Source organism: Lipophrys pholis (assembly GCF_963383615.2).
Source record: "Lipophrys pholis genome assembly, chromosome: 4".
Lineage (NCBI taxonomy): Eukaryota > Metazoa > Chordata > Actinopteri > Blenniiformes > Blenniidae > Lipophrys > Lipophrys pholis.
In genome coordinates, this window is record NC_137637.1 from 19111667 (window position 1) to 19180930 (window position 69264).

General features: G+C 41.1%; 8 protein-coding genes across 11 annotated transcripts in view; 4 read left to right on the plus strand and 4 right to left on the minus strand.

Moving 5' to 3' along the window:
• ccdc3b (coiled-coil domain containing 3b) overlaps positions 1 to 3343 on the minus strand; it is an 11861-nt gene extending 8518 nt beyond the window's left edge. Inside the window, exon 1 of the mRNA XM_080460643.1 lies at positions 2546 to 3343. Coding sequence (XP_080316769.1) covers positions 2546 to 2904 — 359 coding nt within the window. The 5' untranslated portion in view covers positions 2905 to 3343. The remainder of the gene's footprint in view (positions 1 to 2545) is intronic.
• Positions 3344 to 5272: 1929 nt separating this feature from the next.
• sys1 (SYS1 golgi trafficking protein) lies at positions 5273 to 9620 on the plus strand. The gene is made up of 4 exons (XM_080460705.1): positions 5273 to 5446; positions 6739 to 6998; positions 7094 to 7161; positions 7482 to 9620. Exons 2-4 carry the CDS (start codon positions 6840 to 6842, stop codon positions 7720 to 7722), a joined length of 468 nt encoding a protein of 155 aa, XP_080316831.1. The 5' UTR covers positions 5273 to 5446; positions 6739 to 6839; the 3' UTR covers positions 7723 to 9620.
• Positions 9621 to 10113: 493 nt separating this feature from the next.
• LOC308109130 (neuritin-like) lies at positions 10114 to 14665 on the minus strand. The gene is made up of 3 exons (XM_080462508.1): positions 14291 to 14665; positions 13372 to 13525; positions 10114 to 12540 (listed from the first exon to the last, which is right to left on the minus strand). Exons 1-3 carry the CDS (start codon positions 14340 to 14342, stop codon positions 12312 to 12314), a joined length of 435 nt encoding a protein of 144 aa, XP_080318634.1. The 5' UTR covers positions 14343 to 14665; the 3' UTR covers positions 10114 to 12311.
• Positions 14666 to 16764: 2099 nt separating this feature from the next.
• On the minus strand, positions 16765 to 22011 carry LOC308108737 (translocon-associated protein subunit alpha-like). 2 transcript variants are annotated; one of them, XM_080461921.1, is made up of 9 exons: positions 21875 to 22011; positions 20412 to 20530; positions 20245 to 20326; positions 19968 to 20095; positions 19622 to 19756; positions 19137 to 19213; positions 18523 to 18601; positions 17924 to 18017; positions 16765 to 17784 (listed from the first exon to the last, which is right to left on the minus strand). In XM_080461921.1, the coding sequence occupies exons 1-9, from the start codon at positions 21942 to 21944 to the stop codon at positions 17720 to 17722; spliced, it is 849 nt and encodes a 282-aa protein (XP_080318047.1). In that variant the 5' UTR covers positions 21945 to 22011; the 3' UTR covers positions 16765 to 17719. The 2 variants fall into 2 exon arrangements, with proteins under 2 accessions (XP_080318047.1, XP_080318046.1); XM_080461920.1 differs by having other exon boundaries at positions 16774 to 17784; positions 20245 to 20329.
• Positions 21460 to 29421, plus strand: LOC308108738 (uncharacterized protein). The gene is made up of 7 exons (XM_080461922.1): positions 21460 to 22143; positions 25355 to 25523; positions 28183 to 28287; positions 28377 to 28410; positions 28511 to 28578; positions 28661 to 28749; positions 28930 to 29421. The coding sequence occupies exons 2-7, from the start codon at positions 25496 to 25498 to the stop codon at positions 29158 to 29160; spliced, it is 555 nt and encodes a 184-aa protein (XP_080318048.1). The 5' UTR covers positions 21460 to 22143; positions 25355 to 25495; the 3' UTR covers positions 29161 to 29421.
• A 5047-nt stretch (positions 29422 to 34468) lies between these two features.
• On the minus strand, positions 34469 to 36034 carry LOC308109105 (ammonium transporter Rh type B-like; the record flags this gene model as incomplete). The annotated part of the gene is made up of 1 exon (XM_080462477.1): positions 34469 to 36034. One exon carries the CDS (start codon positions 36032 to 36034, stop codon positions 34589 to 34591), a length of 1446 nt encoding a protein of 481 aa, XP_080318603.1. The 3' UTR covers positions 34469 to 34588.
• Positions 36035 to 38190: 2156 nt separating this feature from the next.
• On the plus strand, positions 38191 to 45839 carry arfgap1 (ADP-ribosylation factor GTPase activating protein 1). 3 transcript variants are annotated; one of them, XM_080461872.1, is made up of 13 exons: positions 38191 to 38375; positions 40886 to 40952; positions 41671 to 41780; positions 41940 to 42111; positions 42318 to 42418; positions 42514 to 42600; positions 42684 to 42798; positions 42877 to 42933; positions 43037 to 43069; positions 43979 to 44035; positions 44672 to 44731; positions 45155 to 45210; positions 45320 to 45839. In XM_080461872.1, exons 2-13 carry the CDS (start codon positions 40893 to 40895, stop codon positions 45642 to 45644), a joined length of 1233 nt encoding a protein of 410 aa, XP_080317998.1. In that variant the 5' UTR covers positions 38191 to 38375; positions 40886 to 40892; the 3' UTR covers positions 45645 to 45839. The 3 variants fall into 3 exon arrangements, with proteins under 3 accessions (XP_080317998.1, XP_080317999.1, XP_080318000.1); XM_080461873.1 differs by lacking the exon at positions 43979 to 44035 and having other exon boundaries at positions 38197 to 38375; positions 45320 to 45725; XM_080461874.1 differs by lacking the exons at positions 43979 to 44035; positions 44672 to 44731 and having other exon boundaries at positions 38197 to 38375; positions 45320 to 45725.
• Positions 45840 to 52112: 6273 nt separating this feature from the next.
• The window catches only part of elmo2 (engulfment and cell motility 2), a gene marked incomplete at its 3' end in the record, with an annotated part of 21830 nt that continues 4678 nt past the window's right edge, over positions 52113 to 69264 (plus strand). Inside the window, exons 1-17 of the mRNA XM_080460626.1 lie at positions 52113 to 52303; positions 58037 to 58091; positions 58223 to 58318; positions 58627 to 58667; positions 60046 to 60118; positions 60205 to 60255; positions 62046 to 62215; positions 62360 to 62459; positions 62908 to 63059; positions 63916 to 63994; positions 66630 to 66665; positions 66984 to 67034; positions 67647 to 67769; positions 68112 to 68231; positions 68781 to 68885; positions 68986 to 69094; positions 69199 to 69264. The exon at positions 69199 to 69264 is cut by the window's right edge and continues 71 nt beyond it. Coding sequence (XP_080316752.1) covers positions 58241 to 58318; positions 58627 to 58667; positions 60046 to 60118; positions 60205 to 60255; positions 62046 to 62215; positions 62360 to 62459; positions 62908 to 63059; positions 63916 to 63994; positions 66630 to 66665; positions 66984 to 67034; positions 67647 to 67769; positions 68112 to 68231; positions 68781 to 68885; positions 68986 to 69094; positions 69199 to 69264 — 1354 coding nt within the window. The 5' untranslated portion in view covers positions 52113 to 52303; positions 58037 to 58091; positions 58223 to 58240. The remainder of the gene's footprint in view (positions 52304 to 58036; positions 58092 to 58222; positions 58319 to 58626; positions 58668 to 60045; positions 60119 to 60204; positions 60256 to 62045; positions 62216 to 62359; positions 62460 to 62907; positions 63060 to 63915; positions 63995 to 66629; positions 66666 to 66983; positions 67035 to 67646; positions 67770 to 68111; positions 68232 to 68780; positions 68886 to 68985; positions 69095 to 69198) is intronic.

The window sequence follows — 69264 nt, forward strand, 5'->3', positions numbered from 1 at the left end:
AACAGAACAATTAAAACATACTCAATCAGATTGGCAAAAGCATCGCCATGGAAACGCAGCTACTGACCCTCGAGGAGTTGCAGTTGTGATGGCAGCGAGGCACGTTAGAAAGTAAGGTGCCATTATTCATAGTTACAAAGTCCACATAGAGGAGGATTCAACAGCTGACAAAACTCTTTTAGAAAGTGAGTGTTAGAAGATGCTCAGTGTTAACAGGACGCTGTTAACTGCCAATCTCACAACAAAAGTATAAATAACAGAAATACTCAGAGAGCAGAAATGAATAGCAAAACCCCCTAATAGGTGCATTTTTTCAAATACCCATTTGAACTATGTCTGGTTTCCTGTAATCCTATATCCTTTAAGCTAAAGTCTGCCTGCAATAGAAGACGTGGGTAAACATTTTCGGGGGGTTCCCCTCCATTATTCCCTTAGTAAACACTGACAAAGAGCACTGTATTGGTTTACTGGGATAATTATTGCTTCTTAATTATCTTCAGGCTTGCACGCAAACGTGAGCTCTGCGGTGACTGTCTTCAGGAGGTTTTCAGATACTGGTCATCCTACAGGGATAACGTTCAGACTTTTTCAGCTTCACAAGAGCAGACAGAAAAGTCCTCCGTGGAAGTGTGATTGACTCAAGACTAGCGAAAGTCCCACTGAAATCTTTTATGTGTTCACCACACACAGGCCGTGAGCACACACGTGAGTGTGATTCTGCATATATGATGCATAACATGTGCTCTAAAAAAAAACCAAATTACTATTGTTGTTGGCAGAGCCTCGTGTGGAACGGCCGAACATTAAACTTGAGGAATGTTTTTCAGTGCCCCTCTATGAATATCTACCTCTTCTTCTGTTTAAGGGCAGAAATATCGCTGCGGCCTGTCGGCACACATTCAAGTCAGCGAAAGACACACTGGTGTGTTTCAACGGGACAGAAAAGGTGGCCCGCTGAACGCCGGCGTGCCGATAACTCTCCTGAGTGAAAGTTCCTTTGAAGGAAAGCTGTTGGGAACTGTCTGGCTCTGTAATTGCACTGGCTGGAATGCAATAGACATATCCTGAGTAACAGTGTTGTTTCTGTCCAACACAGACATTTCACAATTAACCTGCCACATCGCTCTTAGGAATTACAAGGGAAAACTTGCTGGTTGGACAAACACAATGTAGACCTGGAACCAGGCAGGCGTCACAAAGAGAAAAGGTCTGAGGATCAGTACTCATCATCAAGCCTTTGGTTGAACCTTTGATCGTATTTACTTCATTTCCAAGGCAAAGACGAGAAAGGGAAGTCTGAATATGATTGCCCGACAGACAAAAAAAAAAATCTACCTTTACATTAAACAGGGATTCTGTTCAGATTGTTTGCTTTAGAAATGAAAGAAATAAGAACATGCGATGACTCAAAGTTTTCCTTGCATGGATAGTGTCAGAGAGGTAATTGTGGACGTGTCGTCAATCCAGCTCTGGCCTTATGTAACGCGAGCATGTTCCAGGGAAGGAGAGAGACTGCACAGAACTATTGTTAAGGTGGTCTAATGTAGTCCTGACCTGATCAAATCAATGAGTATGTGTCCTGTCTTTGTAGCTGTACGTTAGGTTGTATGTTTTGAATAGATGATGTTAAGAAATCATTAAAACTTAAAAAAAACAACCTCTCACCAGTCTGGTTCCATCATATCTACAGAGCTGTCAGCACCACATTACCCCAGATAAAAACTTTGCTCAATGTTCCTACAGTTTCTAATTAGAAGACGAGCGTTCAGCGATCAGACTCTTTTGGTTGTGCAAACTGCTCCTAATTTCACTTTGGGCAGTCTCCCCTTTGAAAATCAGGATTCATTTCCCCATTTGATGAATCTTTTAGTTTAGGGCTGGCACAGGTCATGCTGTGAGCACTGAGCTCATCTCCTCTCAATCCTCATACAGTCAGATTCAATGCATGTAAACTTTATGTGTTTCTCTGGTGGTCTGGTTTCTAGGATCTCTTACTGTGGAGCTGATAGTTTGTGATGGCGCCTCCGACCCTCCAGGTCTGCACCGAGTACTAGCTTTCTGTCTGATGTCAAGGTATTATCATTGTTGTTTATTTGTTGTTCTATATCTTTATCATCCTACCATTCACTGACTGCAAGAAGGAAGCCCCCACCTCCGAGTCTGTTTCTGGTCAAAGACAGCTGGGCTGTGGAATTGCTCATGTTCTACATATTTAATTTTAAGGTTAAGCCCATGAGATGATGAATCTGAAATAATCCTTCATAAATAAAACTGAAGTGAATTGCTTTTATGTTCAAGTTGTTTTTTTGTTGTTGTTGTTGTTGTTGTTTTTTAAGTCAATCTACATGAAGCCTGAATAAATAAGGCGTGTATAACAAATTTACTGGAAGAACTGAAGCCCTGAATGAAAATGAGAGTTTCCGGAGTCCCTTTACGCAAAACCAAACTGATCTACCCCTGGTGACGTGTTTTTGTTTGACTGAATCATGTTGATGCAACTAACAGAAATTTGTCACCATGGCAACTAAATTGGTTTGTGCTTCACCTGAGAAAGAAGTAGTAGTTGTTGTTTTTGATGACGCTGTAGGTGAAGCAGGAGAAGTAGCCCAGGCCGGTGACATTAAACCTGGAGCCGGCGGGGACCTCCAGCATGCTGCCCCACGCCTGGTCGCACAGCAGCTCGATCTCTGCGGAGAAGAGCAGGTCGGTGTCGTGCTGCCACGGCAGGTAGTTATACACACTGTACGACTCCTTGTGCAGGGCCAGCACCTTGGCAAAGACGATGATCTCCGCCAGCTCGGCTCGGCACGCTTCTGTCTGGGGTCTCCAGTCGTGGGGGAGCTGACACCCCAAACTCCCGTCAGGACCGGCCGCAGCCAGGAGAAGCGCAAAAACAATCCACATGGTGCGTAAAAGAAAGGGGAAGGTGTGCGTATCCCTGAGGCGCACCGGAGCGCGCACAGCGCCGGTGATGAATGAAATCCCGACAGAAAAAGAAATGAAGAAGAAAAAATAAATAAAAAGGTGCAGGGCTTTTACCAGTCGCACATAATTCCACTGATGGAGACTTAACTAACATCCAAGTCCACAACAAAACGGCTCACTATGATGAGTTTTACCAAGCCTCACTTTCTTCAGGAGGATCAGCCCATTCACAGCATCCTCCGCAAAAAAACCACTCTCACCTTTGTGTGGACATCAGGAGGAGCGGTGAAAAACACCTCGAGCAAGCCTGTTTGCCAATTTTACAAAAAAAGATTTTTGAAAACCATCGATTCGAACCTCAACCTTCAAATCTCGTGAAATTATACAGCGTTTGATAGAACAAAACCCTCGTCACTGCAAACATTAAAGACTTGAGGTTTGAATTCAACTTTAGGACAGACCAGTGGCGCCCTCTGACGTCTGTCAGCGGAGCTGCACGAAGATGCCCCACCACTGGGCCAAACCTGAAATACCCTAGAGAGTATTCCAGATCATCGATTCGGATAAAAGATTTATTTTGGGCTCCATTAGGACCGATGATAAAACACTCTAGTGCACTCTTCGCTCGGGTAAAGTATGTCGTGAATATTTCAACAAATATGAAACATCCAAACAGACAAAAGCCCAAAAGAAACTTAATGTGGAAAGTAGAAAGATTTGAAATTACACCTCAACAGTAGGTGTCCAGGGGCCAGTGGCGCAATGGATAACGCGTCTGACTACGGATCAGAAGATTCTAGGTTCGACTCCTGGCTGGCTCGATAGTTTTGAGTCACTATCGATTTCTCCACATGACTTCAACTGTTGATCAAAATCTTCATTCATGCCGAAGTACTCGACAATTTCCTGACAGCCAAAACTGTGGGATTATGTGCCCATGAAAGATTATCCTCAATCCATTCCATATTACTGCAGATCAGAACATTCTGAGTTTGGCTCCTGGTTTTTAATTTCATACTGATACAAAGAACAAAAGTTGTGATTTTTCAAAGTCAGAACAATTAAATAAGAAATGTGTGGGTGACTTAAAACCCGATATACCAGAACTTATTTGCCTGAAGATGTTCAGGATATGAAATATTTTTGAAATGACTGCGTTTGTGTTTATGTTTGCCCAGTTGAAAAGAAATGGGTTCTTTTTTTCTTGTTTTTTTTATGAGTTTCATACATTTGTTGTATGGTACTGAAATAGCTCTTTCCATGGCCACCTTTAAGTGATGTCATCAAGATTATCTTCGCTTATAATCACATTCCTCTCATCTGTTGGCAAGAAACCTATCATGGAAAACCTTCTGGAAGACAAAAATGTGGGAATAATTGGCCACAACAGTTTAGCATGGGCTAGTGGCGCAATGGATAACGCGTCTGACTACGGATCAGAAGATTCTAGGTTCGACTCCTGGCTAGCTCGGTTCTTTTGATCTATAACCAATCATCACAAAATGAACATGAATTACTCCTTCATTGAATTGATTGTGAATTACCACATAAAATGTTTAATTTCAATAATATTATGGTTTCTCATTGTCTGCAGAGTCATTGACCCACTATAGGTGAAGTCGGCATGTTTCGCAAACGAATCACTGTCAAAAGAATTACTTCCTGACACCCTGAAACCCTGACAGTCAGAATTGTGGGAATAGATGACATCATGACTAGAGCACGGGCTAGTGGCGCAATGGATAACGCGTCTGACTACGGATCAGAAGATTCTAGGTTCGACTCCTGGCTAGCTCGGTCTTTTTCGTTCTTCATGAATCGAAACACATACATCAGGCGGCCAAGATTAACACACGCCTACAGAAATTAAGTCTGCGTCCACCATGTTTGAAGATTTTCGTTCTAATTGTGTAAAAATGTATCAAAGTATCAGCCGATCGTCATAAAAAATAACTTGACGGACTCAAAACATGTCTATATTTGTGTCACTTTGTAGTCCCAAACCGTTTGGAGAAAAATTGGTATTAACGTGACAAATTGTCCGGATTTTTGTTTCCCCTCTGGAGTGTTTATTTGTTGATTACAATAACAGTAAGCCCTTTTACTAACTTTCAGAAGCATCCGGAAGATAAAACCAAGTAGCTTTCAGAATAAAACTTCATACCGCGTTTAAAAAATATCCAATTTCTCCAAATTCAAGAAGAGTGCTTATGTTGTGTGGGATGTGACGAGTTTATATTTCTGGAGTGGGTGTGTTGAAGAAATGCAGCAGGAGACATTGAAGTTGCAGTCAGTAACACGTTTGAATGTTTTACACTGAAAGGATGGTCTGAGAGGTGAAGTTTTTCTTCCGGCCCTAGTTTCCGTGTTGTTAACCCTCCGCTTCGTGTCCACCCCCGGCATTGAACCAGGTCCACTAAGGTCTACAGGCCCAGTCCACACGGATTCCAGGGTTTAGAAAACCTCGGCCGGCTGCAGGGAGTGCTGCTGATCCAGCAGCGCCAGCGGATCCGTCTGTCAGGTTCGTGTCTCTTGTGTCGAAAGTTCCCTCTGGAGGAGCTTGCTAGCTGGCTGAGTTATCGACGCTCGTCTTGTGTTCGAGCTGCTTAAACTTTCCGTCGAACACAAACAAGAAGCTTCATGTGGAGAAAACAACCGTGTGAGCTGGTGTTCGCGGTGTGTTCGGCCTCCGTGTGACGGTGTGCTTGGAGTGATTCGCGGCGCTTACTGGGCGGCGTGCCGGTTGTAGCATTAGCTTTAGCTCATCCTTCAGTCTGTGTCGGTGGATCAACTGCAAAATCTCATTTACTACCATTTTGGAGCACTTTTCATTTTATTCTGCGTAATTCCTTTTTCAATTTTACTCACACTGAAGTACAATTCACAACAAGTAATCCTATTTATCACCGTAGAAATAATAATAAGATGTGCCCAGAATTTGATTTGTAGTTTTGCCACTAACTCTGCTCCGCCTGCCTCTGTCGTCACAAACAGATGTGACTCGTACTTTGAGGATTAGTTTGACTTTTTTTCTACAAGAGCACCATTGCATGTACTTGAGGAGATAAACAGAAATGAAACTGAAGTTTCACTTGACTCTATTGTTTCATTTGGCTTTCCTCTCCTGTAGTCCAGGAGCCGAACTGTGACCAAACTGTCTCCAACCACTACATGTCCATATGAATTATACATGTGATCCCTTGAAAGTAGCTGACTGTATATGTTAAATCCACATGCCTATATTTGATTTTGTATTCAAACAATAAACACATGCATCAATAATGGACTTAAGTATTTAGAAAAAAATCAAATTGGAAGTTCTCACCCGTTTTCCTCCATCGTTTAGCCTAAATAGGACCCTTGAATGTGAAACTTGATCGTTGCCAACAGAGAGTCTGCATTAGGTTATTGCAGATCTACTGAAAGTGAATACAGGACAAGAGATACTCGCTTCCATTGCAAGAACATGATCGTATTGATTGCACTGCTAACAGTGATAGTTATGGGGGGAGAGGTCATTCTGAACTGTTTGTTCATAATAATCACTTCAAATAAATTTAGAATCAAAATATCTGTTCTACTTGATACATTTAAAAGTTATAAAGGGTGTTCTTACCTACTTACCTCCTTTGTATTGTTTCATGCCACACTCACACCATATGACAGATACTCAGGGTTTCTTTTTCCAGCGCTCACATTTAGGCAACAGTTGCTTCTGTTTTCGATTGGCTTTATAATGACAGCTATCCTTTTACACTTCTACATTCTATCAACACACCAGATGTGCAATAATTGAAGATTTTTTGATTCCAGGTTTTGAAGTGGCACATCGGTCGCACTGGATGGGCCAGCTGGTATCGGTCGGGGCCAGCTGCTAACACACTTCAGGCCCGTACATATACCATCAGCCAGCAATGGCCAACTTCCGCAGCTACATCTGGGACCCCGTCCTCATCGTGTCTCAGATCGTGCTGATGCAATGCATCTACTACAGTTTCCTGGGCCTGTGGCTGGCGGGAGTGGACGGCCTCGTACAAAGCAGTCGGTCACTGGACCAGATCTTTAGTTACCAGGTAAGTCGGAAGGGATTTTTTTGGCGGGGGAATAATCTTGGTGTATGATTTATCAATCTTGACACGTTTGTTAAATCTTTGCTGTGCCTCGGCAGGTCCTTGGCTTTGCATCCCTGCAGGGCAGACTCTCGATGATGGCGTTTATCTTGAACTCTCTGACCTGGTGAGAAATGTCTTCAGTCTTTTCCTCTCTGGTAGGGTGTCATGACTAGATTGATAGCTTAAGGCTTTTTCTGAGTTCTTCTGTCCCTTCAAAAAAAAACTTTTAGCTTTCATTGAAAAAACAACAAGGTCTGCTTATGAAAAGCATGCATGAAAAATCCTGTCAGCAGCGACTGCATAGGAATATGGGGTTTAAATGTTTTATTTACACAGGCTAAATACCCCTTATGGATTTTTGGGGGCAAGAGATGAACTTTGACATATTTACACCAGAGTCTTATCAGATAGCACATCGTCTCTCTCTCTCTGTCTCTTGCTCAGCGCTCTCGGTCTGTGGTTCTTCATCCGTCGAGGGAAACAGTGCCTGGACTTCACCGTCACTGTGCACTTCTTCCACATGATCTGCTGCTGGATCTATAACTCCCACCCCCCCGCCGCTCTGTCCTGGTGGCTGGTCAACGTGGCCTGCGTGGCGCTGATGGCCGTGATCGGAGAGTACCTGTGCATGCGGACTGAGCTCAGGGCCATTCCCGTCAACAGTGGACCCAAATCTAACCTGTGAAGACTCTTGGACGCCATACAGACAGTGTGCGGAGGGTTACGCCTCGAAGGAGCGGTTGAGGAAGATTTCCCACTTTGTACATGTTGGATTGACATAAATCTTCTCATCAAGTGACTGATGGAATGAACGGATCTATTTATTCTCAACTGCCCATTGAGATGTTGGACAGTATTACCTGTAGCATATTGATATGCTTGTTTTAATGCTTTTGGAAGCAATTTACGCTCGTCTTTAAACTTAATGACTTGTAGGTCCGGCTTTTTGTTGTAGCAATGACGTTTTCTGTTAACATTAACGTGACCTGCTTAAGTAAAACGTGTCCCACTGACCGGGGTAGGCTTCCTTCGACACTTCTCAGAGCCTCTTCAATGTAACGTTAAGTTACAAGATTGGTGTCGAGGAGGGACACCGTGTTCGGTAAATTCAAAACACAGGAGAGATTTCTTCCTCGCGATTCAACTCATTGTTGATCAGAATTTCAAATAAATCATATTTGCTTTTCCCTATCCGGGTACGGTTTGTACATTCCGTCTCAAACACTCATTATTGGCGTTTCTTGTCGGCTTGTAGAACATTTCACACATCCAGCGCTGCAGTGTGGTCGCATCTGGGACAGTTTGACATCCACCAGCTGCGTCCCTGTTTCTGAGAAAACGCTGTTTGAGGGGATGCGACTTGAAAAGGCTGGGATGTGCAGCGTCGACCATTTCTTCTTTTTTTTTTACCCCTATCGTGACGGTTTTTTTAAAGTTTTGTCTAAATTGCCACGGTTCAGTCTCTCGTTTGTAAAAACGTTGCAACCTCTACTTGTGTATCTTCCCTTTTCTCTGGTGACGAGTGCGTGATGGTTCAGATGTTTTGGAGAGCTTTTCTCACTCACTCCGTGCTTCTCTAGGACACATCCCAGCCATTTATTTTACTTTCACACACTGGAAACTGGGAAGTAACTAACACGTTAAAAAAACAACAAAAAAATGTAACCCTCCATCTCGCAATGACTGGTTGCATGGCAACAACGGCTTCTTTTTTCCAATAAATCTTTTTGTTTGCTTTAAAATACTGCAATGGAAATAGGAAACTGTTGGGCTAATTCCATTTCTTTCTTCACCTAAGCACCCAAGTATATTCAGTGAGTGGTCCTCATTCCCATTCCTGCTTTCCACAAAGATATGCAATGTTTTTGGGAGTTCGAGGAAAAGGGAGGTCATTTTGTTCACTCTTTCACATTACCACTATACCATAAAAATGTGATTGAAAGCATCTTTAGATTTACTTTCCGTTTATCCTTTTACTGCACTTGTTCAGCCCCAGTTTGGCTCTCTGGTGTAGTTTAAAATTCCGAGGCCCACACAGTCATCGATGTGCCTGTCCCAGCTTCAAAGTGAGAGAACGTGAATAAAGATCCCCCCCCTAAAAAAAAAAAAAACCTGTTTTTTTTTTTTCCACCCTCATGACTACTCTCAGCTGTTTTTGTCTCAGGGACTTTATTAATAGCTGCTTCGATTGATTTTTACATGGAACGCCACATTTTTGTATTGTTTCCACTTAATTCTTTTAAAATGATTTATTTAAATACAAAGAGCTCAATGGATCAATCAATGTCAATTCAATGTCTGGTCGAGAAACGTCAACGAGTGCAAGTGTGACCCCCCCCCCCCCCCCCCCCCGCATTTTAAAGATTTGAAGGTTCATCTCAAAAATTAGAATACAATGGAAAAATTTATATTTTCCTTATTTTTATTTTTTTCTTAAAGAATGAGAGTAACAACTAGGATTTTTTTTTTTTCTACTCACAAAATATTTTAATCCTTTTACTATTCTCAAACTATTTCATTTGATGAGCTTAGGTGTGTGTACCAGGACTGTGCAATTATTACAAATAAAGTTTTAAAAGCTTGAAAGGAGTGTATAAATAACTGACTAAACAATTATTTGAAATGCACGATAACAAATAGACGGCAGCACGTCCAGATCCTGTCCGGTGAAACAAGAAAAAAAAAAAACAGTTGCTCGTTATGCTTCAGACGTCAGAAATAGGTCATCGAATGACGGCGATGTCTTCCCCCACTCGTGGCTTTTCCACCTCGGGCCGCGGCCCCTCATTTTCTCCCGCCACTGCCTCTGCAGGAAGTGTCCAGGTGGGGAGAGGCAGATGGGAGCGCACTAACGAGCTGGAGAAGTACTAGTTGCAACTCTCATTACGAACACTTCGCTTCGGGGGGAGACCAAAAACAGAAAGTGTTGTCAATGAGCTGCATGTGCTCAGGGTCTGATTAGAAGTGCCACTATTTCACTGCTTTGTGTTTCTATATCTGTGCTGTTTTTGCCAAAGGTGATGCTCTCACTCACTCTCTCTCACTCTCTCTCTCGCACACACACACACAGACACTTCATGTTTAAATATGGTGCTTTATTATTACAAACATGTCACTGTTTCCATATATTGCTTTACAACAGTCTTGTGAACGATGTGCTTATTGTCAGAACTGACAAACACGTGGATACCGAACGCGTTTTTACATTCAGGTGTTGTTTCCGTGTTTGAGCGGTCATGAGTGTACATTATTGTGCTTCCATGTTCGTGATCACAATCATTTGCATGCTTTCTTCAACGAGTCCTCTCTGAAGACGTGACTGTACATATTGCTCATGCTTTGAGGACGTCACAACTGTTATTTGTGTCTTCACCATCAGACGCACAATGGACGACGTGGTGCTACAACTCTGAGACCCTGAACTAAACAGAAACGAGTCGTATGAGCATGCGAGTGTGGTTACGGGAGGTGGGAATTTTGCGGGGTAGTAAATCTGCATAACAAAGGATTTTGTTTACACTGAGGAGCGAGCCCCGCTTCATGCACAGATCAAGACCAACGCACACGTTGTCCAAGGTTGAATTTAACCATCTTTTTTTCTTCTTTTTTTTTTTTCCACTCCAAAGCGTCGTCACAACAATTTTTCATGCACTTGGGATAAGAGCGATGACAAGAAATGAATAGGAGCAAAGAAATTATACACGGTTTGATCATTTCTAATAGGACCATCGGTGTTGAGGGGAATTGTGCAAATATTGGTACAGATTTTTGTACAAACAAGATGAACAAAACAATCTGACGTTCTTGTTTTGCCCTGAAACGTGTTGATTGGAAAAGCTCATCCGAATATCGATTCAATACGACAATTGGTGTCCATTTTCTATATAGACTGGATATCGTACTGAACACACGGCAACAAGCTACGGCACTGAGCTGCTAGTCTTTAGGGTGAGTTTACATGTTCTCTGTGTGCCTGTGTGTGCTTCCTCCTGTTGATTTGACTTCCTCCCACTGTGCTGTACCAACACATTTTAGATTAACTGGTAACTTATAATTGCCCATAGATGTGAAAGTGAAAGTGAGTGTGATTTGGGTTTGGGTGGTGCTAATAAATTGGCGATCCTCATATAAAATCGAACACATTTCTCCATTACAAATTCGTTAAATGCTTAAATCTGATAAAGTGAGTAAGTATAAGCCTTTCCCATGCCGTGTGTGACTGCAGCAGTTCAATACGTTGACGTCACATGTAAATCATCACTTGCAGATGAGTAAGTTCACACTATATATCAAAGACTCTTCAAACAACATTTAACATTCACACTTCATACCACGAACATCAATTCCTGTGTCATGAGGGCGAGAACCTAACTGAAGCGTGACTCCTGGGTGGCAGAGGTGTACGATGTCTGGTTTTTGGTGTCTTCATAGCAGCCGTGCAACATCAGCCCCAGGGGGGCTGGATGTCTTGAGGGAAACAGAGTCAAAGGTTGTGTACAAGTTGCTTGATTGTCACTCAACTCCCAACAGTTACTATAATTCAAAACGAGCTAAAAGGGGCTTATTGTACGTCTGAACACTGGTGTAGTTGACTGGATTTGGTCGGATCAAAACCTGACTTGGTGCTTACATACAGTGTGGCTCAAAGGAGTGTTTGGATCATTTTGTTATTTCGACACTCGTGTGGGAAACTGTTGCACATCCGATGTAAAAGGACAATCTGTTTTCATGACAAACTGTAACAATGCATGGAGCTGGTGCTGGACACGATCGGGAGGAACGTTCACTGTCGGCTTTCAAAGCGACCCTTGAACTGAACTGCATGAGCCTCACAAAGGTAGTAAAAGGTGCGTGTTGTGCTGGACTGCATGAGATTGTACAGGTTTGTGTGATAAGGTGTCTGCGCCTTGTGTTGAAGTCGCACTGAGCCACAGGTATCTCTCTGGAAACAGAGCTGGTCATACTTTGATCGCATCGTATCTGAAATCACTTACATTTCTGTAAGTTTCTTCAGCACTACACCAGTTTTGAGACGTATGGGGAGAAAACGCTGGAGTATTTTTATTTTTTTTTGGGGGGGGGGGGGTGATTTCAAACATAATTCATCAGAGTAAATATTGACTGGCTTGCAGCAGACATCCATGGCTCTGTGTCAACGCAATCCTTTAAATCCATTAAAACATTTGTCCCGCTTAAATCCTTGGCTTTAAGTTTGAACCAAACCCCAGAGAGGATCCCCCTTCACCTCACCCTCCCACCTGCTCCCCGCCTCCTCTATAAAAAAGACCAGTTGCTCCGGGTCATGACCAGCATCAGCGGCAGGGTGAGGGCAGCGGGGGACCAGCTCATGCTGGGGGAGGAGCTGGGGCTGCACAGGTCAAACAGACTCCCCTGGAAGCGGATCTTCCTGGAGTCCTGCCTCAGCGTCTCCCAGATGGAGCTGACTTCCTCCTGACAGTCGGACAACGCCGTGAGGGCACACGTATGGAAAGCTTCCCAGTGGCTGTGGCAAACAAAGAATCATCATCATCGTCATCTTCACCACGTTTGACATTCCTCTCAGAATCCACGGTGACAGCAGCATGCAGACACGGTCTGACTCTTGTGGATTAATTCGCTTGCCAATAATCTATCAGTCAAACGGCTACGATGGGCTTCAAGTAAGTCGGGCTTTAATTACCATGGCAACTGCATCCGAGAGTGAAACAATATCACAGATGATATTACAAGTGTTTTTTTGTTTTTTTTTGTTGTTGGTTTTTTTGTTTTGTTTTACAGCCGAAGGCATAAGTGTAAATCTTTGTCGATATACAGAGCCGGGGTTTTAGAGTGCGTGCAGTAACAATGACAGAAAGCGTCCCTAGAATTTCATTACTGCTGCAGCAAAGTCATAAATTATTTAGCACAATAGCTCAGTGTCTCACCACCAGTCATTCCTCCAGTCTCCCTTGTACAGAGAAGTTACTGTGCAACACCAAAAATGACAGAATTAGCAGACGATGGAAACATGAAACCAATTTTTCTGCCTTTTCCCTAAATTTCATATAAACTGAGATTATGGGAGCTGCTCTTAGGGATGCCATGCATGCCTGACATTGTGAATTATTGCACTCCATCAAACCATATGTGGAGCTAAATTGTTGGGCTCTTTTTGTTTAAATTTCCCGATGGATGTCAGTTGTAGTGTTGATAAATGTTATAGTACGAATTTTTATTTCTTGTCCTCTCTGGTTCATCAGTTCTACAAACAAGCAAGAAAACTCCACTGGGAACGACAACAGATACTGGCTTGTTCACACTCCCATGCTGATAAAAAAATTAAAGTTATTATCACCTGCACACAGCTGCCACTCCCCGCTCACTGGTCACATTCTCCTGGTAGTTGTCCATGCTGTCGCCCAGCTCCAGGACACACACGGAGAAGTCCTTATAAACGTTCTCACAGCTCACATCTGCAGAGTCCCCTGACACCAAGAGGGACAGGAACACTGCAGAGACAGAGGACAACTTTTATGAGCTGTATCGTATGCCCGCGAGATGTGTGGAGGCAAAATCCCTCAGACTTCCAGTGGGACAAGCTGCGTTTTTTAACGATGTTGAGGTCACTTCCACACCCTCAGTAGATCCAGAGAGCACTTACAATCATGACAACCTGTGTGCACAACTCGCTTTTCATGCATTTACCACTCTGTCATAGTGTAACGGCGAGAAATCTATATTCCTCCTGAACTCCATGTTAGATGGGTGTCAGTAGGCGGCGGGCTGTGGAGCAGATGTTACCACAGATTGTCTTTCACACTGCAGCCCATGCATTTTTATCCCCCCCCCCCCATATAGGGTGCAATGTCCTATTATTTACAAATTAGGAGCTAGAACATGGCCCCTACTAAATGTTTTTGTCACGCAGACAAAGCACAAATAAAAGAATAAAATATCAACACCACATAAATGACACATATAATTGAAAAGTGTTAAAACTGTTTAACTGTGCAGGTGTTTAACGGCCGAAAGCTGCAGACTGAGTGCAGACACCCAGTATCTCGCTCATCTCCGGGTGTACTACGAGCAGTTGGCCGAGGTACAGGTCTCATAAGCACCGCGCAGCACTGATGGAGATAAATAAAGATCACATCTCAGCAGACACATGATGGTGCGGGGAGATGAGAAAAGATCTCAGATGTGCTTTTTCTGTGTCAAACCCTCCCGAGTGGCTTGCAGCGACAAACGAAAGGAGCTCTTGAGATGTCTCTTACCCAAGGCGGAGGCGAGGATTCCTCCGATCTTCGTCGACATGAAAAATCCCATATCATCCCATTTCAAGCTGGGCGGAGGGCGCGGGATGCTGCCGAGGCGCTGAGCGGACGGATCCGAGGACGGAGGAGCGGAGCGGAGAGGCGCGGAGCGGCGTTGACTCAGCCGGAGCTGATTAGCTGCCCATGTCTAATGTGTGTATCTCGGTGATTAAGCGGCGACAAACACTTTGCTCGGTGTGTGTGTGTGCAGTCTTTTCCCTGCTCTGGCCCGAGTGCTGACGTTACCTGCCCCCCGGCGCGCGCTGAGCTCATCTTCGCTCTCGTGCGCACCGGACAGCCCCCCCCTCTAACCAACTCCCTCCATCCCGCCACAGTGAGCCACCTTTCCTCACCTCAGTGTTGGCATTTCTCCCTCACTGGCCATTCGGTGTGAGGTCAAAGATAATCCCAAAAGTGCGCTCAAAGAATTAAATGCAGGAAATCAATTCTTTATTCAACTCCCTACAAATCATGTGTGGAAAAAAGACGAATGCAAAATATTTTGAAAACAATATTCATACAAAAAAGCCCCACATACATCTGAATAATAAGAACAATAATAAGAAGAATTATTATTATTATACTTTTTCATTATTGCAAACAATATTTCATTAAAAAAAAAAAAGCCTGCAATCTAGTACTAATGTTTTTATGTGAAATGTTACAATATCTTCCACAGTGATGCTGGATTTTTTTTTTCCCCGTACTATTTCAATCCCTGCAATCTATTACATTTGGGTGAATTAAGATTAAAAAAAGAAGAAGGAAACCACACAAACCAGTAAACAAAGGCAACAATAGAGCCCTTTCACCTCCAACGGGGCTGTAGTGGTTTGCACTGTCAAAACCAAGAATGTTCTGAGTTCGAGTCCAGGTGGGATTGAGAGTTTTCTTACCTCCGGTTTCAATTTGAGGAAAATGGTGACATTGGTGAATGAGGTGGATGCTTTCTGCTCGTGCCAGTTGTGGCCATAACAGGGGCAAATAAAAAGCTACGCCTGCACTGTGGAGGGAATAATAAATTATACTTAATTCTTTTCTATATCAGTATATATCTTATAGTGGCTGTTTATGCACTGCAGTATGCAAATTATTGTGGTTCTTTGCATGTTTAGTCTTTTAATGGAGCCCTAAGGCCCATCAACATAGAGCCGCTAAGTCATTAACATATAAAACCTCTCCACACTCTGAGTAGAGTATCCATGTTTTCTTGCACATGCATGTTTTTGCTTTTTCTTAATTTTCTATTTTGGATTTTTCATCCACAGTCCAAAAACATGGATATCAAGTTAACTCCATTCATCTTGTTTTTCTATGCCTCGTTATCTTGTTCAAGGAGAGTTGAAGCTATTCCCAGCTGAGCTAAGGCAACACGGACAGGTTTCTAGTCCATCACAGAGCAAACACACATTCACTTGCAAAAAAATGTCCCTAGAAATAAAGAAATCAAGCAAACACACACTGTATGAATTTTCGGGATTGTTGAGGTTCAAGTGTTATTTAGTTGTTTTTTTTAAAGGACAAGCTGAATATTTTATACCTCAGCATAATACCCTACTGTTTCCTCAAGCAGTCCCCACTCTCTGTCGTTACCACAGTGTTAAATATTCACATCTCTCTCACAGATTTTTGGTTTTTCACTATATGTTACATCACAGCAATGTGCGTGGGCGATTGTCTGTCTCTCTGTGTTCACCCAGCGACGGACCAGCAGCCTGCAGCCTGCCTCTCGCCCAGTGTTTACTGGGATGGGCTCCATCCAGTCCCCCGAGACACTTTCTGGATAAAGCAAGTCTAGGAAATGGAAGCGTGGATCGATGGATTATACCTTGAGCATTAAGATAGCGATACAATCAGTCTCGCCACGAAAGCAACAAAAAGTTTGTGCATTACATTTAGTTGATATTTGTTGTCAGCCCATATGGGAACAATTCACCATCAAAAGGTTAATCTAGTTAAATGAGAATCGCTGCTCTTCAATAAATACTCGACAGAAAGAGTAATGAATAAATACATCCCGGTGCAAATATACATAACTTCAAAGTGATGTAAATATTTACTGAGTTAATTTTATGTGACATGTTAGAATGTGCTTACTAATTCAATCTCTCAAAAACAACAACCACCCCAGCAAGCTCTCAATAGTCCAACCTGACTTGTTCCATTCTAATAAGAAAACTGAAACACGGTTGTTTTGCTGACTTTTCTGAGGTTTGACCTGTTGTACTTTGAATAACTGTGTGGGCTACACAAGCTCATTCAATTTACTCTCATTTTTTATATTATATCTGCCTTATTTTGTACATGCGTCTATATTATATCACGATTCATTTTCTTTGGAATGCATCATGGAGGAAAGAAATATTTCCACTGCACAGGGTAGTACGTTCCATTACCGTGCACATAACAATAAACGGACCTATAAGACAAAGATTCTAAGAGAGGAATGCACAAATCGAGCAATTTTTTATTTATTTTTTTAAAGCCTTTTATTGTTTTACAAAAAGGTCTTGTTTCACAATGAATGGCATACATCCTGGAAGACTGCACCATAACACCCAGTAAGGAGCCCAAAGCGCTCCAGACCTTCTTACAACCACAAGGTGAAGAGAACACACAGCCATAGAAAGGTTGAGAATACTGTCTTGTGGTTTGCTGTACTCGCAGCTGCCATTACCCCACGCCCCCACTGGAAAAGGAAACTTCTCCCAGACAGAAAGTTTATCAAACCTCAGGCAAGTCGGGACTGGTTGTTAAAAGCAGAGGGCATCAGTGTAAATCCACCGCATACATTTTTCCTATAGCGTGGAGTTGTTGCAGGGCCACGTATTGAGATAAGGCACGGTGGCGTTTGGATGGCAGCAAGTACATGATCTCATTCTACAAAGAAAATGCTCGTGGTTTGAAGCCATAAAATTCATTTGATCCCAATAATAGAGACAAAACACTGGCGGCAATAGAATTAAATGTGATTATGACTTCTTAGCATTCATATGAATGATCTTAAAGGAAAGTTCTTTTTCCACATCACTTTTTGTTTCATCTCCTTACTGTTTATTTTTCCAAATCACCTTTCACCCGCATACAAAAAAAAAAACAAACAAACAAAAAAAAGCCCCTCTAGAAATCTAGAAATGTATTGTCGTCGGGTCCTGTTAGTGTTTAACAAGAACAGTGGAGTCCAGGCTGACCTCTGGTCATGGGACCAGCAAGAGCAGCAGCCTGAGGGGAAGTGATCCAGACCAACATTCGGGGCGGAAAATCGAACTCCGGAAACGTTGATCCATTAAACAAAAAAATTATAAAAAAAAAAAAATAGAGTCGGGTTATTGTCGCAAGAGGTTTTGAAAGTCTGCTGAGTCGTTTGACGATTGGGGGAAAGTGACAGGATTACTGATCTGTCCCAGCTGCCCTCTTGGTTCGTTTCCGTGGAGACGTCTTGGGAGAGGCCTTGTCTGGAAGACACAGTGACAACGTCACACACCGCAGACCGCTTCATGTTCACAATAACAATAGCAACAGGAAGCAACATGGCATCATCAAACAAGTCAATGGAAGTCGAGTGCGATCGTTGAAGCTTGTTAATGAACCTACTCATGGCGTTGAGAGTCTCCTGAGGAATCCAGCTGATGTCCACGTCACTCATGCCACCGGTGCCCTTCTCTACTTTCATCGAAATCCTCTTTTTCTGCAGAGACAACGACACGTTGTGTCTTTCATCATCCATTATTCTCCAACAAAGTCCATTTATCCATGTTTCAAATGGTGTGTGAGCGCTGTGTGATGTCTGGATTAATGGCCATTAATGGAGAAGATTTTAAAAAGCCAATCATGCTGCTTGAGTGCATTTACGGTCCTGCCGGTTTGGGAAGCTGGATGATGCATTTCTATTTGATGCACATTTTACAATAAGAGGAAAGGCGGTGATTTATAGTAAAACGATTACAATAACCAAACATCTGGCCCAGATCAAGAGATAAATGACGAGTCGGCACATAAGCACGGCAGAAAGTGTGGCTATGAACAGTATTCCATATTTCACGAAGTCTTTAAAGTTGATGGATGGCCAATTTGTTTATGCGCACTGCTCATAATCACACAAACACGATTTCTTTCCATGCACAATATCTCGTACGGACAGATTACATTTAGGATTGAAAAGTAAAGCAGCCGATTGGAAACAAAACACGCACCGTTCTCGTCTCCAGGACCTGATACACCGCGAAGAGCATCAGAGCTACCAGTCCAACGAGGAAGACGTACATGAACATCCTGCAAACAGAAGGAAACGAAATGAAACGCTCCGTCTGCTCCTCGTATTCAAACCTGCACGTTCACGTTCAGCAAACTGCCATACCTCTTAGTTTGACTTTTTTAAAATTTTTTATTAAAGGAGTGACTAGGATGCATTTGATGTTATTCCAGAATAATTGTCTGATGACAGTTTGTGCGTCTTGCAGCACGACACTGACAACAAATCTCCTCGTGCCAATTTCACACCTCCTTTTGCAGGTTTTTACATGTGCGGGAGAAGTCTGGGGGAGATGGTATTGTGAAACCGGAGGGAGTTAGATAACGCTTCTGGGAGTGGAGGAATAAACAAAAGCTTTGAAAAAAACTAAAACTATATATATATATATATATATATATATATATAAATAAAACTGAGGAAAAAGGCAGACATATCAGTTTCATGCTTGCACTTTCTGCTAATACATTTCAGTGATGCACAATAACACACTTTAGTGAACATTTGGAATCAAGTGCATTTGACAGGATATAGTTAAAAAAAAAAAAAAGGTCTCACGTTTCTCCATCCAGTCCTTCCTCCAACTCAATGATGGTGACGGTCTGGTTGTAAATGGCAGTCTGGTACCCGTTGCCCTGATGAAATATTGCAAATGTCAAGTCAGCAAAAACCCAGAGTGAAAAAAAAGGGTTAATTTAAAAAATTAAAAAAAAAAAAAAAAAAACTGATATCAAGTGAGGGTGATTCAACACTAGATAATAGTGTTGAAATCGAATGCAAGAGTCAGCAGAGAAATAATGGCAGTTAAAGCCCACTAGTATTCCCAATTATACTAAAATATACAAAAGGCTGACGACACGTTGTTTTGCTGAAAATGACATTTTCAGAGTTTAATAATCATCAGTGATGACATTTTCTTTATAGAAAAGTTATAAAATTCAGTTTTTCTAAAATGTCTTTCAGGCAGAAATAATTCCTCAAAAAAGAACTGCAACACATACTTTGTTTTTCCAATACTTTAATAAAATATTTTCTTTTCCTACCTCGGTGTCAAGATAGTTGAGAAGGATGACGAGACCGAAGGGACGACCAGACATCTGTTGTGCTGGGATGAAGGAGTACTCGAAGGAGGCTTGGGCCTGGGGCTGGACCACCGTGCTCAGGGGCAACGCGGTGAACTGGGAAGACAAACACATATTTGTTTTAATAAGCTATGACATGTTGAATATATTTCGAGAGGTCGGTGTGGCATCAATGAGAAGGGAGACGGACAGGAGCAGGTCCTGAAATCTATTAGAAAAGCTCACCTGGATTATAAGAAAAAGGCCATTTTTCATAACATTGCGGTTGCTAATCTATAATCTGATAGTTGTTTCAGGCCACACTTACATTCTGAATGTAGAACTGGAAGTCTTGAGGGTAACGGAAGGAGGCTTCCAGTGACTGAACGGTGAAATCCTGACTGCCCTTGTTGGTGAAGCCCACCAGGAACCTCACGATCTCATTGGCAGGGAACTCTGGAAGCATTACCAACACCAACGATAAAGAACAACGGCACAGAGTATAGGAGGATATATAACAGGATATATAAATAACACAGCGGCGTTTGAAATTCATTAGCATTAAATTGGTCCGTCTCGTTTAAGAACAGCAAAGCCGGACCAACCTTCTCCTGTCATGAAGATGATGGTGGTGTCGGCATCCGAGTGGGAAGACAACTCTTTATCAGCCTCGTCTTCGTCTCCTTCCTGCTGACAGACACGTCCTCACATCGTCACACGACCAGGCAGACGTAAACTCTTCCCACTGCTGATGGAAGGTACTTTTACTTACCGATTGTTGGAGTTGGTCCTCTTCAACAAGCACCTCTTCATCGTCTTCCTCGTCGTCCACTGCAGTATCCGGGTCCTCGGCGGGTTCCTCGGCAGAGTCCGAGTCCGCACGGACGAGGCCTGGAGGGTCAGAAACCGCAGCAAAGTCAATATTAATGAATTTGGGTTCAAATGCGCTTTAAACTCCGAAATAAAAAAGAACAAGCCGTTGGCTGATATCAACTTAAGAGCAACTTGTCAACTTTCACTTCAGAATCGTCATCTAGTAAAATTCTTTTGTTTGTTGTATTGACGAAAGCCAACTTTGTACACAATCTTGTTCCAACGCCATCTTGCACATATTACAAAATAACGGAAGTAATCCTAAATCCTAAAAGTAGAAACAAATGTCCCACGTTTGTGTTTGTTCATCGTCTGCTAGAATTCACCAACATTTGTTTACATCACGGATTCATTATGGGTTTATGTCAATATTTCTAACACATTTAGAGTTCTGTATCGTGCTTTTTGGTGCATTAAAAAAAGTCCATAAATGCCCTTTTGACTACTTAAACTTAAGTTCACACATGCACACAAAAACCATGCAAACTCTGTATAAGGCACCAGGAAGCCTGAAACAAAAGTATAGGTGGACGGACGTCAGTGTGATGTGGTGGAGTTCATCAACACTAAAATCACCTGGTTATGATCAATTTGTGGGTTCGGCTGGTAGGGTGGGTGAATGTGGCCCCAAAAAATGGAAAGCACTTTAAAAGGCGGTTTTCCATTTATTTGGCGAGTAAAAAGATGTGCAAAGCAGCAAACACGGTATTCACCTTGAGATCTTGTCACCAACCACTATATAACAAAACCACCTGTACTAATAAACTCAAGGCATTTGCCTGGTTATAAGTGTTGAAATGAGTGTTAGAAAAGCTGCTGCAGAGCTTCCGGATTACTTCCCCTGTCTGGAAACATCTTGGCAACATTGCGGCGTATTGAAGATGAGGAGTTGTGAATAATGAATGTGTGTCAAACAGCGCGAGACAAACCCACGTTAGCAGTTCTCTGTGGTGACGTGTCCCAGCAGGAGGAAGCTCTGCTGGCTTTCCTCACATCACACAAAGCTTCACGACTCTGTCTAACCTGAGAGAATGAACCTTAACGCAGATTCCTCTTTTTTATTTCTTCTGTACTTTAAAGTAATCGGCTGCAGTTTGGGTCGATTTCATCGAATTCCAAAGTAAAAGCAACAACCTTTACTAGTATGAATAAACCCGTGGACACAAAAATTACAGATCGGATTATGATCAGGTTGAAAAAAAGGAGTGGTGAGGAGTCGTGTCCCGTGTGTAGCTTTAGTGAGTGTGCCACGTCGATGTGTTGGACTATCGACTTTTAAACTGATACCGACGAGAAACGACAACAACAAGAAAAGAAAAGAAAACAAGGCGATTTCGATCAAACGAGTCGGAGCAGACTTACCGACGGACATCAGTCCGCATGGGAAGGCCAGGAGGAAAATCAGCAGCAGTTTGGATCCGAAATTAAACATGTTTTCTTGTAGAGGTGAGGGCAGAAGTTAGTAACACATCAGCGTTGGGGAGCGGAGAGGCCGGCGGCGGAGCGGAGCGGCGTCAAGAGGGAGGCGCGTCTGTGTGGGCGGAGCAACTCCGTTAAAGCGGAAGTGGATCTTTTCACCCTTTTTCCTGGTTTACGCACAGGAAGAAACACAGGAAAGACAGGAAACACAGGTAGAGGAGTCATTTACAGGCCGACACTTTCATTAGATTGTTTGCAGGTTTACTCACGGCGGTCAAACCAGCCCGCAGTTTCAACAACGAAGTCAAGCGAGCCTGCACGGCGGCTGTCGTCTGCTGTCAATGATCAAACGTGTAGCGTGTGCCGCTAATTAATTTCAGAATAATAGCTCAAATCATAGCTGCATGAATCTATTAGAACTCTTCTAAACAATGATTTCTTCCAAGCTGAAAGCAACTTAAAAGTAAATTCAAATAATGTATGGTTGTATATTCAAATAATCTTTTCAATCTTATACTAACTCAAACTTAAATTTTGTCATTTAAAAATAAAACAACTTTCAAAATTGAAAGATTACCAAACATAACATAATCTCACCTGATTTCAAGTTAGAAGACCTCCAAAATTCCTAGTTGTTATCAGGTCATTTCACATGACTTAACTTTAAATAAGTAGTTTTTAGCTTGACCAAATCAGTTTAGACGTGTTATTTGTTTCGTCAACGTGATTGGAGCTTTTATTCTGAAATCAGTCAGCGGATATAGTGCACTGCATATTTGATGTTTGACAGCATCCGATAGTCGCCGTGCTGGCTCGCTTGACTTCGTTTTTGAAACTGCGGGCTGTTTATTCCGCAGCTCATGTTGAAGAAGAGGAGGAGGAAAAAGTACTAAAAACTAATATTGAAGTATTGTTATACTCTTATACTGATTAGAATGTACTCAATCCCTATTTAAACTATTGTTTTTTTTATATAAGATTCCTTACATGAAATACAACGCATTTAACACACAAATGACTCAAAATAGTTGATCATTTATTTGTATTTTTGTTAATGCAGTTCACATGCAGCCAGCCACCAGCAGGGGGTGCCATCAGAGGGATATCTCGGTACAACCTGTCTCAAGGTTTTCCACTTACTACCAGAAAATTACTACAATCTCAACATGAAGCCACTTTTCATGAAACATTATGATGCAAAAAACTGAAATGTGCAAAAAAACAAACAAACGAACATCTTCTATAGCGGCTGCATGGCATTGAGCAAGACAAAATCATTGTGTTATTTGAAACCGTTTTCTTAGTGGTTTGATGGGCCGGAGTGGAGCCTCTTACAGGCCAGTTCTGGTCCACAAGCTTTGTGTTTGACACCCCTGCTCTAGGAAATTGCCTTCATGTGCAATTCCAAGTGCTTCACGGGGAGATTGATACAGTGATAATAGATGAAAAATGGACAGGGACAGGGAATCAGATAATTAAAAAAATTATAAATAAATAAATATATATTTATGCAGAGAGAGAGCGAGAGAGAGATAGATAATATAAAGGCTAAAACTCAATAGCCAGCTTTCATTTTATTTCACCAATGTAAAAAAATCACAAAGAAGTACATTTCTCATACCAATGTAGATACAAAGCAGGAATTTTTTTTAACCTTAAGGAAACAAAATTGCAGACTCATATGATTTCATATGAATTGAAATTCATTCATACAATACGTGGTCAACCATTGTTTTGATGACACAGACATTCACAGGGCTTAACTTTAGCCCAGAAACCTTTCAGAAGATCCCCTGTGAAATGTTAGTGAGGAGGATGTATCAAAAATCATCTGAGAAGTGTCTTTACTGAAGCCACGCGACCATCAAATGTCAAATTAGTGATTGTATAGGGTACTGACAGGCTTCTGCCAGCCAATCTCGACACTTCTCGCCTTCCTACATACCTCTTTACTTACCTACCCAGCTACCTGAGTGCCAAATCAACCACCGCTCTACCTACCTCTCTACTTACACTACCTTACCTCACTGCCTCTGTATGTAACCCCCCCCCCCCCCCCCCCCCCCCCACCCTACCGACCTACCTACCTACCTACCTACCTACCTACCTACCTACCTACCTACCTACCTACCTACCAGGAAAAAGTTAAATCAGTTCCTCCCTCTCTTTGACACAGACTGTAGGACATTTGAAGATTTCCCTCTCTCAACCTGCACTATTATTCATTCAGTAACACAGATGGCACTTCCAGCTTCTTCAAATTAATGGGCAGGGGGAAGCTGCAGTTTTCAACTGTGAACGAATCCAAATGATTGATTGCTGAACCTGGCAGAGTGAATCCCAAACCAGTGAAATATGCCTAATGTCTGCCAATATTTCTTTCTTATGACAATCCTCTTTCCCTGATTTCAACTGAGTGTTAATATAAATAGGTTCCACAGCATGCTGGCCAGACTCTAAACGTCACCCTGTTCCCGGCTGCATGTGGATTGACTGATATCTGATGTGCTGAAGGAATTGATAAGTGCAGAAATCAAGAGAGAGAGGTGGAAAAGATGTGGAGAAGCTGCCTGCATTAAAGGGAAGGGTATTATTTGTATTATGTCCAGAGAGACCTGAAAACATGTGACAGTGAGTCATGTTGGCATTGCAACCCAAAAAAACCCCCAAGGTATCAGGTAAGGAGCTGATTGGTTCACATCTTCACACAGGCATGACTCACTTGGTCATGCTTTGTGATATTTGTCTCGTCAAAGAACCAAAAGGTCTCCCAAAGGCTCATTTAAGGTTTGTTTCACAGTTTCAGCTTCACTTTTCTGGGAATGTTATTGTGAAAAAAAATGGATTGAATCACCACCATAATTCTCCTGAACTGAAAATGTCAGACTGATAATGGATTTATTTATTTATTTTTTGTTACACTTACTGCTTCGTGTCAGTCTCAGACTTTGCCATGGGCATGTTTTTGTGCCGGCAGATAGTGACTGACAGCACAGGAGCATAAGGAGATGAGTGCCAGAGGCAATTATGCCCCTACTTCTGACTTCTGAGTTATACCCCAGTTTGTGTGTTGAGTGTCATAATCCCAGGTTTTTCTAGTGATATTACCACAATTAACAGAATGAAATGAGTCATTAAACATTCATGTCTGAGATTTGTCACTGTTCGGCCACATTAGTCTTTAATGGGATGCTTTTTTAAATGTCTCTTTTTTGAAAGGACCCCTTGATGTTTCAAATGTATGGGAATGTATGTTCAAATGTATGTTCTTTGTTTTGTTGATTTTGTTCTTTACCCTCCCCCCCCCCCCCCCCCCCCCCCCCCCCCCGCGCTGCAAACAAACTCCAAAGTTTATATTGCCTGAACATGTTCACACACTTCCTGCTTGTTCCCTTCATGTGTTCACTTTGTGGTTTTGTGCAGAAGCACACATCCTGTGCATTGTACTTTAGGAGGCAGATGCATGCAGCACACCGAGCAGCTGAGACGAAGCTCGACAAAGTACGTTGTCACTTATCTAAATAGAAGCAAACAAGAACGGTCCCTGGTTCAAGCGTCGTTGCTATGCCTGGCAGTTGCAATAGGACAACCGGTAAGTCTTATATGACAATACTACTAAATATTGTATGAACTGGGAGTTATGTGTGTTGTATGATAAGAGTGAATGCGAGATGTGAAAGGAGTGTCTTTTACTTAAAAAAAAAAAAAAACTGTCAGAATGTTCAGTAGTTTGCTTGTGATCTTGTGGAATATTGAATGAAGAGTGTGTAAGGATTATGTTCCAGAGGTAGCATGCCACATATGGAAGCAATCGATTGGAAAAACACACACACACACACACACACACACACACACACACACACACACACACACACACACACACACACACACACACACACACACACACACACACACACACACACACACACACACACACCTTTTCTATGAAAAGAAATGAAAAGAAATACACCAGTACGCTCATCAATTTATGAAAATGGCACCTTTAGGCGGTTTTCAGAAAACATCTATACGTCATCTATAAACTTTTAAAAACTATTTGCATAGTTTTCATAAGGATGGGGAATTAATTGCAAAGTCAATATTAGTGTGTTCACATCAAAATATATTACCAACTGATGCTGTGTTTGATGTAAAAAGTACTGTATCATCTGTAGCTCCTCTCATTTTTAATCTTGATTTCATTTTTTATACATCTTTCTATTTCATTCATCTCGTTTTTAGCTTTAGTCGTATCTCCTTAACTTACATCAGATCATTTGTCAGTTTTTTTTTTTTTTTTTTCCCTTTGTTTGTGTCTTTTACTGTTCACTCTCATGATAATATAGCACCGTCTACCCAACTGGGGCAGCAGAGTATTTTGGAGAAACAAGTCACTGAAGAACGGATTGAATGGAGCCCAGTGATAAGACTAAAATACAGTTTACAGGGAGTTAATGAACAGTGACTCCATTGGCAGCAAAATAAAGTCACATATTTGCTTCAGAAGTTAGTGGGGGGAAAAAACATGCAGCAAAGAAACAAATTGGACTGACACTGTTTGCCAACTTCGTGGAGACACACAAGTAAAAATGAATGAATGCTGCTTTAGATAATTGATGGTCATAGCAATTTTACTCTGCGCAAAAGAATAAGTGGTTTAGTCCGTCTGTGCTCATAAACATAAAAAAAACCCATAAGAACTTTGCATATAGTTGTAATCTCTTTTAATTTCATGTTTTAATTTGGTCCGATTGGAAGCCCTGCTGGGGTATATTTTATTTTATATGTAAACTGATATTAATATTATTCAAGCTTACACACACACACACACACACACACACACACACACACACACACACACACACACACACACACACACACACACACACACACACACACACACACACACACACACTTGCGCACACAGTAAACACTGTTGTGACCATTCTATTGTCCACGAATAACTTTATCATGACTTGATACTAACGTGCCACTGCTTTGGAAACAATGTGATCAGTTCAAAGCCTCGGGTGAAACGTGGAAACTGAATAAAACGAGTCGGTGTTACAGTAAACAAGCCACGTATTTCTTGTTGGGTCAATTAGTCTGGTGGAGTTTGAGGTAATACACCAACACAACGTGCATAATAATATTTTCTTATTATCATTATAACAGGAACACCACGCACCACACTCGTCTGACATATGAAGCAGACTGTATGTTCAAGTTATGTTTGCATTAATATCTAATTGTGTCACTTCACTCAAAAGACAAAGAATATGATAATGATGAACAATTTAACACGCAAAACTATCAAGATACCACATACATCATATCAGGCTAGTTACTAATAAAACTGACTTGAAAGGTGCAAATTGTAGTACCTTTCATGATGTCAAAGAAATATTGCATTTTGATTTATCATCCTCTTGCTTTAGGCTTCAGTTAAATGTTACAGTTGTGTGACTCTATTTACAAAATCAAACCTTGCGAATGGTTTTGAAATAGGAAATGCATCCAGCATGCTTTGCTGCGCCTGAGTTCTTGCAATGTTGCAACAGAAGTCTCTGCACATCCAGGCACCGTGGCACGTCCTCATGAAACCACATTGGCTGCTTCTCATGCCTGAGAAAAGTGTCAATCGGTTGCTTGCAGACACAGTTGCAGTCCTTGCTCTGATGTGTTTCATTGCCTTTATTCTACTCAGCAGAGGCCCACTTAGATATATAACCACCGGGAATCAAAATCTGATCAATAAAGCTGCATCAAACTAATTAACTTGACTAATTAAGACTGATTCCTCTCATTCCGTCTGTACGTTTCACCCGAGGTTTTGAACTGATGGCATTGTTTCAAAAGCAGCATCGCATTAGTATTGAGTCACGATAAAAGGTGCGTGTGTGTGTGTGTGTGTGTGTGGGGGGGGGGGCTCTAATTTGTAATAAAGTAAAGCTGATTGGTCCTCATGTCAATGTCCTCAAACCTCTGAAAATAATAAGCCCACTTTCTATTTTGGGTGGTGGTGCAGTGGTTAATGCTGCCGTCTGGGTGATTGACATGTCGGAGAGGTGGCTTCATCTCTACCCACATTCTCAGTTCCTGTGGTTAGTTTAACTGACAAAATGTCTTGTCAGTTTTCTGCTTTGCTCTTTAAAAACTATATATAGAAACTCATACCCAAATCAAAGTATATTTCATTTGTGTGTCTAAATGAAACTATATTTTTTAATTCTCCTTCTCTTTCTCTCCAGTCTGGGATTCTAACTGTCAGGAGACGCAGGTGATCATCAGCGTCACTGTAGTGCTGGCTATCTCACTGATTTTAAATATTTATTTTACATTAAAATATTGCTCAGGTGATTCCATTATTTCCTCCTAGAATGCAATGCACTACAGGATTTTCAGTATTTCATTAATTAATGAAATTTTGTTTATACCATGACAGGAAAAGAGACATGTTGTTCAAGAAAAAGAAGAAGGTACGCAGTCGAGTCGTTAAAATGCTTTTCACAAGAAGCATGTGCCATTCTGACTGATGCATGCCCTTATCATAAACAATTTTCTTCTTTGCATGTCAAGTTCACGTCAAGTTCCAAGTCACATGGAGGAGAACCCTATTTATGGAAACCTAAACTACACACAAACAGGTAAAAGCACTTAGTGAGTATGTGTGCACTGCACTTGTTTATATTTGCATCATGTTCGTCATTGTTTTATTGATCTTCACAGACGTAGAGTGCACAGAAGTTGAGCCTCCTCATTCTTCATTGAGCTCACAATCTCTGAGGGATCAGCACAGAGTCAAGCCCGCCTCTCAGGTAGTGTCTTTAAATCTGTAAAGGAATTTCTTTTCTTTTTTTTTTTATTCCTCAATCACCTTCATTCAACATATTTATTTCATCGAAAGTGTGTTATTGAGGCTCCATTGAACTATCCTATCTGATTGTGCCAATATATTACATTGCTTTGTGTGTCTTCTTACCACTCCAATGTATCAGGATTCCTATGCCAACCTCAACCTCAAGGCTCCTCGGGGCCCGGCGGCCCGCAGCTCTCAACCGATAGAGTATTCAGATGTCGTGCATTTGGAAGAGCCGGCGGAGAAGGAAGATGATGCTGTCACAGGGGACGTTTCCCCCGTCTCCGAGCTGTACGCTTCTGTGCAAACTCAGAGAAGCAAAACCATCGACGCAGCAGATGGTGGCGAGAGCTACGCCAACCATCTCTGAGACGCTGTGATGATGACTCACGATCCTGACCTGGAGCCACACAATGGGGCTGTTTGCCATTCTATACATAGTCGCAGCAGTTGTGTGTACCTCTTACAGTAATCACATACTTTGGTACTGAATGTTTCAATAGAGATTGAATAGAGAACGGGTTATTTTTAAATGATTGCTCTTCATCATTTGTCTTGCTTTCAATAAAGTTTCTTTGAGAGTGACACATTTCACTGCTGATAATATCAATGTTGTTTGTTGGAGATTATTAAAAAACAAAACAAAAAACAATACACTGGGATCATTTCAATGTGTAACATTTAATATACAGTAATATATACAGATCATTTACTCACAACAAAAACAACATGCCTGAATAAAAATATTTATTAATGATATTTTCAGTCAGAAAACCCAGTCAACAGTTCACGTCTACATAAATTTCTCTCGACTTCCGTTCATGTCACTGCGAGGAGACTCCTTCTGGTCTCCAAATTGTATTTGTTACTTCAAGCCTTATCTTTTTTTTGTCGGTTTTCACTATCCAACTTAGAAACGGATCCCAGACGACTAAAGGTGAAGACAAGATAGGTCGCCAATCCATCACGCCAGAAACACACAGAGACAGATGATCACAGATTTATAGCTAAAGGCAATTTATGGCCATCCGTTCTTCAATACTGGTGATATTCTGTTCAGGGCAACAGGACGCTCTGGACAGGGACAGGTCCCCGGTCCAGCACAAAGCAAACAGAATGAGACAGATGACCACATGTAATCATGTGCAGAGCGAAGGTTGATTTATGGACACAGATTAACCCACAAATGCTTGATTTTTTGGTCTGTGGGAGAAAACCACCGAGAGAAAACCCTTACACGCACCTAAAGGCTACTTACCTAACTCAAACCTGGACACTAGCAGGCAAAAGTGGCAGCCACTGCACCACTGTACTGTAGAAGGAAAAAAAAAAAGTAGGATCCACATGGATATCAGGGGAATAAACCTACAACAGAAATTGCAAATGTAAAAACTGGCTCAGATTGACATTAATGACAAAAACAAACTAATGATGATGATAATAATAATAATAATAATAATAATAATAATAATAATAATAATAATAATAATAATAATAATAATAATAATAATAATAATAATAATAATAATAATAATAATAATAAAAGAAAAAATGCAAACTTCATCAAGTAGTTTCTATGCACAACAGCAGAGGCTCGACATGAGTTGCTCCACGGTGTCCAAACCTCTCACTCTATTTTTCACATAAAAACAAACACCTCAGACAACATCAAATTCCAGGTCTTTGAACACGGAGAAGCAAACACGGGTTTTTCTGTCCTGCCTGTTATTGCTGTTTGAAGCAAGCAGCTGAATGTTACAACCATTAACAATGATAAAATGAGCTTGAACTGATTTTCTCTTTTATCATGGAGAGACTTTACTGGGCAGCAAGTGAAGGTTTTATCTTCTGGCTCGATGTGTTGGACGAAGGGAAAATGGTCAAACGTCAGGAAGTCGAGTTTGATAAGAAGAAAATCATGATGACTCGGTCAGGGCACTTTTTTTTATCATAACATATCAATCAACTGATCAATTAACTGATTTGCAACTAGTTAATGTTAGTTATGTTTAATTGAGATGAATTAAACTGAATTACTGATATGGTGGATGCATGTTAAATTAGATATTATTGTCATTACTTTCAATTGATTTGATTTCAAATCAATTTCTACTTACTTTGAAATAACCTTGATTGTAATCTGAAGACACTGTTGAGTGGGATAGGCTATCTCTATTCGGGCCTGACCAAAAACAATCGGTTCACTCTTGCAGATATGAACACCCACTCCTTGTTGTAGCCTTCACTGAACTGAATTAATCTCACTTCACTTCTGATATGATGTTTCAACATGTGAAATAACCAACCGCCTAATCAGGGTTTATTCAAACAGAGACAATGATTCCAAAAGTAATTTGGAATGAAATGACTTTTAAAGTTTGACGTTCAGTTGCGATTTCAGTGCAAAACCTTGCGAGCTGTGACGTTAAGCCTCATGAAGACAAGGTCGATTTTCTCTGCACTTTGCATTTATTACTTTATTTATAATGGATGTGGTAACTGTCAAAGAAGCAGTAATCAATGCCGTAGATAAGACTTTTAGTGTGATTAGCTGCAGGATGGTTGTAAACCTGTCTTCTGACTGGTGTAATACGCAGGAAAAACAAATTGTGTTTTTCACCACATTCTTGTGGCAATTATATTGAATAACATAGAATACTTTTAAGAATTCCTGTTCCTTTTTTGTCTGTGTTTTGCCCTGACATAAAGAAAAAAAAACTCTCGGTTGATTAATGAAACTCGCAAACAAATGATTTTGGAAATAGTTGTTCACACAACTATTTCTTTAGGTAACATTTTGTTTGAACGAATCATTTTAAATCAAAACATAATTGTTATTTTCAATAAAATATTCTTTTTAACGTCTTCTGTTTTATAAAGTGTGTCGTATTTGAAATGAACTGACCTGTGACCAAATCATGAAAATTGGTACAAAGAATCCAAATGACCTCTGATGGTAGAATGAAAGCTAAAGACACGAAAAAATACAATTAATAAAATAATTTTTTTTTAAAAAGTAACTAAAAATGTATTATTGGAAAAAAATAAACTTGGAGTCAGATCATGAATTTTTTGTTCTATTTTCACAAAAGAAAATAGTACAAAAAAGTTGCAATCTGAGTTGGATCTTTGAGTTACGGCAACAGCTCAGTAAAGAGGCTGGTGGTTGCAGATACTATATCTTTATCATGTGTATTTGCTGAATATCAAGTGGCTGCTTGAGGGTGATATAATATGACTACTGTGTGAACTTTTTGTACATAAATTGGCTGATAGTGACAGTTCTGTATGTTTATGGATGATGTGTGCACGGTTCAGTCCATAGTTTTGAAGGGAGGTTATAGCAGGTTGGCGAGGACCAACTGAAATACATAATCTCTATGAGAGGGCCAAACTGAGGTGGATGAATGAAAACCTTAGAAGAGTTGAAACTTTTAATGTGACAGAAAATACTAATTGGAAGTTAATCATGTACGTTGAATCCCAATGCATACATTGACAATTTCTCAATCAGATTATTTTATAATTTGTTAAAACGGGAAATTAGTCATTTCATTTAATGATAATATAGTTAATTGGCCTTCCTGATGGCCTCACGGTTTTTGGGAAATGATGTCAAGGGCCGCAAAGATGACAGACACGGGCTGCATCTGGCCTGAGGGCCACCAGTGTCAAATATCTGGCTGGTTGCATCTGGTGTTGAGGAGGAACAGGGGCTCTGAACCGTCCTACCTGAAGGTAAGTTACATGTGCGCTCACATCAAGTTAGAGGCATCGCTGTGAGCCTCAGAGCTCGCTAATACTCCTTTGGCCACGGTCAGACAGAAAGAGATGTGTACAGGCTGTCGCTCTGTTGGTAGAGTGGTCGTCCTTCAATCATAAGGTCATAGGTTTGAGTCACAATCCTACTTCATAAACACTGACCCACCCAAACTCCTCACTGTGGATGGGTAGAGCACCTTACATGTGGCAGTCGCCTCTGTTGGCTTAAGTGATTTCCCTCTGGGATTAATGAAGTATTTCTAGTCAAAGAGAGGAGAGTAAGCTCATCTTTATCCCAAAGGTTTTTCAGAGGTCCATGCGCGCTATCCCACTTCCACTTATCAGACAGACCCCATTATTATTAGTGGTTAAAGGTGAAAGGAGTGTTTAACAGAGATATGATGCTTTTGAAGAGCATAAAGAAGCCTTCCTCAGAGAGGATGATCAAGAGGTGATCAAAACATGTACCAGCAAATAGTGAGTATGATAATAATCACTAGACCAGCAAATTTCATAGACCTTTGCTTTTCTATTGGCTGTGATTAGATAAGACAGTTTGATGACCCTGGTAGCTAATAAAAAATCTTTGTGTTGTTGTTAACCTTTGTAACTATTGAATACACTTGAATGCAGACTATCACAGCAGGAAGAGACATTATCATCTTATCTGTTGTTAGCAATGTATTCTAAGGGTACTGTGAACATTGACAAATGTTTGATTGGCCAGTTAACAAGTTAACTTTTTCAATAAATAAATGTATTTTTAATTTTTGGAGCCAATAGGCAGAAAGTGGCCCAGTACACACACACATAACGTGAGAAATAAAAACACTTTATTGTCTATTTTGTGTTCAGTGCTGTTTACATTGCTTTTATCTTGTTGGCCGAAGTTTTGGAAACAATCAGGTATACGTACATATCAATATCGCAGGCACCTGATGTTTTATAGTACTTGGCTGCAATGACCATGAAAGAATCGTGCAAATACAGTTGAGAATTCATTTTACTAATGCCAATAAAACTGTTTTGTTTTTCTCTGTCTTTTTTGCAGTATTGCATTTTTAAAAACATGTCAAATAACTTTTAAATCAATTCAACCTGGTGTGATTGTAAACTGCTTAGAAGTCCGTGGATGTTAAATGGACACAGTCCAGATAAATCAGCACTTTTGTCAAGATTGATGTTGTGAACTTAATGACCTCCAGTGTGGCACTTGTGTTTTTACACAAAGTTGTTGTATGTTGCTCCTTCATCTATATTCACTCATGGTAATGTGGATACTACAAAGCAGCTTAATTTTTAAAAAATTTGCATTTGATCCAGTTAAATCGATATATTTTCTAAATAGTCACAGCTTTAGTGCTTTCTGTGCAAACTTTGATTTTTTTTTTTCTTCTTTTTTTCAGAATAGCACACTATGATAGTCCGGTAAGAGTAAATCACTAGATCTCAGTACAGATGTTGGTGCTGTGTTCTTGAAATCAGCAATCATTTTTTTTAAAGATTTACATTTTTCATCAAAATTAATGTACTAATATATAGTGATAAATGAGACACTGTGTAATCATGTTAATTGTTTTGTAGAGTTTACAAGGCCCTGTAATGAAATGTTTAGCCCAGGACAAAAATAAATTGATAAAGAATACTGAGCAACCTTAAACAGGTGTTATTACAACATATTATACCACATACATATATAACCAATAATCAATTGACTGAGAAGTGAATGGGCTCTGTGTCATCAATTATGAATGTTAAATGAGAGTAACTGATCTTATTACACTGATTGGTCAAAGAACGCAAGATGCATCGGTTGTTTGAAAATGAAATGAAGTTCACAAAAAGTGGAATGAAGACTTAATTATATTATTTAATTCAATTGCAAAATACTACAAACTCAGCACAAATTGCCGTGGAGAAATCCATCCGTCTCATATTTTGCATCAAACATTAAAGAGAAAACATTTGCATATTTGTGATTACAACAAAATGTATGAATGATTCACACACTGATTTGGTTAAAACATATAAACAGCTCAGACTCTGGAGAGTTCAGATTTCTTTTGTTCATTATCGTCTGTGTTCAATTGTTCCTTAAGGACTTCTAAGCTGTTGAAGTCTGAGGGCACGTCAAAGAAAACCGCATCATCGAAGCAATCAGCATCAGACGGCGAAGCCATGCAGCTCATTTTCATGACCAGTCCAGTGAGAATGCCAGTAAATGCTGACGCTGCAATGGTGGCGAAGATGGCGGCCACCTGATAGAGCGCTTGCTCCCGTCCAGTGCGACCCAACCCGGGCTTCAGCCCTGGTATCAGCTCCTGCAGCTCAAGCAGCTTTGGATCCCCCTCAGGCGGTGCTCGGTGGGAAAAGATCTGGTACATGCTGGGTCCGTAGGTCTCCTCAGTGGCGAGGAGGATTCCACAAATCCCAGCCGTGGATGATATCAGGCCTGTGAGCCCATGCAGATTGTGAATGCCACACTGGTCCTGTATCCTCATGTGTTTGGCCAAAAAAGGGGTCAAGTACCTATAACCAAAAAAACATGCGGTGCAGCCCATGATGCCCAGAGCGTATGCTGCCACGGGGGAGATCATCATGTCAACAGATGCCCCAACAGTCACACCACCTGCCAGAGTCACATTCTGGATATCTGCCATTGTCAGCTTGCCTCTCTTATTGAACAGTGCAGAAAGAGCAAAGGCAGTGATAGTGGATGAGCAAAGACCTATAAAAGTGTGGAGCACGGCTCTGTGTTGGTCATCACCTTTGATTGTGAGAGCAGAGTTAAATGAAGGCCAAAACACCCAGAGGAACATGGTTCCCATTACAGACAAGATGTCAGATTGGTAAGTTGTGGTTTCTTTGGCATGGCCGTCTCTCAGTCCCGGGCGATACAGCATAAATGTCACACCTAAACCAAAGTAGCAGGCAAACAGGTGAATGAGAATCGAGCCTCCTGCATCATTGATCCTGATGTACTTCAGCACGGCCCACTCCGTCACAGAGAAGGCAGGGATCTCTAACAAAGCCATGACCAGGAGCTGGACAGGACTGGTCTTCCCGAGCACAGCTCCGAATGAGATGAGCACCACAGCGCAGGCAAACTCGGCATTGATCAGGTTGATCACCCCAAGGAGAATTTTCCCATTATGGTAAAACTGGAAGAAACCTTGGATCAGAATGGCCCACTGGATGGTGAATGCAGCAGTGAGAAAGGTGAAGACCATTCCACTGAAGCCGTAGAATCTGAAGAAGGCCAGCAGACAGCCGAAGCCGATGAAGATCATCACCTGCACGTCAGCAAAGTATGGGTAGTCACGGTACATGGAGTTCTCCATTGGCACGGTCTGGTTGTTTTGCATCTTGGCATTGGCATTGTCCTCATAAGTGACAAACACAGCATAGAGAACTATCATCACAACCTCCATCACGAACACGAACCCTGGCAGGCGCAATTTCAAACTCGTAGACCCCGTCATGTTGATGCACAACTGCGGTCCAGAAAGTAGCTCCCCCCAGCTCCAGCAACAGGCCTTTTATACCACTCCGATGTCAGATAAGAGCAGCTAATGGCATTGGATAAGGAGTGCAGGTAAAGGTAATTATTTAACTGCGTTGCGTCTCGAGTGAGGCATGTACTTTAATCCCTCAGTGCCTCCTGTTGTTTTCTGTTTACACAGCTGTATTGACCAGCTAATGATACCAACGATGCAGAGAAGCTTAGATTAGACATCGCTCATATCAGAGTTTCAATTTGATCTATACCAATAATTCCTGGATAGTTGAGATACAGAAAAAATTGCAGCTACTTTATAGATTAAAAGAAATAATCCAATGAATTGAAGCAAAAGTAGTGCTGTCATATTCTGAAAGTCAGTAAGACATGAATAATATTGCAAATATTTCACTCACTGATCATTTCTTACCACAAGAAATGTTATCAAATATGTTATTGTGCTCATTGGTAACATTTGCGACAATTCCTGAAATCAACAAATTAATTCATACAGAATCTTTAGCATGATTAGCTTTAGAAGTAAAAAAAAAAAAAATCTAAAAATAATATTACTTGTTGGGACTATCTTCAATATATTGATAAGACAGTGCAGCCAACTGTATTCAGTCTGCAGAATGATCATCAGCACAGGAAAGATAAATATTAATATTCCATTTATGGCATTTCTTTTATCTGATGATGAGTTTCCTTCATGTCTGATAGATTAGAAATATAAATGACAAACACAGAGGAACGTGATTAGGTTCCGATAGACAGAACACTAAATTGTCTGTGATCTTCTACGTTGTGGTTTTCAAGATTCTCCAGGTCATAGCCTTCAAAATTGTATAACCTTCCCAACAGAGATGTGTCCTCAGCTAAGTGCAATGCAATACATGATTGTTTTTGTTATATTTTTACAAGCTGAGAATCCTCCAAAAAGTAAAAAAGAAAAAAAAAACTGCTGTATGGAAAGACCTGTCATGTCCCATACTTTATGTTTTTGGTTTATGCAACATTCAAACCTCAATCAAACTGTAGCAAGATACTTGGGAAAGTCTCAGAAATCCTCTTTTAAGTGGTGTCAGGGAATGGCAATACTGATATAGCATGTATGTGAGCATAACAGAGTGTTTATTGTAACCAATTGTGACATGTGCAAAAAATAAAAAGCAATGGAGTCTTAAGTTCTTAAGAGTTAGTTTTTAAACTTTTTGTGAAACACTCACAAAGAAATTGTATGAAAATAAACACAGTTTAAAATGTTCATTTGCCTCCCTGTGTATTTTTAAAAGGGACTCATAATCTGGTTAAAAACAGAACAACGAGAAATTACTTAATTCTTTTAAATGGGTAAAAAGTAAAGAAATGTCTATATAATAATTGAATTTGCTCACCAAACTACTGAAACTGGGGAAGCAGATATAACAACTAAAATGTTCAAAAAGCCTAAAATCACAAAAACTGGCATAAAAACAAAACTTCTGAATTTAATGAAATATAAATTTTCCAATTTGCAGTTATGAAACCTTGTAAATGCAACCTGAGATACAGTTTCCCTATCTTTACATTAGATTATTTGCAACTTTAGATATATTATTGAATGTAAAATCTTCTATGAGCTGTGCTGTGGAATCAACTCCCTGAACACTTGATGATTTCTGACACATTCACTTCTTTTAAATCAGGCCTTAAAACACTATTATCTTTCCAATCCACAATTTAAAAAAATTATTTTATTACCTATATCTTAATAAATGTTTACTGTATTTATTTTCCTTTCTTAAAAGCTTTGTTTGAATGTATTTTGTCATTTGAATCGCTCAAGATTAGGATTCTTAATTGTTCTGTTTTAGTGTATTTCCTTGTATAGTTCTGTGAAGTGTCTTGTGTTTGAATGGTGCCATACAGGTTCATTCACCTTGCCTTATCTGTAAATGTAATTTTTTTTGTGACTGCCGACAAATAATATTTATATTATTTGGTGGAAAGTGTCAAAAACAGAGGTTGTGGATCATTGTGCGCGTTTGCTAAAAACAAATTGAAGTTTGTTGGTCCTCCTGTGCGATGGGTGCTGATGTGCTTTTGGAGCTGCCACTAAATTCAAACAGAAGAAGAAGAGAACGACTCCCATGATGCATCGCAGTGCCAACGTATGCAAACAGGAACATGTCTCCCGGTGTGTAACATCAGCAAGTCTTTAAAACTCACAGTCTGACACGACTCGACATCATCTGCTGGGCCCTGCGACACAAGCCGAGTCCTTCGTGAAGAGTGTCCGAGGAGGCTGTGCTCTCTGAAACAAGCTCGACAGTCCAAGAAAGGTAAAGGCTCCGGGAGCTACCGCTAGCTGAGGGGAAGCTAACGCTAGCGTCGTCAAGAATCAAGTTTATTCACTTAAATGTCATTAAATGTCTTCATTTGATGGCATCGTCACGCCCGAAACTAAATTTCATTACTACACATTAACAATAGACAGCGTCACCGCGGTGAAGTTAGTGACACATTGTCAGATTAACACGTAAACGGATGTATGAAATGACACGACTGCACCTTCTGATTGGATTTCACCAAGAGACCGGGGGGAAACATGGTTCCAGTAGACTCTATTCAAACGCTCAGTTGCTGCTTGTCTTATTAAATGTGGTTAATATTGACGACAGAATGATCACAGTCATCTCGGTTATGAAATATTGTGATTGTATCACGAAGGAGTTGTTTGACATTTTCAGCACTTGCATTTCCCATTCAGAGGGCAGCAGCCTGCAGCCTGCAGTGTTTCTGAGGAATTTTATGCCATGATCAGATACTGTGCACATTCGAAAACGCCCTCTTTAATGGCCACAGGATAACTCAACGCTGATCAAAAAAAATCCACTGGTGTTTTGCTATTTTCCTCCTCAGAGAAACTCAGTTTTCACACAATTTGAAACATGACACGAAAACACAAGCTTTATTAATAAAGCAAAGCTGCTGTGGAAACGTCTTTGCAGTCTCTAAGTCATGATGATTCTGTGTTTGTTGACACTGAACTTTGCCGATTGAAATTGTTGACGTTGTCTTGATACTATCTGGATGTTGTGGTCACATGACAGTTTCATTCAGGTGTTCATGAACTTCATGGTTTCACTCTAAAGTTCCAATAAAGAAAGTCTGACAGGGGAAAAGTAGAAATTATCTCCTGACACAGGTGTAGACAGTGTATTGATTACTGCAGTGATTTAGTTTCTTTTGGATAAATATATCAGTATGTTGTATTTCTGACTGAACAATGATGGTATTTACTTTTTGAAAATGTACAGGTTCTTAAATGTGTTTTTGCTCTGTGATGGACTGGTGACCCGTCCAGGTGAAGCCTGCCCTCTCTCATGGTTAGCTGGGATTGGCTCCCGTTTCCCACCACCCGATTGTCTGAAATACTATTTGGAACTCACTGCAGATCTAATGTAGATGTTGGATGGCTGAAGTTCTCCCCTCTCCTCCTGTAATCTTGAATGGACTCCATGATGTTGAGGTCCGATGTTGACTGTGTCATTGGGATTATTGTACTCTGCTGCGGAGTAAATCTGGAACCAGTATCAGAAGCTTTCTTGTTGACTGTTGATTGAACAAACTTAGCAGTTTCTATGTGTCACTTGGGCCTTGGTGACATTGTGATCATTCTTTTTCTTCATCAATGTTTGTCTGTGAACCTGGACAGAATGACAGATTAATGTTGACTTTGTAGGAAATTACATTTTCCCATTTCTTTTCCAGCTAGGACACTGGAGTCTACATTGATTTCATATCTACTCATTAGATTTAGGTCCATTCTTGTTATCCTTTGTTTTTCATTTGGAATCTTGATTTTGAAGAAGAAAGAAAAACGCCCTATAATCACAATAAAGCTTAACTGGGGCAAAGTGTTTATCGATGTGAATAGTCACTCATCAAGGATCACATCCACTGACTTTCTGAAGAAGATAAACAGCACTGTGCAGATGTTTTAGGCAAGATGTAAGGGCAATAATATCAATGCCCTTGAAAAAAAACAGATATTCCAGTTTATTTTTATCACGTTGCACTATGCAAACATTGAGAGAAGAAGAAAAGTCAGTATTTAATTCTAACAATGAATTCGTCTTTGTCAACTTGCAGAGTGTTTAAGAAATGTTGTCTGAAATGCTGTACTTTAGGGGACTCTGCACAGATTTTATGTAGAGCTTGGTTGGCTGAAATTCTGTCTCATGTAATCTTGAGCAGTCCTCGTGATGTTGAAGGTCAGATATTGATTTATATAATCTTTTTAATCACAATATACGATCAATCGCATGTCTCAATTCTTTCAACATTAATTGCAACGTTTATTTGTTAATTACCTTATTTTTTAAACACCTCTTACATACACAGGAGCTGTTTGAATTCACCAGTCTCTGTGGTCTGATAAACATTTAACTGATGTCTTGGATCACAGTGGGGGGGAAGTGAGCTGCAGCTTCTGCTAACTTGTTCTGGCTGCAGCCTGCTGCTCTCAGCTCATCTCTTCTCATCTACACTTCAGACGAGGCTCAATTCATCCCAGTCTGTCAGTCTATGGAGCAGATCCAGTTCTGTTTTAGATCAAACCAGTTGCTCTCGCTACAACGCTCTGGGGAATTATACAATAAATTCAATTAAAATTGGCTTATAGTAGAAAATTAATAAAAAAAACAAGAGGAACTTTAGCCAAATAATTGCCTGGTAATATAAAGTTAGATTTATCAAGGCTAATTCCAAGTTGTTTTTTTATCAGTTTGTCAGTTTGCTTGTCCTAATGAATTATATGGTTGAGAATGTTTCTGTATTTGTCTTTCAGAGTCATCATGGCAAGTCCAAGGACCCGACGAGTTCTTAAAGAAGTGAGAACCCAGGATGAGAATAATGTAAGTTCTCCACAGTGTTTATTTATGCGGTTGAATTTCATTTCCCCACTCCGACTGGCTGGAAGCTCATACATGACTTCACACAAACGGCAGGTGTTTGGGACGCTCGCAGAGCAGCAGCTTCTCGCAGCCCTTCACACAATGCTTCCCTTTCATGCCTGTTCAAATAAATAGCGAGTGTGATTCTGAGTGAGGACTTCCTTTCTTTTCTTTTTTTTTTCCCCCCCTTCCGTTTTGTTGGCGACCATCTTTGGCACGAGCAGTGGAACAGGTGTAGAGTCTCATGAGAAACATTATCATGAATGTGTTGTTAATCTGTTCTTTTTCAGGTAAAACACTGAAAAAACACAATTCGCACCTCGACTTGACTGCAAATTTAGTTTCATTTGAATGTTCACGCTCCAACATTGGCAGTGTTAGTGTTTATGAATTAAAGTTCACAGGTGACACATGTAGTCTTTGTTTTTTGTGAGAAACGTAAGCTTCACTTTATCAAGAGAAAGCAATTATATGATACCATATAACATCATCGTGATCTGTAGAAATGACATGTTTAAAAGCACAACTACACTAAAGTCCTAAAGAGATGCTCTCAAATGCTGCAGAGGTCAGGAAAAAAAGCTTTGTTGACATATTTTTCCAGCTAATGTGGGGTCATGTACAGATTTGACCACGATTAAAATTGTATCTAATATTTGACTGATCCATTTCTTTCCAGTTGTGCTTTGAGTGTGGAGCGTTTAACCCTCAGTGGGTCAGTGTCACGTACGGCATTTGGATTTGTCTCGAGTGTTCTGGGAAGCACAGAGGCCTTGGAGTACATCTCAGGTAAGAGACCGCGAGATCGGTTCTCGTCTGATGTATCTGCAGGTGCTTATCTCCGGTCAGAAAATGTTCGGCCCCACACAAACTTTTATTTTGTCATTTTGATGACTAAAGGCTGTTGGAAGCCGGTCATGTCTTAACATTTGTCTGCATCACCTGCAGCTTTGTGCGCTCGGTCACCATGGACAAGTGGAAGGACATTGAGCTGGAGAAAATGAAAGCTGGAGGAAATGGAAAATTCCGCCTGTTTCTGGAACTCCAGGATGATTATGACGCCACCTGGACTTTGCAGGAGAAATACAACAGCAAAGCGGCTGCACTCTTCAGGGACAAGGTGAACTGCACAGAATGAAGGGAAATGTCTGCGAATGACGGCCAACATCTTGGATGACTTATCGATATTCCTCAGTTAGAATTGAATTCATCATTAAGTCACTCAGAGAAATGTGGGGGGGGGGGGGGGGGGGGGGGGGGGGAGACGTTGTGTTAGAAATTAACTGTGCAACTTCAGGGAAAATTGACCCGCTCTGCACTTGACAGGTTGCGACGTTGGCGGAGGGGAAGGAGTGGTCCATGGAGACGTCCCCTGCCAGGAATTGGACGTCTCCTCAACCCAAGACCAACATTTCCTCGTCCCACTGGTAAAATTGCTGGACATTTTTAACTTGCTGTTGTGTGCAGCAACAGATATACGGAAAACAGCCTCTAAAGCAGCGAGTTTGTGTGTTTGCCGTAGCTCCGGAGGACCCGGACAGAACTCGGCCAAGTCCGGCGACAAAGCTTTTGAAGACTGGTTGAGCGACGACGTGAACTCCTATCAGAGGTGACGTTTTAGGTTTTGCTTTGTTCTCCTGTGTGCTGTTAATGGAGTCCTATTTTAAATAGCGAGCTTCAATGTTTCTCCAGTGGAGGTGGTTACAGCGGGAATCAAGAGAACCGCTACGTTGGTTTTGGCAACACGGTGACGCCCGAGAAGAAGGAGGACGACTTCCTGAACAATGCAATGACTTCTATATATTCAGTAGGTCACCGGGTTGATCCTGTCAGTTGTGCCTTGCCGTCCATTTCTTCATGCTGATGCTTCCTCCTTGTTGCGCAGGGTTGGAGTAGTTTTACTGTCGGAGCGAGCAAGTTTGCCTCTATTGCTAAAGATAACGTAAGTAGAAAGAAACCAGCTGCCCAGTGTTTTCTTGTTCTTCCAACAAACCCCTATAAAACGGCTGAAGGAACTATTTTTGTCCTTTTATTCCCACATATAGACGACTAAACTGGCAAACCAAGCAACCTTAAAGGTAAGACGGGACAGTTCACGTTGTCTCATCATGCGTAATGATGAAATACATTTTTCACTTGTCGGCTGTTTGGATTAATATCGTCTCACTTTGTAGTATTGATATGCTAAAGCTGTGAGGTAATCTTGGTCAATTTTTAAATGCTTAATACAAAATTTCAAGCTGCCACTACTGTCTCCCTACTTTATTATCTTTTTGCCTTCTCTGGATATAGTTAAAGGGGTATAAAGCACCCCCAGAACCGGTAAAGACATTTATGCATGGCACATTAGTCACATTGTGATTTTTTTCTTCTTTTTTTTTTCTTTGCCAAAGTTTATTTTTGAGCTTTTTTTTCTTTTTTAAGTTTAGTAGCTTCAACTGCTTGACAGTGTTTCTTTTTTGTTTTTTTTTTATCGAAATATTTTTGTTGAATATCATCATCACATGCTTCAACTCGGTTTGACTAACACAAAGCGTCGTGTCTGTGTTTAGTATTTTGAGTTCATGGATTACCGTTGACAGAAGTCTGGTGTATTTTGAGACTGTACTTTTGGAAGGGGATCCCCGGCAGAGTTTCATTCATGTCATGCATGTTTATTTCTGTTCACTGGCAGCAGAGCTCAAGAGGAGTAATGGGATCTAAAACACGTGGCCACACTCACATTTTGCCCACCGCTTAACTTCAATCAGACTCTTTGTGAAGGAAAATGACGTGAATGCTCCACGGAACATGTTTCTCTACTTCAGGCAAACGAAAAGACGAGGAAAAGATTGCGTCGCCTCCAAAGAGGCCTCTTGTTTTAGTCCATTACGCCCCCTAGTGCCTGCTCGGTGTGTCTCAGTGAATGAAAGCGATGGTCTTGCTGGACTGTGAATGTTCAAACTGTGTCTCATTCAAGCAAACTCTCCTCTCTGACTTCCAACTAGGCAGCTGAGTTAGGACAGACATTAAATGAGAGTGTTATCAAACCCACTCAAGAAAAGGTAACATTGATGTTTGAAGTTGTCGGCTTGGTGGTGGGATGCAGTGCTTTAGACAGAAAACAGCTTCAGATGTGAATGTGCTATTTTCTTGGCCGCGTGTGTCCAGTTTGTCTGCTTCGTGCCAGCTCACATTAAACATTAAACATTGACCGTTTTTGTAGCAATTTAAGACCAAACCGTTTCATCTTTTATGGTTTTTGAAGAAACTTTTTGAAAGTATGTAGTTTAGTTTTTTTTCTATAAACTAACACAATCACATGATGATTTTCCTCCGTGAAGCTCAACACTCCAATAGTTCTCCACTGTTTGAGCTGTTGCTCTCTGCAAGGCTCCGCAGGGTCATCAATGCAAAAACTTTTTTTTTTTGTACCCCCACAACACGAGTCTCCAAGAGAACTCGGTTGCATTAACAGTATGAAATTAAAACAACCGATAACAATAATAATCATATCCACTCACCATGAATTAAGTAGGTTGTTTAATGTACAGCTGGCATTGCTGAATTGAGATATGTGTAGTATGCTCTAGAAGTCTCTTTACTCTTCGTGTTTCTCACAATCCAAATCACTGTTGGAATTATTTTATTACATTTTATTTTGCTCTTGTTAGTTTTTAATAACAATTTGGCTCATCCAGGTGAAAGATGGCAAATTACTAGATGAAATGGCAGTGGGCATCACTGGGCTGGCGAACAAGGTAGGCCGGGCAGACCTCTGCCACACCGTACCACTGCAAACCCAGTCTCCAGAGCGGAGGAGCCCAGCCCCGTCAAACGGCACAAAACCTGTCAGAATAACAAGTTACCCTCCGAGGAGACTGGTTCTGCAATGTTAATGAAACTGTGAACAATACTAATCAAATGTAATCTCTTGTTGTTTTTTTTTGCTGCCATTTTTTAAAAATCTGGTGGTGAGTACACTGTAGAAAACTGATGTGAAAGTTAGAAAATAGGTTTTTGTCCCACTATCACTGTAACTGTCTTTTCTGTGTAGCTTGTTGTATAAGTTATTTTCCCCCATATTGATATTTCTGTGAGTTAGGCTGTTTTTTTTTTTTCATCATGTGTAATTTAATACAATTGATTTACTAAAATACTAACCATATAAAAATGCCGTTTAGGTTCAGGGAGCTGGAGCAAAGTTGACCACTATGTTCTCTGGAAAACCAGAAGATGGGTAATTAAAATGATTTCATACCAAACAAAATTTCATCCCAGAACTATCTGGACCTCGGTGTGATTTAACTGTGCGATCGTTTTCTAATCACGATTAACTGCGCGTGCAGGTCTGAAGGAGAAAGCTACCAGAATATGGATCAGGGCACTTCTAGCCAGCCGGCGTCGAAGGACTTCTGGGAGACTTTTGGCAGCAACAGCTCCTTAAAAGCTAAGAAATCTCCCAGCTCTGACAGCTGGACCGTCGCAGATAATTCTGCAAAGAAGAGCTCTGACAGTTGGGACAATTGGGGCTCCGAGGCAGCATCCAACAACAAACACAGCACAGAGGAGAGCTGGGAGGCCTGGGACAACAACTGGGAGAATGCAGACGGGAAGACGAAGAAGAGCCCCACCAAACCTGCCGAGGAAGGCTGGGATAATGCAGAGTGGTAGTCATCTAACGCCATTCATCTCCTCCCCTAGTCCTGCCCCCCCCCCCCCCCCCCCCCCTTCGATCTTTCTCTGTTCATCTCATTGGCACTATCAGGTAAACAGCTTTGTTTGTGTTGATGTGTTTAAATTATGTTTATGATGCAACCAAGAAACGAATGAACAAAGCCCCAAGAAAACGTCATCAACCTCATCTTTAAAAAAAAATATCCTAGGAGGAGCAGTGTGTCAGAACGAGGGCCATCTAGTGGTGATGTTACATATTGCACCCAACAGAATACTCGGTCCTCCAGGCTGCTCAACTCGTGTGAACCTGTAGTGGCCATGTAGGTTGAAGCTTTGGCGAAATGAGACGAGCCGTTTCAGGTGAATATATGTGTATATATATATATATTCTACAAAACATCAAGAATCTCTTTCCTCTTCTTCCGATAGATCTCTAAATTCCTACACATAGGCACTTTCTGAAATTGAACTGTTTTATTTTTAATACACTGCCCAGTATTTTATTGTAAATTCCCATAGTCATAAGATCTCAAACGAAGTCACTGTAAATAGGGCCATTTCTGTGCTCTCCAAGTATTTAACTCTGAGTAAGCCAGTGTTCGTACTGTGTCATTGGATTGTTGATGCTGGTTTAAATTCACCTCATACAATAACGATGCATGAAAGAAAGCCTGACGGTGTAAATAGAAGTAGTTGTAAATACAGATGGACTAAACTCTAATCACATTATTTCTGGTGTAGAATCCAATTGGACCCTGTGACCTGTTCCACATGTTGGTTTTGTAAAATGTATTTATATATATATTTTTTTTTTTGGATGGAAAACCGTCTTTACTGAGTAAAGACTGAGTTTCTTGCTGAGATATATTGTATCCATGGATCAAATAGTGATTGTAACAAATCAATAATCATAATCTCTGAGAATATGTCAAATCCAAATAAACAAATTTTTAATGTGCATTAAGGTAGAACTGAATGGCCTTCATAGAACTTTTATTTTTTTTCCACACATTCAGCATTCAGAATCTGCAGACACCTACAGCAGGACAAATCAGAACGACGAGTTTAAAACGCAGTACTTCAGTCCTCCGCTAAAAAGACGAACTTGTTACAGGATAGATGTGCATGTTTTACTTTACATTGCTGCCATGCACACAAGTTTTAGAAAACTGGAACTTTGTTGAACTTCATTTTTGCGTCATTTGGAAGCTCATTCTCTGTCAGAAATCAAGAATCTGGTTTAAAATAAATCTAAATATTGAATCGATATATTCACAAAATAATAAAAACATTGGTCAGGTGATTGTCATGTGACAGTTTATTTTTCCCCAAATCAAACGCCCTCTTTTCAAACTAAACCCCCGTCCCAGCAGTTGATCCCCGGTCCAGCCACATGTAAAGATCCGCCTCGTCTTGTTTCCTTCTCCCTCAACGTCTTTTCCTTCATTCATTCTAAAGTGCAACAGTTAACTTTTTTCAACCACATTCCCAATATCATATTAGGAATTTTTGTTACACATGATTATAAGTGATATTTTTATACAGCAAGTAAAAAAAAAAAAAAAAGGTGTTTATTTATATACTTGATTGCAGAAATGAAATGACTTTTGTTGGAAAAATATCAAAAGTAAAATAAGCCAGAAATACCTGCCAATACTGAGGGAGAGCAATAGAGACTTAATGCAACATTGTGCTTTGTATTGCTTATTTTCTGTGATCATGTCGCTGGTGCAATTGAACTGACGCTTGATGTCAAACGTCAGAGTTCCCACAGTCAGGATATATATTGACCTCCCTTTGCGACTGAAGAGCAGTGTCCCTTAGGATTGGACAAGAATGCCATTGAAATAGTTTAATCTACAAGAGACTTGATGTGGAACTGAAAAGATTATAATTCCAATGAGTTGCAGAAGCACCTTGTCAAACTACATGTAGGCTAAGGGAGTATTAGTATTTGCTTTGAGTGTGAAGACGGTTTTCGTCGCAGGACGTCGGTCCAGATTATAGACCTGACCACCGTCGGGATGCTGTGACCTGAGCTGAACTGACCATCTCCCAATATGATCGGCTTTTTTCATTTATGTGTATGTCACTCTTATATTAACATCTGAAGTGTGGGGGTGAAGACGGTCACAGCTCTCATGCATGGTGGGATTTACCCCGTGCGTCCCCTCGGTTGTAGATGTATTTGGAAACGTGGCGTACGCCACGTGAAACTGGATTCTTACATAAACCTTTTGGAAGGTGTTTGGGTTTATTCATGTATGTGGCCTTTCATTCTTTTAAACTCTGTATTTTATTTCCTGCAAACTGCGTCGGTGGCAGTCTTGTTAAAACCAACTCGTGCTGAATATCACTGAGCTCATTGTCCCACGGGGTTTGGCTGGTTTAAGTTATTCAAAAGACATTATAACGTGTTTGATCGATTCCGGCTGCCTGTTGATCCTCGGCTGGTGGGAATCTGCGGCGCATGGTGCCACTGCAGCGTTGAGATATTTCCCTGTGCGCCTTCATGCAGCCTTCATTGGGACTCTCAGTTGGTAAAATGACTTGGTACTAATAGGTTTTGACTTGTGACTGATATTTTCTTGGAATTTCCCCCAACTTGCCCGTTTTCCTACCTCTCAGAAGTCTTAAGTTTACAGCCTGGAGTTCACTCGTGAAAGTGTGTGTATTTGTGTTTTTTATTTTGACCTAACCTTTGTCACCACTTAGATGTGCTGTTCCTGTTTTAGTTTTTTTTTTTTTTTTTTTTTTTTTTTTTTTTGAAATTCAGTGGAACAAAATGTGAAACGGCAAATAGCAGATGTGAGGCTGCAGTGTGGGTGCGTTTTCAGTGACACTACAGTGCTGTGAGAAAGAAAGAAAAAAAAAAAACAACAACCCCCAAACACACACTCCAGGAGAAATGATGTGGCTGAACTATTGCAGCCGTGTTCCTGTACAGTCATGTGTACAAAGCCTTAAACAGTCGTGTTTGCTTTCTGTTCATGCTGATCGTGTGTCTCTGATGCAGTGAGGTGTAGATGTCTGTTAATGAATCAATGAAGTCACTTTTTCAGTTTTATTTTTCAAAAGCTTTCAAACATCCACTGCTTTTTTTTTTTTTTCAATTAGGATGGTATAACAAAAAAATATGCAAATTACCAGGAAAGAAATGGAATGCTTTTTGACATGTGTTTTATTTGGGGACGATTCAATCAGCCACTAAAACATTAAATTAAAAAAAAAGAAAAGCTTTTAGGTCTGGAAACACCACAGCTGTTTTCAGTGAATATCATTGCATGAGCTATGGGGGACGCTCCATCCTACTCGACAGTGTGCTGGTATAACCTATACCTGCACACTGTCTCATTGGAGGAAATGTATTTAATTGATCTTGAATTCCTGAGGATTCTTTTGGGTTTTTTTTATTCTGTGATAAAACGGGTGTATTTTTTCTTTTTTCTTTCCACATTATCAGAATTTATTTCCGAACTTTGCAGCGCAGCAGCTTCGTCTCTGCGCCTGTAGATCATCCGAGGTCGGGTACGTCTGTGTATGTTGATGAAACTTAAATGTCAGAAATGCTATTTTTGATGTCATGCATGAGCTGTAATGTGGAGCTAAATACATTCAGTCGTTCCTCAGTGGGTTTAGGTACAGTTGTTTGCTTGTCCCCTTCACGTTTCACCAGCAGCCATCCTATAAAGGTGACCACTCCCACCCCCGAGGCTGTGGAGATTCTTTTCCTGTATTCATGGTTCTGTGTATAATAAAGAAAAAAAATGTAACGTGTGACGCAGAAAAAGAAACGTGTCGTTTGTTTGTACCGTGGTGAAAATGATCTAACATAACACTTAAAAATGACTACACAAAGCAGCCAGGGAGAAAAACTAAAGACTTTCTGAGCATCTGCACATTTTAAGGAAGCTGCAGCAGTTACGTAGGAACACTTCTAGTCTTGCTGAGATGATATCCGTGTACATGCAGTATTTGTTCCTACCAACAACTGTATTGGAAGCATTTTACAGCCATGTCCCTCATTTGCGTCGTACTTCTACTATATGTGCCATTCACACTGACAATGATGACTAGATAGAGCGTCTGCCTGAACGCACAGCCTGCTTTTATATGAAAGTAAGAATTAAGGCCGGATGAAGGTAAATGACAAAATAAAGCAAACCAATCCGACAGACTTTTTCCAGGTGATTTACTGGGAAAAAAAAATAAAAAATTGTTTTCCCCTGGTGAGATAAAGGGCAGTCCAACAACGACACCATTAAAGATCGATAACCTTCAAAAAAGTAAAAGTCAACAGCTTGACCCAAGATGGTTCAAGTGAACCCTGCAGGAGAACAAACATTAAAGAATTACCTTGAATGAAGTGGAATTCAGAAGGTTTATTTGTCTTAAGGAACTGGAAAAATGCAGATTTGCTCCTTTTTTTTTTTTCACCTCAAAAATCTTTTTCAGAGATGTAGTGTTTTTTACAGCCCCGTCACTCCAGAATGGTGTGTCTTGATGGCTTTTGTTGGTAATTATTGGTCACAATTGTGTAAAATAAAAATGAATGTCTTCAAAGACCGAAGCTGATCATTCGAGGTAATTCCAGTGTTCAGGGTGAATTTTCCCCTCGATATCAGATTCCTCTGATTTCATGTATCCAGGTGGTAAAACTCTTCAGTCGTTGTTCCTTTGGTGACAATGATGCCCAAAGACATCTTTTGTTCGTAAACTTTTAAGTTTTAGCGTCTTCTAGACCTTTAGGTGAGTGGATGATTTTAAACGTCACACCATCAGTTGTTTTTTTGAAGGGGAGAGTTGACGCCTTTTATTACACACATTTTCTCAGGGGATTTTTCTTGAGCGAAGCTTCACCACACTTCCTCCTCTGACGAGGTCAGTCCGGCCTCTTTGAGTGTTTTGGATGTAGGGAATGACACTGAAGGCTCCCAGGCTCACTCAGCCGGCAAAGAGAACCTGGCTGGGAAACGAAGCTGCCGTCCATCACGGGCAAACTAAAACCCAAAGGACTCTGGAAATGAGCACTTACAGCTGAGCTCCTCTTGAGTGTGTGCCGCCCACTTGCCTTTAATAATGAACGTTATTAATTTGGCTCTTTTACCATTTGCAGCGTAGTGGTGGATTTTTTTTGTAAATTAAAATAAAAAAACGTAGTAATGTGTGCAACGTAGTAATGCCACCAAAATGATTAATACCTGCATGACTTATTGGATGTTGAAGTAAAGCGAGTGAGAAGTTCTATGGAGCTTTTACCGGCGCACACAGACACCGCAATGTAACCAACATGGCAACACTCGGAAACGAGCCTTTGTTAACGAAGGCTTGGACCACAGAAACTAGTTTTGGTGTGGTGACTCTCCATACAATATCTAATGTCAAGTTAAACTACATTTACGTGAGTCGACATATTAGGCGAATACAATTTCAGTATTTAATTGTAAAAGCATATGCTCGTATTGTGAACCCCCCCCCCCCCGCCCCCCCCCCTCCCAAAACAAAAATGGAAAACCTTATCTATCGTTGTGTTGTGCTGGAAAGGTATGTATGCTTAGGGTGACCAAACTTTATCTTTTGCATGGAGATGTCAGATTTTTATATCCTCTCCAGAGTGCCCATGAGGAATTTATAGCACAATAACTGACTGTTGTATGTTGTATGAGGTTTTTTTTTCACAAATCTGACTTTTTTTTTTTTAAGCATTTAATTGTTCTCCTTAGTACCTTATACCTCCTTCAATATATTCACACTTGTTATGCATTTTATGGCTCCTTTGAAATGGTCTATGTCATCTATATATATATATATATATATAATGTGGCACAATTTAGTTGTTTTTACAATGACAGGAACGACTATTCTGATCCCGATTCTGCCTTTGGTTATGGAGAGATAGTATTTTGTTATATTACTGACATGATTCGTGTAGATATCTAGATGTACAGAGGCTTCGCCAAGTGATGGTTAAAAAGTGTATCATGGAAACATTAGCAGGTCCATATGTACTGTAATTATCTGATATATGTTCACATCTCCTGGTGATAAAAATAAGTTAGTGGGGGGGGGGGGGGGGGGGGGGGGGGTACGTGACACCTGGTTTGTGCCTGACGCGTGACTCATTCTTACACATTGACTCAACTCCTTTTTCTACCCACGTTATCAATCTAACGAAGCCTTTGGGTTGTGACTGGAGCATCGTGGAATAAGATGATGCATGAAGCACCTGGCTTGGAGATGAAGACGTCCTTTTCTTTTCTTTTTTTTTTTTTATGTTGTTGAGTCTCGTGCACAGATGATGGAGCAAATCTGCCTCATTTGCAGACGCTGACATTTACATTGAGTCCCGCCCACAAGGCGTGGAAGAGAGAGAGAGAGAGAGAGAGAGAGAGAGAGAGAGAGAGAGAGAGAGAGAGAGAGAGAGAGAGAGAGAGAGAGAGAGAGAGAGAGAGAGAGAGAGAGAGAGAGAGAGAGAGAGAGAGAGGTAACCTTGGGGGGTAAAATCCAAAGGCTGTGAGCATCCTCTGCCCCGGACTGACTGTCTGCACACTGACTGCAATGGAGGAGCGGAGGACAGGCACCGGCTGGAGGCGATGACTGAGTCCCATTAGCCGCCTTGTGAGGAGGAACACCGCTGCTGCTCGTTGTGAAAGCGGGTAAGGTTGGGGGCTTTTTTTTTTTTTCTTCCTTCTTTTTGCTGCTTTCAGACGCACAATAACAAGACGCGGCGCCGCCTGCGTCCCTCTCACCAGGGAGCCGCCGTGAACACGAGTTGTGCCTGAGTGTGTGTGAGTGTGAGCTCCTTCAGCTCACCAGCAGCCCCAGTCCTGCCTCATCCATCAGCTGGGATCAGGAAGGATTTCCATAACTTGGCTCAGACATGTTTGTGATATAAGAAGTGCGTGTGTGTGACACTGCAGATGAGATGCTAACAGAGCGTTAAACAGGCTCTTCTTCATCGCGAGGCGAGGCGGACGCTGCCGTCGCGCTCGTGCCTGCAGTGTCGTGCATTTATCTCAGTGAAAATCATTTAACGTGAAGTCGATGATTTGTGAAATCTCGTTCGTCTCCTCGGGGAGCAGCCGTGTCCCAAATGAGCCAGAGGGGGCGCCACTCGGCGCCTCCCAACAAGCTAACTGGCTGTGGGGAAAGTTCAGGGCGCTTCATGTCGTTTCTTTTTTTTTTTTTGTTTTTTTTTAACATGTGTGAAAAATCCCCCTGTTTTCCACCGGCAGCGGGCTGGAAGGCAGCCCCCCGAACCAACCCCAGTAACCAGGAGCTGTAAAATGGCGTCAGGAACATCCGAGCCGGGCTGGTGGGCGACAGCACAAGTTGTTTGGGAGTGTTTTTTGTGGCTCCGACCACACTGGTGGATTTCTTTTCAGGCTGCAGCTCCTTAGCAGTTGTTGCTAAGCTACCGGCCACAGCGCGTGCAGCCAAATGTTGTGAACTGCGCGCACGCGCACGCTCAAACAATGAAGTTGTGTTTTTCAACGTGAGCCCACCAGTTATGTACAGTTTACACCATGCAATAGTGTAATTATAATTTTATCAATGAAACATGTCTAAGAAGATTATTGGTCCAAAACGCAGAATGTCCAAATGGTGCTTCATTAGATGGAGATGTGCTGACTGTGGATTCCTCTGGAATATAATAATGCTCAAGAAACCAGTCTGAGATTATTTGAGTTTTTTGTGAGATGGTGTGTTATCCTGCAAGAGAGCAGCCATCAGTGGAAAGAGCATGGTCAGTAACAATATCCACCTAGACTACACTGTTTAGTTCAGGGGACACACACACTCCAATTTCACCTCGAAGATCAGTAAAATAGTGCCATAATAACATTTAAATTTAAAAACATTCTTTATTCATTATGCATATTTTTACAAACTCTTTCTAACAGCATGGTTTTAAGGCTAATACTAGTTTCCTTGCAATAAACTCATTGTCTTAGTGTTGTGTTATATGTGCTACTCTTAAAGGAATTTGTTTAAAAAAAATAAAAAAGGGTTTTCCCACAAAATCCCTGGAGCCTTATGTTTGACACACCTGACCTGGGCTGTGGTGTTCAAACTAAGCTCAGTTAAAAATAAGGTACTCAAGGTGTTAATAAATTGTCTCTCACACTGTTACACCAGCAGCAGCCTGGACCATTGGTATAAGTCTGCGATGGTGTTGTCTGTGCATGTTGTCATTTGTCCAAGTAGGAAGCAAAGTGTAGCCTCAATTGTCAGCTCTTAACTGACAGTTAATTGTGCCTCTGGTGGTTTTCTGCCACTCGCCCATAAGCTTCAAGGTTCAGTGTGTGGTCAGAGATGGTCTTGTCCATACCTTGGCTATTTGAGTTACAGTTGCCTTTCTGTAATGTTGAACCAATCTGGTCATTTTCCTCCGGCCTTTCTCATGAACAAGACAGTTTGGCCTAAAAGAACTGTCCCTAACTGGATTTAATTCTCTTCTTCAAGCTATTCCCAGTGAGCCCTCGAGAGGTTTCTGCACAAAACTCTAAGATCAGCAGTTTATGAAATACCAAAAACCATGCCACATTAAAAAAAACACAACACATTTCTTCCCCATTGTCATGCTTGGTTTGAACTATTGCAGCTCGTGCTGCTGCCATGTGATTGACTAATGATTAATACTTATTTGCATGAATGGGTTTCCTTAATGAGGTACCTGGTGAGTGTATGCCAAAGCTTTGGTCAAAATAATAAAAAGACTGTTAATAGACATGTTTTAATTAATGACAGTCCATTTCGATCTTGTCTTAATATACTGCCACAGTGTAACACATGGAGTTCAATATATACATAACTGACTGACTAACTGAAACATTGCCGGTTTAATGTTTTAATAAAGAGAGAATGTACGGCAGACGTGCTGGTGATCAAGTTTTACAAAAGTACCTACTGAAGTGTAATGCAGAGGGGCACTTCAAGCAGGCATTATCACATGGAACAGCAGGAGAGGCACACTTGTAATTAACATCAATAATTGCAGGTATTCAGCAGCGTGTTTCATGCTGGTGCACTTGGACGATTGCTACACCAAATAATTATGATTAAATACACTTCCACTCCACTTGTTTGTAACATTCTTTCTCAGTGGAGTTGCATTTCTTCTGATTAGGATTTTAAGGTGTGACAATGGGGGAAACTAAAGCACACATAGTAACAGTAACATAAACCATCAGTTCTCTCTTGGATCTTTGTTTTGAGTCTTCTCCTATATTGTTGGTCAGTGAGCTTCATTGGCGGGTCACATGGCATTAGTAATATGTTTGCTTTGCCTGCTGAAGTCTAGGATCGCGTTGAAAAGTTCACAATTCATCGAGCAACCAGGCTAATAATGTGTCCATATGTGGGCTTTTTATGTTATTGCATATGATGCACAGTATCTTTCCTTTGATCCAACCTGTTGCAATGAAATGACTTTCTGTAACCAGCACCAATGTTTGAAAAATGATCATAACATCTTGTCCTTTCTGGCCCATTTCATTAATTGGTAAATTGCTTAAACTTTTTCGTTTTAAAGAATAACTTCACTGTCAAGACTTTCCATTTTAATTGTTGTCGCTGATATATTATCCCTTTATAGCCCTTAATGGGTTTGAGGGGGTTGGTTGTCCCTCTTCCTTCTATATTCTATGCTGTACAGCTTTATCCAACGTAGGACAAAGACAGACAGAAATTCCCATTTACAATTTTGACTTACCAGTCAGTCTCGTCCCCCATGTGTCTCAACCTGTAGAAAACCCACTCATGCATTGGAAGAAAGTCTGTTTCCACACATGAAGGTCCAGTCTAGATTTGAACTCTCTTCATGAGGTGAGAGTTCTAACCATGTCCCTTCCCCCCTCGGATCTCATTTCCCAGCACAGATGTGACCGTTTGCTGGTTAGCTACGTCACAAAGGCTGATCAATCTGTGATGACAGCTGAGCCGCCGATATGAAGTGTCTGCCATCTCCAAATTCTTACAGTGGCGGCAGGCCGGAGCTTGTCACAGCTCCTCTCCTCTCAAACGAGTTACGAGTGTGAGTCTGAAGAAAAGCCAATTAAAACCTTTGCTCATATAAAGTTATAGCAGGGGCTGCGGTGGCATAGTGGTTAGGACCGACTGTGAGAAGAGGCTCGATTTGAGTACTATTGAGATTTTGGCACTCTACTCCAGGAATAGATGAAGGTTTTACTTCCTCCACTACAAGTAAATGAAAGAAATGTCGAGTCTAATCTGAAAGTAACCACAGAGACGGTGATTTAAAAAAAGATAAATAAATAACTTGACTGTGAGTACCTGCTCATGCGTGGCGCCATTATCAACTTTAAATGTTGTGGGTGGATCTTTTAGTTAACTGTTGTTTTAATCATGGTGGATAACAACACAGCATGTTGACCGACTTCAGCATCAATCAAAGCAAATCCGAGTGTCACGTTTGGATTACAACGATATTTCTTTCATGAATGTGTTCTCTGCCGTCAGCTTGGCGGTCACTGCAGAACATGGTGACTCGCCGTGCTTTCACCAGTCCTGCAACGACAGCACTGTTGTGACTCGTCGGTGGTTGATGGACATTTACTTTGTACCTGTCAAATTCACCTCGTGTTGCTGATTGAAAGTAAAGTTAGCCCCTTAGTGATAAAGTGGAAACGAACAGAAAGGCTGGTCTCACACTTTAACTTTCAAGTTTTCACAATATTAGACTGAAGTAAAGGAAAATCATTTTCTGATGAATAACCATGATTAAATTAATTTGACTGGAAAAAAAAGAAGGGCTACATCAAATTACCTTTTTTTTTTTTGGATCTCTTTCATTAGTGGAAGTCAGGTAGGTAGATCTTTACACGTCATCCTGCAATCGTCATACATGTTGCGCTTAAAGCTGTCCACAGTGGCTGATTCCATGATTTCGATTTTTCTTTATTGTTTTCTAACATGGTTTACAACTGCACAAACAAATGGTCACAAACCAAAAATATAAATTTAACCCGGAGGCCTCCAAAGAGCACGGTCTCGGGGTGATCTCGCGCTATACAGTGCGTGGGCGGTGCACTCTCTCCATCAGCTGGCTGCCTGGAATCTGGAGTTTAATTGGCAGTTTTGACATCGTTTGCTGAATCCATCTATAATTAGCTGTTAGTCGAAGTTAACATTTGCTGTGTATCATCCCATATCAGGCTGTTCGGCTCTGTTGTGACAAATTATGTGGCGAGCGCACGTCGGTGATCCCGCCGTTCAATTATTTAACGATGAAAGGATTTAGTCGTGCGTAAATATTCCAAGTAGAGCCACTTCATTTCTTTCCAACTCTGAGATGTGTTTATGGCGAGGAGCATCTGAAAGGCCAAGATGCACCGGGAGCAGTTGCCGAACCCTCCGACGAATCAACTTGTGTTTCTGAACAAAAAGTGCTTTTCTCTCCTCGCTGATCAAACTGTAACGGTGTCGGATGTCACAGCTGTCATTGATGCGATCCAGCAGATGTGTATATTTATAGAACAAACCTATCAAATCCTGTTTGCTGCAGCTCTGAAAATACTTACACCGCTAATGAATCTCCAGAGAAAAGAGTTGTTCGTTGCAGTTTGTTGAAGATAGTTTGTCTAATGATCTAGATTTCTATTCATGTGCAGGGCCCTAAGCAGTACAAAGTGTTTTGTATCTTGAAAGCCCCCTGACTGCAAAGAGCCATTTGGAGAACAGCAGAGCCTCTTTTTTTTTTTCCCCTCCTTCTTTTCTTTCCTGCCATCATCCAATCACCAGCTGAATGTGTCAGGCAGCTTTTCATGCTCTCCTCACGTCGGAGCACGGGGACAAATCTGTCTCTGTTGCCAGATCGCGGTCTCTGCTGTGCTCTTTGTGCTCGTGCATGGCAGAGCTGTTGTAGCAGGCGTGAGAATCACAATAATACACCTTAAATTTAACAGGGAAGGTGAGGCCCGCCGGCGTATGTTTCTACAGGTTTGACTGCTCTCGATATATAAGCTCCATAAAAGTGACCAGCGGGCTGGTTTAGAGCACATTCAATTTATGTCTGGTGTTCATTCATTGCCAAGGTGAAAAATGTGAAGGAAGTAAAAGTGACATTTTAATTCACAAATAAAACGTCGGGGGATGTTTATGGGTAGCGCAACCTATTTAGATATTTATGAAGTTAGGACATTTTCATGATTTACTCAGCATTATATGTTGAGAGCAACAAAACCCTGCAGACCCGAGCCCAGTCAGTGGAAGGCTCCTTGTGTGTGTGTGTGTTTTGTAAAACAGTCTTTTTTTTATTTCTTATTGATCTGCTTTCTTGACACATTCAGTTTGAAAAAGAGAACCCAGCTTTAAGGAGTTTAAGGTTTTAAACTTGTGTGAGCGGCTGTGGATTTCTGTGTTAACAGGGTTTATACTGCTGAGCTGTGAGAGCGACTGACCCCATCAGCAGTTATCCATTAGGTGATGTACAACAACATACAAACCCCTTTAGTTCTAGTTTACTATTTGAAAGAGTCGTGTATAGTTGCTACATATAATCTCTTCATGACTGTGTTGATATATATAAATATGTATATATTCTTTCCCTGCAGGGCGCTAGTAGGAGAGCCATGCCACCCCCTGCAGACATTGTGAAGGTGGCCATCGAATGGCCCGGCGCCAATGCACAGCTCATAGAGATGGACCAGGTCTGTCGCTATAACACGAATTTACATGTTTGCCTTGCTGAACTTTAAGCAGCTCCAAAAGTGAAAACTTGATGATTAAATTGCAAAATTATGCAAAGCCTTAATTTGTTTTGAATGTGAAAGGCATGAGTAATGCTGAGTAGTGCCTCAGTTTTGCATAATGACAAAAAGTATTCACAATTCTTGTCATGACTAATTTAAAGGAGTAAAGTCTTTACAAAATGTCACAAACTGGGATCAATGTGATATTAGAATACATTTATTTTTTTATGTTGCATGTTAGCAATGTTTCTTTGTGTGTTTTGTAGAAAAGACCTTTGTCCTCAATAATTCGGGAAGTGTGTGATGGGTAAGTATTATCCTTCATATTTTAATGTGTATATATATATATGCTTCATATTTGAAGATTTTGCAGATGTTTTCAGCGGCCACCAATAGTCTGCTTGATTTACAAAAGGAAACATGCTATATTTAGTCTTCAATCTTTTAATGTGTTTTATCTAGACAGGAGACAGTAAATTTAACTGAGGGTAGACTAAAATCACTATAATTTACTTCATTTGGGTTTATTTGAATGAATTAGAGTGACCGATAAAATAAGACGTGAGATGAATGAACTGTACTTATAAATATAACGGACAAGCACAGCAGCGGGTTAGTGTAGAAAATATTTAGGTTAATGAATATTAAAGTACTCACTTTAATCTCGCAGCAAATAAAGACTATTACTATGTTTAAGCTACTGACTCCACCTTTTGAAACACGTGTGACACAAGTATTGACTCCTGCTGTCATTAACAATTTCCGTTAAAAAAAAAAATAATCGAAAAGCTTTGAATTTTTATAACTAAATGGCTGATTTTATGCAAATATGATGGTTTTCCTTTCATTTGCCAAACATGAAAATATTTGTTGTCGCTGTGGCTTTCTGGATTTAAAACAACCGGCCTGTGCTATTTCTCCCGACGCTCTAATCCCTGGTCTGAGTGGAATAGGGGTTTGGGTGTTTTTTCTTTTTCTTTTTTATAGGCTCTATCTACAATTTGTGTATTTGTGAAATACATTCCTTCAATGAAATGAATGAATGTTCATTATGACTATGAGAAGATACACCCCCCAAAGAGCTGTGGTTTACTGTTGACACAGTGCTTCACACGTTAAAAGCAGTACACACACACACACACACACACACACACACACACACACACACACACACACACACACAGACTGAATCAGTCAATAGACGATATATTTGGTAAATAGCTCAGTTCAAATATTAAAGTATTTGCCAGCTTGAGAAACCTTCAGTATAATCAATATATATTGATAAATACACAATGAAAGTCAATATAATATTAAAGAAGACACTTTAAAGGTGCATAGCTTTGACTTGATATTATTTTTGGAGTCATTACGGTCTTGTCTATTTCATCTTCTTGCACAAATTTTTACTCCCTCGTCCACTTCCGAGCTTCGCCGCATCTACCCACTGCCTCTCCTCACCATTGAAATAGAAAATTCTTTGCACTTTGCTGTTAACACCCACTGATTTATTCTCCTCCGCAATCGCTCAGTTTGCCACTTGTGTAAGTACAACCGCTGGAGGGAACAGCCTGACTTTGAGCCACCTTTTGTTCATGCATACTACAGTTTACTGCGTTCTAACTTTTTCACCGGGTTGATTTCAAATCACACTGGATTCTCAGCTGCTCTGTCCTTATCCTCAGGTGGTCTCTGTCAGGCTCGGAGCAGTTTGCTCTGCGGTACGCTGATGGCCCTCAGCTCTATATCACTGAGCAGGTGAGCGGTTTTCTCTCTCGACCTTGTTCTGAGGACGCAGTGAATCAAGATTAAACTTCAACAAGCCTCCTCTTGTCATCTTCCAGAGCCGCGGCGAGATCAAAAATGGGACCATCCTTCGATTAGCAATCTCTCCTGTAAGTTGACTCACACAGTGTTTAATTTTGTCTGGAATTGTTTTCAAAGTCGACATTCTGAAGGGGCAATTTTCTGAAGAACAACTACAGACTGGCAATCCATATAATGATTCCCTGGTCTGTACTTTAGATTTCTTGCTCTATTTTGTGACCGTGGACCGTTTTGCACACTCCACCCGGCTGTCAGTTTATGTCTTTGAAAATGTGAATTCAGCCGACACATACCTTTCAAGTTTCTCTCCTAAGACCAAACTGTCAGTCTGTGACGGTGGTGAAAGTATTTTCTCCGAAAGGATGAGAGGAGCTGACGTGACTCGCCATGGCAAATAACAGCTTCCTTTAACTCACTAATAATATATGACAATCTGTTTTTTATAATTCCACCCTGCTTTCAAGTGAACTGCGGGTGCCTCTCATCCCTTTAAAGCCCAGACAGCTCTACTGAAAAATAAAGTTTGTGCTTCACCAAAATATACAACTTATATTGATATTTTAGTTCTATTGGCTCCGGTACCAACCGGAGAACATCTGCCCTGCAGCTCTGTCAAGCAGAGGGTTTTCTTATGGAGTACAACGCTGATGTCTGGGAATGCACGAACATTATGAGTCAGATGAGGGCGATAACCAGAAGGCATCGGATGAGTAGACAAGTTTTAAAACGTTCCCGAGGTGGACACGCTTATCGGGAAGACAAAGATACAGTTATTGTAGCAAAATAGTTTGCGGTGAGTCTCTGCCGCTCTATACAGACCCACTGCATTGTTCAGCTTGGGTCATCGTAGTCAGTACAGCCTCCTACGGTCGTCCAGGCTCACTTCTAATGTGTGAGAGGGGTTTAAACCGCATCTCTATTTTTAAAATATTGAATATTCTTGTTGATGGCTCCAGATCCATCAGAAATACACTGTATAACTCAGCTAATTAGATTCTTTTCGGTTCAGTTCTGTCTTTGTTTGTGTCCCCGTAGGGCAATTAGTGTTACTGTGAAGTATAAAACATAAAGAACGTGCATATATACAGGGCAAACAACCTTTAAATATCCAAGAGGGAGGGATAATACAATGCGTGGCTGCGAGTAAATAGAGTGGGGGAAAATAAACTAAAATAGGTCATCTCCAGGAGCCTATCAGCTATAAGATGTAAGATCGGTAAAGTGCCATTGGTGCAAATTAGAAGTTCCTGCCAATCTGTGAGAAGCCACATAATATCATATTAGGTAATACCTCTCTTACTCTGTTCTGAATTCAGAGGTGGAAATGACTTTGGGGAAGAAGGAGTGCTTGTACCTATTTTCCTTCATACGAGTGAGTCTGACATGAGGGTCGGAGGGGCAAACCTGCAACGCGGCGTGTAAAGGAATGGAGCTGTCTGAAAGGATGGCATGAGCCTCCCTGATAATTTGCCTGTTGTACCGATCCGTCGGTGTGCACCGTTGATCTCCCACAATCTTACTACTCCTCAGGACACTGCTTAGTTCACCGTTCGACCTGGTGCCGAGGTTACCAAAGCAGCAGAAAAGAGAACTGGTCAGCACAGATTCAACACACCCTCTATAAGATAAAATGGTCAGAGACGTGTCGAGCCGGAACATGGAAAGCGTCCTCAGACAGGACGGTCGTTGTTGGCTTTCTTAGTCTAGATCTGAGTGACAGTGAACCTGACTGTGAAATGAAATGCATTGTTGGACATTGTGAGTACGTCCTGGTCTCTTTTAAGGTTGCACTAGGTCCTTTGGCCGGGTGGGGGGGGATCTTCACCGGAGCACCGAAGCTCTGCTTTGTCTCCGACAGGGTCGTGCTGCCCGTCAGCTCCTGGAGAGGATCCAGTCCCATGGTATCGACGCTCGCCTGGAGGCTCTGAAAGAGCTGGCCAAACTTTCTGCTGACCCGACGTTCGCCACGGAGTTCATCAATATGGAGGGCATCGCCACTCTGGCTCGTCTTGTGGAGAGCGGGACTCAGTGAGTTTGACTGTTGACAGTGTGGACACAATGTAGCGCGCCGCATTTTTTTTCGTTACCGTTTGAAGTAGTGGCGGCTTTTCAGTGTGACTTGTACGAGGTGGTGTGAAAAAAAACCCTCTCACTGCCATTTCACTTCCGCAGCTTCGGTGAAATGCTGGCCTTCACTCTCACCGCCTTCCTGGAGCTAATGGACCACGGCATTGTGTCCTGGGACCTTATCTCCCTCTCCTTCATCAAACAGGTGCCCGCCCCGACAAAAGAACCATTCAAAAGAGTTACACCGAGCATGCAGAATAAAAATCTCCTTTCAATAAACTTTCAAGGTCTGTCTTTTCATTCCTTTTTATTCATGCACTTTTATTTAATTACTTGACCTTTTTTTTTTTTTTTCTTACCAAATGGTGGAAATGCGTGGGTCCTGTTGCCTAGCAACCCTCATATTATCAAGAGCTCTTGCAGTACGAATGTGAAGAGTTTTCTTCTGAGAACTTTGCTGTGTCCTTGACGGGCGAACAGGACAGACTTTCAGACCTCTTTATTAGTTTTTTTTTCCCTCTACAAATAAAGTGACTTTATCTGCTTGGATGAGTGGATCAGTCTGTTATCGCAGACACTTTGTCAAGTCCAACTGAATAAGAGTTCCCTCCATGTCTCTCGGTCCTGTCTCCCCCTCCCGCCCCCGCCCTCAGATCGCAGGTTACGTGAACCAGCCTATGGTGGATGTCTCCATCCTGCAGCGCTCTCTTGCCATCCTTGAGAGCATGGTCCTAAACAGCCACAGCCTGTACCACCGGGTGGCCCAGGAGATCACCGTGGGACAGCTCATCGGGCATTTGCAAGTGTGAGCACACACACATGCACAGGGGCTTCGAGCACTCTGAACTCAGCGGGGGGCAGTGTGGGGTGACTTGTTGTCTTGATGTTTGATTTGCGGAAGGGATGAGTTGAGGATTCACAGATTGCCTCGGTCACACGACGCCGCCGGCATTATTGAATATCTTTCTTTCCATCAGCAGTCTGATTAAACGTCTTCAAGCATAAAAAGGTCCAGTCAAACCATGTCTACTGGTAATTGGTTTGTTGTGTCCAAATGTTCATGTAATTCCATCCACACATCTTCAGTCACGTCAAAGGATAAAAGAACAATTGGCCAACAAGCACAAATTAAAAAGCTTTCAACAAAGACCCACTGTTCTGAGAATGTTTGACGTATGTATAAAACGGAAAGCATTGCTGTGTATGTTGTATCACTCTGAATAATTATTATTCAGAACAATATATTTTTAGTTCACCAAAAGATAAGATTCCCATGTTGAGTTTTACTAGAGGAACTCGACCACCTAGTGGAATGTTTCATGTCGCCAACAGGAATTTAGTTGTTTATCGACTACAAATGAGCCCAATGGGATGGAAGAATAACTGGTTCAAGGTATATTAGATAATGCTTGCTGGTAGTTTTCATATGCAAATCTATTGAAAATGACTGCCATGCTGTTTCAGGAGATACATGAAGACTAATGTGTGCAATATGTCGGCTGTGAAAGCGAGGCTCCTGGCTATCCTGAATCCATTCCCCGCGTTTGTGTTAATCGTGATTAAAAGTGGTGGCGCTGTCAGCCTGTAGTTTGAATCCTGCGTGGATGTCTGTGGAGCAAGATGCTTCTAACTGTTTGTTATGCTCCTGGATATTTCTCCAGGTCGAACCAGGAGATCCAAACCTACGCCATTGCACTCATCAACGCTCTTTTCCTGAAGGCTCCCGAGGACAGACGGCAGGTCAGTGCACTCGCAGTGTGACAGGGAAGGAAAAGGACTGAACGTTCTTGAGAGATATACACAGAGAGAATACGAATGTCCAATCTTCACACAAAAAAAACCTGTAGCTGCATCATACACACGTCCTTCTTTTTGTATCATTAAACTGCCGATATCAGCTCACAGCTGTCACTAATGTTTGCAGCAGCCGGCTAGTTCAAGCTAAAATCTCATGATTGGACGTCTGTCTGCCAGCTGTCGCGTTGTGGATTGTGCCCGACACTCGTAGTCGTCTAACTTTGAAGTTTGTACATTTGTCTTATTTCTTTCACCGGGTCTCTTCGGTGAAACGGACTCAGCACTCAGCCGTGAGTTGAGGACGACTGTTCCTGTTCAGGGGTCTGAGGGGAGCTGGGATATTTCTGTTTATATCCAGGTTAAATCAAAAGTTTTTATTTTTCTCTCTCCAAGAATAGCCGGTGTTTTTAATGCCACACACTCTAACATCAACCATCAAACATCCAAAAAGTGTATTTGATTAGTTGTTATGCTACGGATTTTTCGAAAGAATCCCTTGGTTTTTTATCAAAATCAGTAAAAGATTTGCTATGAATGCATATAGCACTGACAAATGTACAAACGCTGAAGGATTGAGTGCTTCTGTCCAGTGTGTGACCGTACTAAACTGTCATCATGTTTCTGTTCTCCGCTCACTCTGCAGTTCACATTGTGTAATAGCGACATGCGGTTTTTAATATTCTTTCACTGAGTGTTTTGTCCCTGTATTGTCTTATTTCTTAAAATAGGCCTACATGTAATCTTTGGTTTCCCACTTAAAGACAGAAGGTCAACAATTTGTTACTCATGTTCTATTAGAAAACTATTCCGGTTGAAACCGGCAGAAAAGCTTGATGGAGATTATTATAAAGGTTCACAAAGATTAAACTAACTAACCCATCTATACATAGTATATATATATATATATATATGTATATGTATAAATATATATATATAGTCAGGAATTGCTTGCCTGTCCACATTAGAACTACTTGGTCTCTTGAGTCCTTCAAATATCTACTTAAGACACATACAGTATATACTTGCTGGCTTTTAACACAAATTGAGCACTGACGCTGTAATATTGTGACATTGTTTTAACCCTGTTTTTACTTATTATTATTGTTATTGTTATTATTATCAAGTGTGAAACACTTTGGTCAACCTTGGTTGTTGTTTTAAATGTGCAATACAACTGAAGTTGGACTGGATATATATATATATATATATATTTCTGTAGAAAAGAGTAACACTGACTCATGCTTGAAGCCTTCACAGTAGAGTAGAGAATATAAACAGGGTTCAAATCTTAGTTTCTTTTCAAAATCAGTAGTTTGAACAATGTAGAGGCATCCTGTGCTGAGGTCTGACCAACTTGTGTTAGAGAAAACGTATTGTTATGTCATTATTTTTCAGCGGGACGCTCACATAGAAATGTCTTCTTGCTGTATTGTAGCTCAGTAATTCATAGTGCAATTTTTTCCATGGTACAGAAAACAAAGAAGTATTTGTAAGTAGTAATATGTGCCTCTTCAAGCGTGATTGTGTGTAATAGTTAACAGAGGTGAATTATTTACTTTCAATTCAAGAGTGAATTGCTGTGTTTGCCTGATTTTCTTTCCGTTCACAACTTTAAAGTTAGACAATTTTCACTTATTCACCGCCAGCTGCATTTGTTGACCACTAGAGGGCAAACTGAGTCAGTCCCACTGAGAGCGTCACTGCAGGAGCCTCACAGCTCAGGTTGTGACTGGCACTGTAATCATCTACTAAAGTAATGTTCTCGCCCCATTTATTAAATTAGTGTTGAGTTAGTCAAAATAGGAAATTTTAAAATTCACTCCAGCTTGGAAATCTTTTTCACCTGCTGGCTTGAAAGAAACATGATAGTTGAGAGAGGAAAAGGCCAACATTGAATGCGGTTCATGCATGTTTGATTTTCAGGATCACTCGTTTTCTTTCCTGTGTTTTTTTAATTTATTTATTTTTTACATTTAACTACTTTAATTTGCCAACAAGCTGAATGAATAATTTTTTTTAAAAAGCTTGGAGGACAGATACAGGGGCATCGCAACAAGTTAGAATAAAATAGAAAAGTTCAGCTTTACAATAGTTAAATTAAAACAGTGAAACTCCCTTTTTAATTTATCATCTATTATCAAAAACTTTCATATAATAGTTTTTTCCTCATCACCAGTAAGCAGTAAAAATCTAAAGCATACATGAAACCCTTGAGTTTTAAACATAAAAAAGTGCAAAAATAATGACAATTTAAAAAATAAAACATAGTTTGTGTATTCTCTACCCATATGCATAAAGCTATGGGATGTATGAACTCGCTCAAACCACTCATGCACAGTAGTTTTCATGTCTGAAACAACTGACAAAACAATTCAATTTTCATTTCTATTCTATCTCCCTGAGACACACCTGTTTGTTGGCACACAAGTTTTTCTGTAACATGATGCTGTTTTATGTGGCATTGCATGCTGTGCTGCTGATGTTTCCTCGTGTCTCATGGTCCACGTGTGTGCACTTTCTGTTCCCATCACTGTCACACCCGCTCCCCTCCTCCCACTCCTCCCCGTGAACCCCACAGGAGGAGTATACTAACCCGCTGGAGCAGCACCTCACTGTGAGTACACGTCTGCCAGCGGATCACGCCGTCATTCCACCTCTCCTCCACTCTGTGGCTCTTCTCTGTGTTGTGGAAAACCACGGCATGACCCATAAATCCAGTTAGGACGCCATAGCGTGCTGCTGCAGCGGACAGACTGTTGACAGAAGGATTCTAATTCTTGCAGAGCAAAGTGATGGAAATCTAGTATGTAATAGTAAAAGTCTTGTTTACTGTTGCTAGACCGTTGTGAAGTTATAGTTGGGCTTTGCCGGGTCATAAAAATCTCTCCTCATTTGATTTGTGGGTTGGAATAATGAATCTCTGTGCCCTCAGGAAATGGCAAGCACTCTAGCTCAGAAACACCTGCGGTCCATCATCCTCAACGTGAGTACCAGGTCTGAAATACACTAAACGAAATAGATTTCAGCCGCGCATCAGAACCGACAGTCTGCCCCCTCAGATGAGCTGAATTAAGCTTCAACCAGTTCCCAGAGATTGTGTTTGACGTTTCTCACAGTGAAATATTGGAAAACCTTCCACATGTAAAACATTCCTGTTTCTCCACCACTGAGCGCGTCCCTGTGTGACAGGTTTGGTGTTTCTCAGTCTCATCGCTGGGAGCAGCAGGTGGTCAGCATTTAGAAAATGGAAAGCCTTACTCACTCTGTGACACAGAACCAGCAAATGTGATATGGCACCAAGTGAAGTGGGACAAAATCTGCTCAGAAAATGATTCTTCTTGGCACTTGTCTGGAAGTGCCTGAATGAACTGGCTTCAAATGTCAGTGAGGAGGAGGCATGGAGGCGTGCAGGAGAAGCCGGAGACCAGAATGCACAAATCCGTGCAGCGTTTTATGAGACCTGTTCCCTGCTGGGAAATAACAGTGTTTATTACGCTACATTCGGTTTAAATCTCCTTTTGTTGTGTTTTTAAAGAGGCTGCAAACAAAGTTATACAATACCATTTGACAGGCTTGTTTTGCTCCTGTTTTACAGCATGTCATCAGAGGAAACCGACCAATCAAAGCAGAAATGGCACATCAGCTGTATGTTCTGCAGGTGTTGACCTTTAACCTTTTGGAAGAACGAATGATGACCAAAATGGACCCAAATGACCAGGTAACGCTGCAATCATGAATCTTCCACATGATTTATGATTCTTCTCTTGCTAATTCCAATAAAGGTGATTCAAATGATAAAGAATGCAATAAGATCATGACTTTTTAACAGTAGTTAATCAACTGTAATAATTATATACAGTATACACAGTTTTATACTCTGATAGATCTGTGACAAGTAGACCAGAAAATGTAAATTTTCCTGTGTTGGTGAGAGCTTGATCACAAGCATCTGCTGCCCCTCGGTTGACCTTTACTTTCATTAAGTCCATTGAAAGTTCTACTGTAACCCTGTTACTTGTTTCTGCTAACGTGCTGTTAACATGGAGTTTTTCCACGATAGACTCAGAGGGATATCATCTTCGAGTTGCGCAGAATCGCCTTCGATGGAGAAAATGACCCCACCGGCACAGAGAAAAGAAAGGCCATGTACACCAAGGATTACAAGATGCTGGGTTTCACTGTGAGTCTCCGGTTCATTCTTAATGTTTGTGGGACAACTCACCATATTTGAGAACTTCATAGTTTTGCTCCTTACCTTGTTAAAGCATTTCATCTCCCCAGTTGAAAACACCTTTACGGTTGAAGTTATGGGGTGATTATTATTAAAATCTCATTACGCTCTGTGCACACAGTGACTGTATGATCATTTATATTTAACAGATATTGTTACACATTAAGTAAGTCATAGTTAAAGTACTGTTTTGCATATAATACAGTATATATTACAAGAATGGTTCACAACTTGTAAACATGATTTTACATAATTGTAGAGGATAATAATGCAATTTTAACTTTTTTTGCACTCTGAATGGAAGACTGTATGATTCTGATCACCTTGGTAACCACCACATTTCATTACTGAAGGTTGCACATCATTATATGCATATATCGTATCGACACTCTCATTGCACTCAAATTGGATGACACTTTCAATAACTGTGACACTTTTTATATAAATAGATGCAAACAGATTGCCCGGCTCACTTTTATCTCTTTTCTTTGAACGCAGAACCATGTGAACCCGGCCATGGACTTCACCCAGACTCCTCCGGGGATGTTGGCTCTCGACAACATGCTGTATCTGGCCAAGGTTCACCAGGACACCTACATCAGGGTCGGTGTTGGACCCTTATCAGATTTTGCTCGGTTCACAGAGCCACAAAATGGCAGTCACACCTACATTTTTTTTTTTTTTAATCCCTCTCTCACGACAGATTGTCCTCGAGAACAGCAGCCGGGAGGACAAGCACGAGTGCCCTTTTGGCCGCTGTGCCATCGAACTCACTCGGATGCTGTGCGAGATACTCCAGGTTGGAGAACTGCGTAAGTGACTCCACATTATAAACATTACTGCAGTGATTGTTTACAACAATTGCCATTTTCGCTCCAGTGTTTTACCCGTACGGTTGTGATTTTTGCTTGTGTAGCTAATGAAGGCTGCAACGACTATCACCCGATGTTCTTCACTCATGACCGGGCGTGGGAGGAGTTCT

Bases quoted from the DNA above. Each gene is read 5' to 3' on its own strand.
- sys1 (XM_080460705.1), top strand. From the start codon at position 6,840: ATGGCCAACTTCCGCAGCTACATCTGGGACCCCGTCCTCATCGTGTCT. The intron at 6,999-7,093 runs GTAAGTCGGAAG...GTGCCTCGGCAG, and splicing joins ACCAGATCTTTAGTTACCAG to GTCCTTGGCTTTGCATCCCT. The intron at 7,162-7,481 runs GTGAGAAATGTC...TCTCTTGCTCAG, and splicing joins ATCTTGAACTCTCTGACCTG to CGCTCTCGGTCTGTGGTTCT.
- arfgap1 (XM_080461872.1), top strand. From the start codon at position 40,893: ATGGCAAGTCCAAGGACCCGACGAGTTCTTAAAGAAGTGAGAACCCAG. The intron at 41,781-41,939 runs GTAAGAGACCGC...CATCACCTGCAG, and splicing joins GGCCTTGGAGTACATCTCAG to CTTTGTGCGCTCGGTCACCA. The intron at 42,934-43,036 runs GTAAGTAGAAAG...TCCCACATATAG, and splicing joins CCTCTATTGCTAAAGATAAC to ACGACTAAACTGGCAAACCA.
- LOC308108738 (XM_080461922.1), top strand. From the start codon at position 25,496: ATGCCTGGCAGTTGCAATAGGACAACCG. The intron at 25,524-28,182 runs GTAAGTCTTATA...CTTTCTCTCCAG, and splicing joins CAGTTGCAATAGGACAACCG to TCTGGGATTCTAACTGTCAG. The intron at 28,411-28,510 runs GTACGCAGTCGA...TTGCATGTCAAG, and splicing joins TGTTCAAGAAAAAGAAGAAG to TTCACGTCAAGTTCCAAGTC.
- LOC308109130 (XM_080462508.1), bottom strand. From the start codon at position 14,342: ATGGGATTTTTCATGTCGACGAAGATCGGAGGAATCCTCGCCTCCGCC. The intron at 13,526-14,290 runs GTAAGAGACATC...CTGTCTCTGCAG, and splicing joins AATCCTCGCCTCCGCCTTGG to TGTTCCTGTCCCTCTTGGTG. The intron at 12,541-13,371 runs GTGATAATAACT...TGTTTGCCACAG, and splicing joins GGAGTGGCAGCTGTGTGCAG to CCACTGGGAAGCTTTCCATA.
- LOC308108737 (XM_080461920.1), bottom strand. From the start codon at position 21,944: ATGTTTAATTTCGGATCCAAACTGCTGCTGATTTTCCTCCTGGCCTTC. The intron at 20,330-20,411 runs GTAAGTAAAAGT...CGTGTCTGTCAG, and splicing joins AGGACCAACTCCAACAATCG to CAGGAAGGAGACGAAGACGA. The intron at 18,018-18,522 runs GTGCGTGTTTTG...TTGTCTCTGCAG, and splicing joins AGGTCCTGGAGACGAGAACG to AAAAAGAGGATTTCGATGAA.